This window comes from Glycine soja, chromosome 16, assembly GCF_004193775.1.
Source record: "Glycine soja cultivar W05 chromosome 16, ASM419377v2, whole genome shotgun sequence".
Classification (NCBI taxonomy): domain Eukaryota; kingdom Viridiplantae; phylum Streptophyta; class Magnoliopsida; order Fabales; family Fabaceae; genus Glycine; species Glycine soja.
This window is the reverse complement of record NC_041017.1, coordinates 6,227,771-6,299,859: the sequence shown is the minus strand read 5'-3', so window position 1 is coordinate 6,299,859 and position 72,089 is coordinate 6,227,771. Positions and strand designations below refer to the sequence as shown.

General features: G+C 30.9%; 3 protein-coding genes across 5 annotated transcripts; 2 read left to right on the top strand and 1 right to left on the bottom strand.

Moving 5' to 3' along the window:
- The first annotated feature begins 15,492 nt into the window (after positions 1–15,492).
- On the top strand, positions 15,493–19,041 carry LOC114391013 (MDIS1-interacting receptor like kinase 2-like). The gene is made up of 2 exons (XM_028351999.1): positions 15,493–18,498; positions 18,634–19,041. The coding sequence occupies exons 1-2, from the start codon at positions 15,540–15,542 to the stop codon at positions 18,966–18,968; spliced, it is 3,294 nt and encodes a 1,097-aa protein (XP_028207800.1). The 5' UTR covers positions 15,493–15,539; the 3' UTR covers positions 18,969–19,041.
- Positions 19,042–37,134: 18,093 nt separating this feature from the next.
- Positions 37,135–52,321, top strand: LOC114391015 (MDIS1-interacting receptor like kinase 2-like). Of its 3 annotated transcripts, XM_028352003.1 has the most exons (3): positions 37,138–39,079; positions 50,996–51,617; positions 51,784–52,321. In XM_028352003.1, the coding sequence occupies exons 1-3, from the start codon at positions 37,196–37,198 to the stop codon at positions 52,143–52,145; spliced, it is 2,868 nt and encodes a 955-aa protein (XP_028207804.1). In that variant the 5' UTR covers positions 37,138–37,195; the 3' UTR covers positions 52,146–52,321. The 3 variants fall into 3 exon arrangements, with proteins under 3 accessions (XP_028207805.1, XP_028207804.1, XP_028207803.1); XM_028352004.1 differs by lacking the exons at positions 50,996–51,617; positions 51,784–52,321 and adding an exon at positions 40,057–40,633 and having other exon boundaries at positions 37,135–39,689; XM_028352002.1 differs by lacking the exon at positions 37,138–39,079 and having other exon boundaries at positions 49,010–51,617.
- A 10,087-nt stretch (positions 52,322–62,408) lies between these two features.
- On the bottom strand, positions 62,409–66,918 carry LOC114390244 (protein WVD2-like 7). Its single transcript, XM_028350950.1, has 8 exons — positions 66,743–66,918; positions 65,520–66,029; positions 64,645–65,010; positions 64,506–64,564; positions 63,916–63,991; positions 63,750–63,812; positions 63,202–63,300; positions 62,409–62,817 (listed from the first exon to the last, which is right to left on the bottom strand). Exons 1-8 carry the CDS (start codon positions 66,842–66,844, stop codon positions 62,593–62,595), a joined length of 1,500 nt encoding a protein of 499 aa, XP_028206751.1. The 5' UTR covers positions 66,845–66,918; the 3' UTR covers positions 62,409–62,592.
- Between the last annotated feature and the right edge of the window lie 5,171 nt (positions 66,919–72,089).

The window sequence follows — 72,089 nt, the reverse complement described above, 5'->3', positions numbered from 1 at the left end:
CTGGAGGACTACGTGACCAGTGCCAACAACAAATGCTGAGCTGGTAGCCTCTCATTGGTCGAAGGAGATTTTGTTGCTGGCTAGGAATCATGCTTCACTACCATTCTGTTATTTTGCTTTTTGTGCACCTTAGGACTTGTAGAGGAAATGCAATAACAGAATTAGCATTTCAGTGCTTATAAATATGATAGTCATTGTAATGAAATGCAAGCAATAAAACAGAAATTTCCTCTCCTCTAATCCCTCTTCTGGAGTTCTTCCTAGTTCTCGAATACTAGGACATAACATTTTCAGGTTATTGCATGTTATTTTTCTTCCTTATCATGTGTAGGTGGTCATGAGCTTAGCAAAACTACTGGAAATATTGGTGGCAAAGTAGCAGGTGATAAGTATAGACTACAATTAACCTTTTAAGGTTGCCTCTTATATGGAAAAAAAAACAACGCATATGCGTATGAGAATGGGCCGAGTACTGTGATCGTGAACAAGCAAAGGAAGATCTAGAGACGGTTTTTTTTTTTTCTAATGATTATTTTCATAAATTTAAGTTACATGAATTTCAACTAACTAATATTTGCCAGAGCCAGTGCTTCGGTTAAGCATATCATGCACAAGAAAATTTTGTAGGGATTGCCACTAATCACAATGATTTTTCACTTTTGGTATATTTATGAATATTATGGCTAGGAAAATCAGTAGTTTTAGTCCAAAACAGATGTGGCTAGGAATAAAGATCTTGGAAATTACAAGATAAAGGGAGCTTTGACTTCTGGATTGCAAGTCGCACACAACTGAGAAATTCAAATTCTATTTTTAGGGCATTTTCTTGGATTGCTAGGTAATTTTAAGTTCAGATGGTGTTAGTAAAGTATCATACTCCTTTATATTAGATACCATTGGCTACTGGGTATTTTAAGCCAAAGTAAATTGGCATGTTATTTGAAATTACAGGATCTGGTCCCATTAGGCACATCATCAGGCTTACTTCCCTCAGGTTTTCTGAGGAAGTGTGTCTCTTTTCTGCCCTGCCTAGATGACCAAATGAACTATTTTTTACCACTGTTTTCATTAGTTCAAAGTTTAATGTTGTCTTTGGTCTATAGTAACAATGTGTTGAGTGATGACTATAACCATGCTAGTAAATATGTTATATATTTCTGCATTTAATCTTGACCAATTATTTTGCACCTTATATCATTTGTCTTGATGCAGTTATCTGAGGCTGCAAAATGTTCTATGTACTGTAGAAACTAGTGTAAGTTGTGTATTATCATTTATTGGCATCCAAGAAAGATGCTTGTACATTTATATTTTTGTGAAGTTCTATGTAATTATTGCCTTTAAATTATTCGTTGGACTCCTTGCTGTTAGAATGAGGAACTTTTCATATCATTCTAATGGTTTCTAGGACACCATTGTGACTTTCTTTCTTATAATTCATTTGTTTGTATGAGGTAAGATCTGGTGCTTCAATGCAAAGGATTATTTTATTTAATAGCATTAGATTAGACTTGGTGCTTCAAAACTTAGACATTGTTTAATAAAATAAAAAAGAAATTGCATTTCATGATTTAAATGTTCGTAAAACTGTTCAAGCATATTCCACTACATTCATTGCCTTAGGTCTTTGAGACTTATGATTTTGTTTCTTTCTATGTGTATGACCAATTAAAATTTGAGACAATAATATTCCCTATTACTGTAATATTGGAAAGTTTTTGTCTAGTAATCATGATATATATGTTATGTTTAATGATGTGTTTTTGTACTGTCATGCAGTAGGTGGAAGAGAAAGGATTAATTGCTGAGATTGCTGACAAAATTGAAACTTATATCAAAGAAAAAGGACCTCCTCTAGCATTGTTGTCTAAATTTAAAGAAGGCAGTGCTTTCTTAAAAGATGATGGATCCGTTGATGCATTGAATGACCTATAAATTTTATTTAAACTTATGGATAAATCAAAAACGCCTTGATAACGTGGTTTTTGACTTATGTCTGACCCGAGGTCTTGACTATTATACTGGAGTTATATTTGAAGCTGTCTCTAAAGGGATACTCATGAGGTAAGTCTCACAAGTCATCTTTTATCTTATCTCTATTCTGAGTTATATTTGGAGTTATATTTGTCTCTTTCATTACAGAGAAAAACACTATACCTGTTTGACAAGATTCATGAACGGAAAAACAAAAAAGAGAATGTAGTAAAAAAAAGAGAATAAAATATTTTATATTTGGAATTATATTCTGAGTTATATTTATCTTTTATTAACTTCGATGGTATGTTTTGAAGCATTTTTTAATGTAGTAAAAAAAAGAGGAAATTTTTTTAAATGTACTTTACTAGAGGTCCAAAAATCATTGTTTAACATAGCTTATGGAAGATATTTATGTATTGAGATCATTGTTTGATATCCTTTAAGTATTTCTTTATTTAATATATATATATATATATATATATATATTATGTTTAGATTGATTTTGTTTTTAATTTGCAGGTTTGATTTTATTTAACAAATAGATAAAATATATTTATTTTTTTGCAAAATCAACATCAATTATATCTAAAATGATATTGTACAATATCAATTTTAATCAAAATTAATGTGGTATAATAACAAAAACAACATCAATTTTATCAAAAATTAATGTTGTAAGTAGTATAAAACATTGGTTCTGTCAAAACTAATGATGTATGCATTATGCAACATCGGTTTTAACAAAATCAATATTTTATAGTACTTACAATATTAATTTTGATTAAAACTGATAATTTTTGCTACTATATCACATTAATTTTGGAAGTGATTTTGACCATCAATTTTATAATTAATGTAAAACATGACATACTTTTAACAATGATAATTCCAACATCGATTCAAAACCGATGTTGAATGTCTCTAGAATCAATGTTAATCATATATTTTCTAGTTTCTAGTGAGTACTGTTACATCTATTGTGAGTGATAATAACATGAATTTTTTTCTTGTTTAAAATATTGTTGTCTCATTAGATTTTTGTTATACGGTTTGATTGTGGTCAAACTGAAATTCATAAACCTTGAAATTGATTTTTTTTTCTTTAAATTATGTCAACTAAGTGAGAGCAACTAATCAACCTAACAGTGAAGCTTTCACAGGGATTTCAAAGCAATTATATATTACCGGTTCCTTTTAATCACATAGTCTATTTGTTTAAGCTTTGGCATATGTTAAGTTTTTTATGCCATTTTTTCTTTCTTGGCAAATTATATGACATGCATTTAAAAGAAATGAGCCTCTTGGAATATTAATTAAAAAGAGTTTTACACTCATAAGCTTTGAGGAGGCCAAATGCAATTTGTGTACGTAGATTTTTTCCCATTTTGTCTTTTGTCCCAGATTTTTACCACTGAAAAATGTAGGTACCAAATGATTTTGTCCCAGATTTTTATCCCTGATTTTGAAATTAATGTCATTTGTCAACTTTTTTTATCAATATGGGTGAAAAATAAAAGCTATTTACCTATATGAGTTGGTCAACAAATTATTTATCAAGATGAATATTCTTTTATCACGTTGATAATGAGAAGCATCAGTAAGCCTCCTCCTATAATGATGCCACCCTGATCTCTGTCATTTGTTTAGGTGGATGTCAGTACAAGAGGAGGTGTCATCCTGGTCTGCTTCACATAGGAGGTGCTACCCTGAAAACTTTCTTTTGTTTAAAGTGCTTTTTTGATTAAATTGACTTGGTGAAACTACCCTGATCTGCTTCACCTTGAAGATGTTGCCCTGAAAGGCTTCTCCTGTTTAAAGTGTTTTGTTTAATAAATTTTAGGTAGTGTTAGGATTTAGTGATTTTGTTTTACGCGGTAGGGTTTAAAATTTGTAATATAATATATTTAATTGTTTGTATCTGCGCATTAGGGTTATGGGGACAATGTAGGGTTTGTATCCGTGACTTCACCACTGTTGCCCTCACGAAGCTCTATTTCTTGACCCTCGCCATTATTGCCCTGCCTTTCATAAACCCTACCCATCACATTGCCATCGTTGGAGTCGTCTCTCTCGCTCTCGTAATTGTTTGTCTCTGCCTCGCTCTTTCTCCTTTTTGAGTTTTCCTCTTGCGGTCTGGTTGTGCCATTGTTGGTGAACCTTTCTCTCACTCCATTCTCTTTGTATGTAAAATCATTTTGACTTTATTACTTGATTTTAGATTTCTTGGTAATTTATTTAGCTTTTACTACTGTTAGGTTTTGTGTACCATCAAAAACTGTGTGCGGTTTTTCACTCAAGGTATGCGAATCAAAACCTGTGCTACACGGACCTACATATAAACCTTTGTCATTGTTATTGGTTTTTTTGTACTCTAATTTGCTGCTGCAATATATAAAGCAAAAGCATGTGATTCAGCACCGAAATTCTGAAACTTTAGCGTACGTTTTAAGTTTTTACTAGGATATTGTAGCATAATTAATAAGTAGGCTACCACACAATCCTAGAGTTGCATTTCAAATTTGGAAATATTGGAAAGTCTGGTTGGTTCTCTTTGATGTTGTATATTTAACTCATACTCATAAATCTTTGTACTTTGTATTCTACGTAAGTATGTAATAGAGTTTAGACTTGACAGATTTGCCCTGAGCATGGGTGTCTAGGAAATTGGGATTCGAGTTTTATGTGTGTTTAGGAATTAGCATTTTGATTGTTTCACCACTGACATATGATCCTTTGGGAATAGACTTAGCAATTTCTAACTGATTTCAACTAATAGTAAAGAGTGCATTTAAAAGAGTGGGTAGTGTGTTTACTAATGAATTTCACTTATGGCATAGTTTATTCTGTGCTGTAAAAATTTATCCTGTTACATTTGTGGGCTGAGAAATGTGTTAGCTTGTAGGTAACATACACGTACCATGGAAGAAGAGTGAGCAGCTGTTAGATTAAAAACCTTCATGCTTTATTATGGTTTAACTCTTAAAGATTCATCTTGTCATACATAATCGGTTATTTTGTCAACTTGTCATATTTAATATATAATTAGGGTGATTAATGCTAGAGAAACTAAGAGTACTATGCTGAAAATCATAAGATTTTCCCCTTGAGTTGGTATTATTTAATTTTCACTCATAATTAATGCCTATAATTACTTCAACAATTTTATTTAGCTGCTTTTCCAACGGTTCAATTTAAGAAGTGGCTACATTGCCATTGGATGCCAAGATTGAAATTGAGTGCATTGAAACTCTATAAGCACAGATTGTAACAGTATATCTGCTGCCACATTCTCAACTATAATGCTGCCTTTAAAGAAAGCTCAAGATTATTATTATTTTATTATTAGTTTCCCCGTTCTACTTTTAACTAAAAAACTTTTGGAATTTTATGTTGCAGGTAAAGATGTAGAAAGGCTTATAAAAGAGACCGAAGATGATATTTTGTAGCTAATTAAAATACATATTTTTTACCAACAATCCAGGAGAGTACGTAGATAGAAAAGGTAATGGCGCGGGTTACCTCAAAGTGTACATGCAACTCCAATTAAAAAAACTATTTTCACTTTCGAACACAGTCCTTATCATAGCACCCAATTGTAATGTTGTTATATTTTCATGTTGCTTATGCAGAACTCAGTCCAACAGACCCTAGAGTTCGACCTCAACTGTAAATACCAAGCCCGGACAGACCCTAGAACTGGTAAATGACCAAAACTAACAAGTAATTAACAAAGTTTACTTACCTCACAAAAGTTGGACAAAACCTAGCCCGAACAAGTTACCGGCACCGACGAAACGCAGAAGCACACGAGGGAGGGCACCACAGAGGTTTGCTACGAAGGAGGTTGCTAGCTAGGGCGTGCTCACGACAGATAGGAAGGGCAAAGAGTTAAAGGGTAATGACGCGGTTTCTAAAATTTTATTTTGCAAAACTGCAACAAGGACGGCGATTTCTTAGAAAACGTTGTTGTATGTGAAATACGAAGACGTTTTTCATTACTCAAACGTAGTCATTTGAACCGCTCAAATACGACATCGGGCAGCTCCAAAGACGTTGTCGTTAATGTCGGGGTATTTACAAAAATGTCACCGCTACAGATTCAACAACGTTCGCATAGCACCGATGTTATATTCGTGTCGTGGAAATGCTTTTTTATAGTAGTGAAGGACAGAAAAAATGTTATAGAACATTAGAATCCTTTTATAGTTAGCAAACTAAAAGTAGAATTCTATAATATTTGAATTGCATGCACTACCTTACAAGGAAAACTGATTTAAGTGTGGATTTAAAATGAATAATTCTTTGCATTACGGAACTTCAGTTTAAGTACCATTTTACTGATTAGTGAAAAATATTTAGATTGCTTTAATTTGCTCAATTCCATGTAATAATGTATACTTTTACATATTTATTTTCTTTAATCATCTTTAATATTATTCACGTTACATCTTATATTTAATATTTGTTTAGGATCGGATGTTATTTGCATTCATTTCAAGTGTAATGAAGAAAAATTAAATTATTTAAATATAAAAATTAACTTTCTATGAAGAATTATTTTTTTAAAAATTAATATAATATTTGAGGGTGAGCCCTGGTGCAGCGGTAAAGTTGTGTCTTGGTGACTTGTTGGTCATGGGTTCGAATCCGAAAACAGCATCTTTACATATGTAAGGGTAATATAATACTTTGTATGTTTTTCCTTATATATTTTGTGTTATTTATTCTTTATTATATTACAAGGTATGGATTCTTTTCACATTGTAAACTTTTGACCGTGCAAATTAAGGATGCATGGAGCTTGATCCAATATGTATATTGTTGTATACTATGTACTCCTATGAAACTTCTGATGTAATAATATGTATGCTTTTACATGTTTATGTATTTATTTATTTTATTCATCTTTAATATTATTTGCGTTACATATTCTAACATCATGTTAGATTAGGAAAAAAAATGTTAGGTTAGGAAAAAAAAAACGCAGAGAAGTGAGAATTTGCCTTAGTGGTCAAATTTTCAAGTGGATGATTGAATTTTGAGGCTATTCTAACACGATCAACTCGCGTTGATAATGATATGTTTGCAGGATTTCATTCACAAGAAATCTACCTAACCTTGGTATCGATTTAACTATTATACATATTCTTGAAGTCATACTACGGTATATATTTCACCTGTTTTTTTTTTTTTTTAAATACCCATCGAAAATAAAGTTTTTATAACTTAATTTGCAACTCAGGTTTGTGTCAGTATACTGGACATTTTCTCTTAAAAAGACAAAGTATCAAATTATTAAATTTCATTGAAATTGAGCTTAATTTCTTGAAATTAAAGTGCATAAGTAATTCACTTTAAGTTTAATTTAATGTTTGTCAAATTGAAAGATGTATATGCATTACTTATTTTTAGTAATTGTTTCTTCTTTTCAAATAAAAAATAACAACTTTAACCCAATAAGTAGTATGTTTGTTTTATGTTCTATAATTACTAAGCATACCCACCTTAAATAGAAGGGAAGAGAGAAAGGAACCATGATAAAAATCGCGGTTTTGATTTTGTCTTAATATTGCCGATAAAAAAAACTCACTTTAAATAGATAATTTTTTAGGTTACAAACATTAAATAGAGAGTGGTGTAGAACTAAAATCACGAAAATAAATAAGCTAATAAAGTGACTTAATTATGAAAACAATATTATGTTAATTTGGAAATGAAATGTTATGACTCAAATTTTGAATTGGAGTATTTTGAACTCATTTGTACCCGTACATTGTAATTAAGGGTGGAAATCTAGTACTTCAGCAATGGCTAAAAAATTTGTCGTGAAAAAATAATATATGATTAATTTTCATAATATCCTCTATTATTAAATCTAAATACTATATTTATTAATTTTGATAAATGTAACGCGCGCATAACTTTTCACATGAATATATATGTAAAAATCATTTATTAAATAAAAATTATAATAAAATTCACTACTAACAAACTAATAAAATGTGTGTGTATACAGACATTAAAATTTTATAATTGTTTAAAAAAATTAATTATCAAACATTTTAAAACGAAATATATATATATATATATATATATATATATATATATATATATATATATATATATATATATAAATACATATATCGCATGCGCACGCATTAGTTAAGAGATGAATATATATTTTAACACAAGAGGAGAGTGCAGTGAAATATTTGCACCTTTGAGGAGGTGGTAGTGTAAAGAATATTTTAATAATCTAGTTTATTTTAAAAGAAACAAACAGAATTTTAACACAAAACTAAAAAGAAATAAAGTGTAATGTATTCAAATTTGTTAGGTAAAGAGAGTAAAATTTTTAATATAAGAGGAGATGATAGTGTGATATTCGTATTTTTTAAGAGAGGGAAGTGTAATTTATTCCAGTAATATTGCTATTAATAAATATTTTAATACTTAATTAATAATGTTAACAAAAAAATTAAGAAGACTGAATTTGCTTTTAGTAAAATCTAATGCATGCAATGATAGAACATTAAAAAAATTTGTATGAGTCGTTTTAATAAATTAATTAAATTATATATTAATTTCAACCCTTGCCTTTTAGTACTTTAACTAAATAGGATGATAGAGCGTGAATGAAGTAAAAAAGGATATTTTACTCTAACGTGTTTGCTGTTTTACATTAATTTCTATAAAATTTAGGGTTTTAATGACGTTTTTTATTCTTTTATTGAATAATAAATACATGTTGGGATCCCTTCTTAATTGGAGAGGTTCTAAAAAATTTTAGAATTTTCTAGAAAAGTGTAGAATTTTCTAGAACGTCCTGAAGAATTCTAGAGTAGTATAGAACTTTCTAGAAGTTTGTGGAAGAATATGAAAACCTCTGAAATATTTTGGAGATGTGTGGAACCTTCTGGAATCTTATGGAAAAGTATGGAAGGATATGGAAGGGAGTAGAAGAGTGTAGAAACTCCTAGAATGTGTGGAGCATTCTAGAGAATTAATCTTCACCCTAGGATACAAGTAATCTCCACTATTCATTGTGGAGGTGGAGTAGTATAAATAAGGGTAGGAGCCTTCATTCCTAACGATCCAAGCATGAAAGCCTCTCTGAGAGAGAAGATAAATAGCTTGGGAAGTCTCTATCCTCAAGCTTGAGTGAGCCACCATAGAGTGAGTCAATTTTGTAAACACATCCTTGTAACCCTACTATCATTTTGTATAGTGGAAGAATCTCCATGTTGGAGAATTATAATTGTGTGCTCCCATTACTACCTTTAATTACTAAGTGCCTATCTTAACTTCACGAAGCGGGAAAGTCTGAGTTTTCCCAACAGTGATATCAGAGCCAGGTTGTTCAACTTGGTGACCAGCTCAGACGAGTAAGATGGTGGTGATGGATCTCAGCCTTGGGGATCCCTTGTATTGAAAGTCTTCCTGGCAGTGAGTCCAGGTAGCGTGTCCCGCAGATGGAGCAACGGTGCAAGTATCGCAGGTAGCTAGAGCATGTAGACTCTAATGGTTATACTCGTGGATGATGACTTTCTCTCGAGGGGGGAGGCTACCATGTGGAAGAGACTCACACTTGAGGGGGATATGTGTTGGAGTACAAGTGTGAGGTGAAGTCCCACATCAGGTAGAAGTGGAAAGGCTGAGCACCATATAAGTGAAGAGAAGACTCATAAACCTAAGCCTTAAGGTTTTGGGTTAGAGTGTGGTATTAGGTTTTCTTATGTGGTGACTCGTGGTCCACAGGAATCTCCCCGGTATTTCCTCCCATCGAGTTTTTCCCAACAATGGTATCAAAAGTCAGGTTCATCCAGAGCCGTCATTAGCTCGTGCAGTTCAAGATAGAGGATAACATCGCTCATGATGGAGACATGTTCAAGGATATATTTACAAAATTGAAGAGTGGAGAAGAGCCATGCAAGAAGAGATGCAATCCTTGCATGAGAATAACACCTATGAATTGGTGGAGTGGAGAATAGCCATGCAAGAAGAGATGAAATCCTTGCATGAGAATAACACCTATGAATTGGTGGAGTGGAGAAGAGTCATGCAAGAAGAGATGCAATCCTTGCATGAGAATAACACTTATGAATTGGTGGTGGAGAAGAGCCATGCAAGAAGAGAAGCAATCCTTGAATGATGACCAAAGCACATTGACATAAGGTATCATTGGATCTGAGATGTCCTCGAGGAAACGAAAGTACATCTTGACAAGGTTCACTTAGACGAGAACTGGTCAGACATGATGACCAAAGTACTACCAACAAAGAAGTTTCAAGATTATTGTCAAGGTGTCAGTTTGCTACTACCCCCAATTAAGTCGGGAGGGGGAGATTTGTTGGGATCCTTCCTTAATTGGAGAGGTTCTAGAAAATTTTAGAGCTTTCTAGAAAAGTGTAGAATTTTCTAGAACATCCTGGAGAACTCTAGAGTAGTGTAAAACTCTCTAGAAGCTTGTGAAATAATATGGAAACCTCTGGAATATTCTGGAGATGTGTGGAACCTTCTGGAATCTTATGGAAAAGTATGGAAGGATATGGAAGGGAGTAAAAGAGTGTAGAGACTCCTAGAATGTGTGGAGCATTCTAGAGAATTAATCTTCACCCTAGGATACAAGTAATCTCCATCATTCATTGTGGAGGTGGAGTAGTATAAATAAGGGTAGGAGCCTTCATTCCTAACGATCCAAGTAGAGAGCCTCTCTGAGAGAGAAGATAAATAGTTTGGAAAGTCTCTATCCTCAAGCTTGAGTAAGCCTCTCTGAGAGAGAAGATAAATAGCTTGGGAAGTCTCTATCCTCAAGCTTGAGTGAGCCACCATAGATTGAGTCAATTTTGTAAACACATCCTTGTAACCCTACTATCATTTTGTATAGTGGAAGAATCTCCATATTGGAGAATTATAATCGTGTGCTCCCATTACTACCTTTAATTACTAAGTGCCTATCTTAACTTCACGAAGCGGGAAATTCTGAGTTTTTCCAACAGTGGTATCAAAGCCAGGTTGTTCGACTTGGTGACCAGCTCAGACGAGTAAGATGGCGGTGATGGATCTCAGCCTTGGGGATCCCTTGTATCGAAAGTCTTCCTGGCGGTGAGTCTAGGCAGCGTGTCCCGTAGATAGAGCAACGGTGCAAGTATCGCAGGTAGCTAGAGCATGTAGGCTCTAATGGCTATACTCGTGGATGATGACTTTCTCTCGAGGGGGGAGGCTACCATGTGGAAGAGACTCACACTTGAGGGGGAGATGTGTTGGAGTACAAGTGTGAGGTGAAGTCCTACATCGGGTAGAAGTGGAAAGGCTGAGCACCATATAAGTGAAGAGAAGACTCATAAACCTAAGCCTTAAGGTTTTGGGTTAGAGTGTGGTACTAGGTTTTCTTATGTGGTGGCTCGTGGTCCATAGGAATCTCCCCAGTATTTCCTCCCATCGAGTTTTTCCCAACAGTGGTATTAAAAGTCAGGTTCATCCGGAGCCGTCACTAGCTCGTGCAGTTCAAGATAGAGGATAACATCGCTCATGATGAAGACATGTTCAAGGATGTGCACCTTGACGTAAGGTATCATTGGATCTGAGATGTTCTCGAGGAAAAGAAAGTAAATCTTGACAAGGTTTACTTAGACGAGAACTGGTCAGACATGATGACCAAAGTACTACCAACAAAGAAGTTTAAAGATTGCTGTCAAGGTGCCGGTTTGCTACTAGCCCCCAATTAAGTCGGGAGGGGGAGATTTGTTGGGATCCCTCCTTAATTGGAGAGGTTTTAGAAAATTCTAGAGCTTTCTAGAAAAGTGTAGAATTTTCTAAAACGTCCTGGAGAACTCTAGAGTAGTGTAGAACTCTCTAGAAGCTTGTGAAAGAATATGGAAACCTCTAAAATATTCTGGAGATGTGTGGAACCTTCTGGGATCTTATGGAAAAGTATGGAAGGATATGGAAGGGAGTAGAAGAGTGTAGAGACTCCTAGAATTTGTGGAACATTCTAGAGAATTAATCTTCACCCTAGGATACAAGTAATCTCCATCATTCATTGTGGAGGTGGAGTAGTATAAATAAGGATAGGAGCCTTCATTCCTAACGATCCAAGTAGAGAGCCTATCTGAGAGAGAAGATAAATAGTTTGGAAAGTCTCTATCCTCAAGCTTGAGTAAGCCTCTCTGAGAGAGAAGATAAATAGCTTGGGAAGTCTTTATCCTCAAGCTTGAGTGAGCCACCATAGAGTGAGTCAATTTTGTAAACACATCCTTGTAACCCTACTATCATTTTGTATAGTGGAAGAATTTTCATATTGAAGAATTATAATCGTGTGCTCCCATTATTACCTTTAATTACTAAGTGTTTATCTTAACTTCACGAAGCGGGAAAGTCTGAGTTTTCCCAACAATACATTTATATATATTTTAAAAAATAAGAAGGAAATTCAATATTTTTCATTTGAGTCGTTAGTCTAGAAGCATATCAAATCAAAATCATGTAACCCTCCCTAAGGGTTATTACTTATTAGGGCTGTTCCTGGATGGAGTGGACATGCTTGGGTTTTCTTATATGCGCGTCGTAGTCTTCCTTTGTTTGATCCTTTTTTTTGTATCTTTCCCTTCAAATGCCAAAAGAAGTTTGCAATTTACCAACGTATGCATTATGCAAGACAACCCGTCAAGACTTGCATTGACTTCATAAATGGTATCATCATATTCTTCCAGAGGAAATTACACTCTCTTTTCCCTAAACTAAAACCTTTAGTAAAATGTCACTACTGTCTTATTTTTTGTAAAAGCATCATATGTGACCAGTCATATTTTTTAAGAAAATTTATTAGTAAAATTAATAAATACTATCGTCAAGGCTTGAATTAATTGGCTTGGGTATAATCTTGTTTAACCAATAATAGTCTTGAACTCGAATTCTGAGTATACATTTATATTAAATTAATATTTGAAGAAAGAGTTTTATAATTCATGATAATTTTATTTGATTTAAACATAATTATTTTTTATAATAGATATAATTTAAATAAAATAATAATAAATATTTCATATTATGATGTTTATTCAAAAATTTTGGAACCAATATTTTAAAGTCCCTTGCACTTCTATATATATATATATATAAATATATATATATATATATATAATATATATATATATATATATATATATATATATATATATATATATATATATATATATATATATATACGCGCGCGCTTATTAGTTAAGGGATGAAGTATGTATTTTAACACAAGAAGGGAGTGCAGTGAAATATTTGCACCTTTGAGGAGGTGGTATTGTAAAGAATATTTTAATAATGTAGTTTATTTTAATGGAAACAAACAGAATTGTAACACAAAATTAAAAAGAAATAAAGTGTCATGTATTCAAATTTGTTAGGTAAAGAGAGTAAAATTTTTAATATAAGAGGAGATGATAGTGTGATATTCGTATTTTTTAAGAGAGGAAAGTGTAATTTATTCTAGTAATATTGCTATTAATAAATATTTTAATACTTAATTGATAATGATAACAAAAAAATTAAGAAGACTAAATTGGCTTTTAGTAAAATCTAATGCAATGATAGAACATCAAAATTTTTTGTATGAGTCGTTTTAATAAATTAATTAAATTATATATTAATTTCAACCCTTGCCTTTTAGTACCTTAACTAAATAGGATGATAGAGCGTGAATGAAGTAAAAAAGGATATTTTACTCTAACGTGTTTTCTATTTTACATTAATTTCTATAAAATTTAGGGGTTTAATGACGCTTTTCATTCTTTTATTGAATAATAAATTCATTCATATATATATATATATATATATATATATATATATATATATATATATTAAAAATAAGGAAGGAAATTTAATATTTTTCATTTGAGTCATTAATCTAGAAGCATGTCAAATCAAATCGTGATCATGTAACCCTCCCTAAGGGTTATTACTTATTAGGGCTGGTCCTGGATGCAGTGCACATGCTGGGGTTTTCTTATATCCGTGTTCGTAGTCTTCCTTTGTTTTGTCCTTTTTTTTTTATCTTTCCCTTTGTTCTGCCAAGACTTGCATTGACAGTTTTGTAGTTTTGTAAAGTAAACGCGTGCAAACATACCAAGCTAGACTTCTATTGACCCCACTGATCGGCTGTCTTGTTTGATATTTTCTTTCTCACTTTAATTACTTCCATATTATGAATTTATCGCTTCTCTTCAGTCTTCATCCTAATTAGTTTTCAATATTATAACATTTAAATGATTTAATATAATTAAAATGTGTAAGGGACTGCAACAAGTTAATATTTTTTTTTCAAAAGTTTCCTTTTAGTCTATCACATGGGTTAGACCAAATTTGTTTTTTACACTAACAATGTCAATTTTAGCCCATATGATATCTCTTACAATTTATTCATGTCACCAAACTTTTTTAACAAAGAGAAATTTTAATAGTCTAACTAAAGTAAAAAAAATTAAATTTAATGGACTAATTAAATTAAAACCTAAAATATAGATAATGGACAAAAATTCTAATTTACTCTTACAATTTGAATATAAGTCTAACTTAATCTTATAAAGCCAACTTATAAGATTATGATTATTTTTCAGTTATATATTATATTTTGATTATATTTTTAATTGATGTCAGATCTTCAACTTTTTAGTAAAAAAATTATCATGATAATTTAATGTTCCTAGTACCAAAAAAAAATAGTGAGTGAATATGTGAATCAATTAATGTGAGTTGTTCAAGCTTAAGTAGTAGTTTCAAGTTTGACTTCAGATTATTCATAATTATGGTATTAGAGTTGAACAACATAAATTTCATTAAAGAATATCTATAGTTAGACAAAAAAATCTATACCAAAAAACACGGGTTTATTTTTAACTCAAAATAAATGTTTTATAAAAAATTATAATTATTGAATTATGTTTTAAAAAACGTCAAAAGCTTAAAATAAAAAGGATAGCTTCGAAAGCACAGTTGCAAAAGGTTGGAGATTAAAGGTGTAAAACTTTTCTATCTTGAACCTTTTGAACCAAGCTGTAACATATATTTATGTAGATACAGTAAAATATCTCTAGACTTCAACGAAAGAAAAGTACAATATTTCTTGACTCTGGTTCGTGTTTCATGATGTTTTGCATATAAGTATGCATATCCCATGAATTGCTTGTAAGTACTTCTCTTGCATTTGATTGTATCAGACAATCTGTGATTGAATCCTTCCTCAAAATTTCCTCATGGTGTTCATATTTCCAACGCTTCTGTCCATGAAGCTCCAACCACTTTTGCTGCTTCTTGTGATGTACTTCTGTGCATTTGCTGCTTCTTCTGAGATTGCTTCAGAAGCAAATGCTTTGTTGAAGTGGAAATCCAGCCTTGACAACCAAAGTCATGCTTCTCTCTCTTCATGGAGTGGCAACAATCCTTGCATTTGGCTCGGAATTGCATGTGATGAGTTCAATTCTGTTTCCAACATCAATCTTACATATGTTGGATTAAGAGGTACGCTTCAAAGTCTCAACTTCTCATTACTTCCAAACATTCTCACTCTAAATATGAGTCACAACTCCTTGAATGGAACTATTCCTCCTCAAATTGGTTCCTTATCCAATCTCAACACTCTTGACTTGTCCACTAATAACCTCTTTGGTAGCATTCCCAATACCATTGGTAATCTCTCCAAACTCTTGTTTCTTAATCTTTCTGACAATGATCTCTCTGGTACTATTCCTTCTGAAATAGTACACTTGGTTGGTCTTCATACATTGCGCATAGGTGATAATAATTTCACTGGATCCCTTCCTCAAGAAATAGGTAGATTGATGAATCTGAGAATACTTGATATTCCTCGGTCCAATATCTCAGGGACTATCCCAATCTCAATAGAAAAGTTATGCAATTTGTCTCATCTAGATGTCGAAAGCAACGACCTTTCTGGCAACATTCCACTGAGAATTTGGCATATGAACCTAAAGCATTTGTCATTTGCTGATAATAACTTCAACGGTTCCATCCCCAAAGAAATTGCGAATTTGAGGAGCATCGAGACTCTCTGGCTTTGGAAAAGTGGGCTTTCTGGCTCCATTCCCAAAGAAATTTGGATGCTGAGGAATCTAACATGGCTTGACATGAGCCAATCCAGTTTCAGCGGGTCTATTCCTCGTGATATTGGGAAGTTAAGGAACCTAAAGATTCTTAATATGTCGAAAAGTGGCTTGTCTGGCTCCATGCCCGAAGAAATTTGGACGTTGCGTAATTTAGAACAACTTGACATAAGCATGTGTAATCTTATTGGGTCAATTCCTATTTCAATTGGAGCACTGGTCAATCTAACACTTCTAAGTTTACACGATAACCAACTTTTTGGTCACATTCCTCATGAAATTGGGAAGTTGGTTAACCTCCAGATTCTAGATCTCAGAAGTAATAATCTTTCTGGCTTCATTCCTCCTGAAATTGGTTTTTTGAAACAACTTGGTCAACTTGATTTGTCCATTAACTTTCTCTCTGGTGAAATCCCCTTTACAATTGGAAACTTGAGCAATTTATATGATCTTTACCTTGATTTAAACAGCCTCTCTGGAGCAATCCCAGCTTCCATAGGCAACTTGGTCAATTTGGACTCCATGATCCTTGCTGCAAATAAACTCTCTGGGTCCATTCCTTTCACCATTGGAAATTTGTCAAAGCTTAGTGTATTAACTATATCCTTTAATGAACTCACTGGATCAATTCCTTCCATTATTGGAAATTTATCAAATATCAGGGCATTAAGATTTATTGGAAATGAACTTGGTGGCAATATTCCAATAGAAATGAGCATGCTTACTGCTCTGGAAAGTTTGCAGCTAAGTCACAATAATTTTATAGGCCATTTACCTCAAAACATTTGCATTGGTGGAACGTTCAAAAAAATTTCTGCTGAAAATAACAACTTCATAGGCCCAATTCCAGTGAGTTTGAAGAATTGCTCCAGTCTTATAAGAGTCAGGCTTCAGCGAAACCAGCTAACTGGGGATATAACAGATGCTTTTGGTGTACTTCCAAATTTGGACTACATCGAATTGAGTGACAATAACTTTTATGGTCAACTATCACCTAACTGGGGAAAGTTTCGTAGCCTCACAAGCCTCATGATCTCCAACAATAATTTATCAGGTGTGATACCACCAGAACTAGCTGGGGCAACCAAATTACAACGACTTCACCTGTCCTCAAACCATCTTACAGGAAACATTCCACATGATTTATGTAACTTGCCCTTGTTTGATCTCTCACTCGACAACAATAATCTTACAGGAAATGTTCCCAAAGAAATAGCATCAATGCAGAAACTTCAAATTTTGAAGCTTGGATCAAATAAGTTGTCTGGCTTAATCCCAAAGCAACTAGGAAATTTGCTCAATTTATTGAACATGAGTCTGAGCCAAAATAATTTTCAGGGAAATATTCCTTCAGAGCTTGGCAAACTGAAATTTCTTACGAGTCTTGATCTTGGTGGAAATTCTTTGAGAGGAACAATACCTTCAATGTTTGGAGAATTAAAAGGCTTAGAAGTACTGAATGTCTCTCACAATAATCTTTCAGGTGATCTCTCTAGCTTCGATGATATGACGAGCTTGACATCTATTGATATATCATACAACCAGTTTGAGGGTCCACTTCCAAACATTCTATCCTTCCACAATGCTAAAATTGAAGCATTGAGAAATAATAAAGGCTTGTGTGGCAATGTCACTGGCTTGGAGCCTTGCTCAACATCAAGTGGGAAATCTCATAATCATATGAGGAAGAAAGTAATGATAGTAATTTTACCCCTTACTTTGGGCATTCTAATACTGGCATTATTTGCTTTCGGAGTCTCGTATCATTTATGCCAAACCTCAACGAACAAAGAAGACCAGGCTACAAGTATACAAACTCCTAACATATTTGCAATATGGAGTTTTGATGGCAAAATGGTATTCGAGAATATTATTGAAGCCACAGAAGATTTTGACGACAAACATCTCATTGGTGTTGGAGGGCAAGGATGTGTTTACAAAGCAGTGCTGCCTACAGGTCAAGTTGTTGCTGTGAAGAAACTCCATTCGGTTCCAAATGGAGAGATGCTCAATCTGAAAGCTTTCACATGTGAGATCCAAGCTTTGACAGAAATTCGACATCGTAACATTGTAAAGTTATATGGGTTTTGTTCACATTCACAATTCTCATTTTTGGTGTGTGAATTCCTGGAGAATGGCAGTGTTGAGAAGACTCTGAAGGATGATGGACAAGCAATGGCATTTGATTGGTATAAGAGGGTGAATGTTGTTAAAGATGTAGCAATTGCTTTGTGCTATATGCACCATGAATGCTCACCTCGAATTGTTCATCGTGATATATCAAGCAAGAATGTTCTTTTGGATTCCGAATATGTAGCTCATGTCTCAGACTTTGGAACAGCCAAGTTTCTTAATCCAGATTCATCCAATTGGACCTCATTCGTAGGAACCTTTGGATATGCTGCTCCAGGTTAATTACCTTTCTTTATACTAAATTGAGGATATCATATTTTTTAGTTTGCCTTTCTAAGTCACAATTGTCCACATTTTTCCTTTGTCACTAGAATCCTATTTTGCGTATGATAGCACTTTTATTATGTTACAGAACTTGCATACACAATGGAGGTGAATGAGAAATGTGACGTGTATAGTTTTGGGGTCCTAGCATGGGAAATACTTATTGGGAAGCACCCTGGTGATGTTATATCTTCTTTATTGGGATCATCTCCATCTACTCTTGTGGCCTCAACACTCGATCTCATGGCATTGATGGATAAGTTGGACCAACGTCTCCCTCATCCAACAAAGCCAATTGGTAAGGAAGTGGCATCAATTGCAAAGATAGCAATGGCCTGCTTGACTGAAAGTCCACGATCTCGCCCTACCATGGAGCAGGTTGCCAATGAGCTGGTAATGTCAAGCTCATCTTCAATGGATTAGCTCTACATTGTCACTTATATATAGCTGAAAGATTGAGCTTAATAAACATGCTTGAGTTTTAATTGTTCTTTTCTATTTTTGTATTGTATCTTTTTTTTTTTTATATTGTAGGTCATTTTATTTTAGTTTTTTGGGTTTCTGAACTTTGGATACCTTAACCAAATTAATGATAACATTTCTAAGCCTTACTTTTTTTCCTATCAAAATAAAGGAAACAAATTAAATATAGTGTTATTTTTTGTTTCAGAAAATATAATAATTCAAATCAATTGTTCCCTTTCCTTCAATTAATTAAAAATTAACGACAAGTCAGCAAAGAAAAGGAAAATGCATGAACTACTTAGAAGGAAGCTTGAACTGAAATTGTTTTAATTTTATCTTGAGTTTTTGATTGGCTGTACGTTTTACGTAAAGCATTATGCTCATGATAGAATTGCCTAGATATCACGTGTTCTAGAAGAAAAATGTGTTATGCTGACCAACACCCGCATGAGAAACATTTTGTGAGAATCACCTTTACATATGACGCCATAATATTGCATTTTTAGAACTACGATGTTTCGTTCTTATCTTCTAAAGTGGTCCAGTCTTAGATAACTGAATAGTATTTCACATTTAGACTGATAGACTTTGCTGCTAACTAGACTAAGAAAGATAAATTGCAAGGGGACGATAAAGGAAAGCTTAAAGATAAAATGTGTTATGCTGACCAACACCAGCATGAGAAACATTTTGTGAGAATCACCTTTACATATGACGCCATAATAATGCAATTTTAGAACTACGATGTTTCGTTCTTATCTTCTAAAGTGGTCCAGTCTAAGATAACTGAATAGCATTTCACATTTAGATTGATTGACTCTTCTGCTAACTAGACTAAGAAAGATAAATTGCAAGTGGACGATAAAGGAAAGTTTAAAGAAAACTGCTTCTACATTTAATTTCTGATAACCCTAGTTCATACGAAAGTGTGTTGATATACTAGGGCTATGGATTACAATTAAAAAACCCTAAATATAAGAAAGTCCATAAAAGTCCAACACAAAACATTATTGGTTTCAGATTTGCTACACGCACCATTTGTTTTTCTAGTACATCCATAATTGGTTTACGAATTCACAATTCATAAATCAATTACAAATCCGTAATTGGCTTATGGATTGTCCAATTCGTAAGTGGTTTATACAATTTTTTTTATTAATTTTTTAAAAGATATATTTTACGAATTAATTTAAAATTAATTGTCTAGGCAGAAATTGAACCTATGATTTTCACGTTATTAGCACGACACTCTAACCAACTGAGTTAATAAGTCAATTATGTTATAAATTAATTAGTATCGTTATATATAACACTAAAAATTTTAATATATATTTACTGCACATGTAAATTTACATAATAAATTTTATGATAATTAATTTTGATCTAATAATTAATTTATTTACATATATAAATTGTAAATAAAAACCGTAGGTTTAATAAAATTTTATATATGTAAAAAGTACATTATTAACATAAATATACTAATGTATTTATATATATATATATATATATTAAATAAAAATCATAGATTTTATTTACAATAATTCATATATGTAAAAAAATTAATTATTAGATCAAATTTAATTGTCACTAAATTTATTACTTAAATTTATATATGCATTAAATATACATTATAAATTTTAGTGTTATGTATAGCGACATTAATTATTTTATAACATAATTGGTCTATTAGCTTGTGAATAAGTGTGTGGTTTATACTTAATGTGATATTAGTTGTGTTTTGAGTTGTGAATTATACAATCACCTAATTGGTGTTTATCTTGAGAAAAATATTTATGCGCAAGGTTTTAAAAGGAAAGTGTAGGATTCCAAGTTAGGAACCTGATATGTTAAATTGTAGCGCAATGTGAAGGGTGTTAAAAGGGAAGTATAGGGATTTCAAGTTAGAAACTTGAGGTGTTAAATTGTAGTGCGATGCGTGAGGTGTTAAAGGAAGAGTGTACGGTTCCAAGTTAAGAACCTAAGGAGTTAAATTGTAATGCATTGTGTTAAATGTGTTTTGAAAATAAGTGTGAGACCGTGGGTATTGCATAATTCACGAGTAGTATTTGCATGCAAAACTTATTTTAGGGGTTGGACCTAAATCAGAAAGGTAAGAACCTAATGAATTCTTCGGAGTCTAAATCTTGAGGGTAAATACACTCAATTTGAATGCTTCTTTAAGCCTATATTAATCCCATATGATTAGAGCATTCTCGCAAAACAAAGGGACCTTGATTAGTCACCTTATGATTTCACTTAGTGAGAGTTACTTGACAAACTCATTGTGTGGTGTCTCTTGTTATGTACTTCTAGGCACCTTGCTGTTGTTTTTCACTGATATGGTACCACATTGCATATATGATTAAGTCTTAGCGTATCTGTTACATAACGCTTATGTAATGATCATTATAACTTGTTACGTAATGGTGGGTAATGAATTGTGTGAGTTTGAGATGTTGTGTTGTACTAGAGATGTGTCGTTCTAAATATGTGATTAATATGATAGTGTGGAATGTGATTTGTGATTAAATCCTTGGGGACAAGTGACATTATATAATGAGTGGTAAAATGATGCGAGTTGTGTTAAGTTGAGCTTCTTATACTTATATTATATGTATATATGTGTTATGTTTAAGAATGTGATAACTCACTTCCTATGTGTTGTTTGTATTTGTATCCTGTGATAATCTTGAACTTTGTGTTCGTGAGAGAAGATGACTAAGTGGATTGCCTTAAGAAATCTTGTGCAGGAGGACGTCAAGACACAATGCTCTAATAGGACGTGACATTGAGGACATGAGTTTTTATTTTAATTGCATGATGTTCTTAACATGTTATTTTACTTTATTTTATTCTACTGTTTAATTGCCTGGGATGAGTATGTCTCTCTTAATGTGTAAACACATGACTACTTAACTCCCGTCTTTTGTGTGTAGTCATGAATAAAATTTTTAAACCTTGTGATTCAGTAATACACCATTAATGACAGTTTGATTCTTATTTCGTTATATGCTTGTGGTAGGAACCTATAAGTTTGTTGATATATTACTCTTATACAAAACACTTTTTCTTTAACAATGGAAATATATTAGAGAGATTTTAATTAATTAAATTCTAAATTTAACATTCATGTATGTATATGTGTAACTATATCACTGAGTATAATTCAGTTGATTGAATATGTTGTATGAGTTATTATAAATTTTAAGTATTTGTTTTTTATTCTTATGGAATATATATATATATATAAAAGTATGTGTCATGTGAAAAGTGAAAGATTTTTTAATATAAAATAAAATATACATCGTATATATTTAGTAACGATATATTTTTACAATAAAAAATATTCATTATTTTATAATTTTAGATGGTAAGATAAAAAATATGCTTTTTTTCTAGAAGTATGAACATGATAAAAAAAATTGAAATGCAAATATTATTTTTGTTTTCTTGATTGATAACACATCTTTAGAAAAGAGAATCTCAGTCTCAACTATTGAGACAAAACCAAAAGTGACGAGGCTGCAAAACGACTACAGGATGAGATCCAGAGAATTAAATCTCATAAGGTGAAACGATCCTACTAATGGAACTTATAATACTCAGTTTAAAGCAGAAAGCTGTGTTTTGTTTTTCTTTCCCTTTAGAGTCATGAGGGACAATTTTTCTTCTTTAGATTCAATTATAACCTTGTATTTGGAAATCTATAATATCTTCTTGCCTAATTGATAATCTAGTGCTGACCTTGCATCAATGTCTTTGGGTGCAAGAAATTCAAGGATATTTGCCCTTGAAAAAATCATTGCTACTTCTTCTACAACATTGCTGTCAATGGCATCTCATTTACCAAAGGCAGAAGAGCCGGAACGGGTTTTCAGTGGCAAGGGACGTTGGAACCAAGTGCATTCCGTTCTTGAAGCCAAGAATTTGATGAATCATTTGTTCAATCTGGCATCTTCCTCCAGGTAGTAGCTTATCTCCAAACAAAATTTATGGTCCATGTTGTGATGATATGACTGAATCTTTGTCTGTGCCTTTCTATATTTCAGGTGTTTATTGCGAGATAAAGAACTTTTTATTGTTTTTATGTTATAAATCAACTCAGCACAGTGCAAACCAACACAGGGGAATTAGGATCAGACAAGGAGCAGACAAGAAACAAAAGGAGAATATGCAAGCCACACTACCTGGAGGACTACGTGACCAGTGCCAACAACAAACACTGAGCTGGCAGCCTCTCATTGGTCGAAGGAGATCCTGTTGCTGGCTAGGAATCATGCTTCACTACCATTCTGTTATTTAGCTTTTTGTGCACCTTAGGACCTGTAGAGGAAATGCAATAACAGAATTAGCATTTCAGTGCTTATAAATATGATAGTCATTGTAATGAAATGCAAGCAATAAAACAGAAATTTCCTCTCCTCTAATCCCTCTTCTGGAGTTCTTCCTAGTTCTCGAATACTAGGACATAACATTTTCAGGTTATTGCATGTTATTTTTCTTCCTTATCATGTGTAGGTGGTCATGAGCTTAGCAAAACTACTGGAAATGTTGGTGGCAAAGTAGCTAGTGATAAGTATAGACTACAATTAACCTTATAAGGTTGCCTCTTATATGGAAAAAAAGACAATCCATATGCGTATGAGAATGGGCCGAGTACTGTGATCGTGAACAAGCAAAGGCAGATCTAGAGACGGTTTTTTTTTCTATTCTTTTATTTTTTTTCTAATGATTATTTTCATAAATTTATGTTACATGAATTTCAACTAACTAATATTTGCCAGAGCCAGTGCTTCGGTTAAGCATATATCATGCACAAGAAAATGTTGTAGGGATTGCCACTAATCACAATGATTTTTGACTTTTGGTATATTTATGAATATTGTGGCTAGGAAAATCAGATGTGGCTAGGAATAAAGATCTTGGAAATTACAAGATAAAGGGAGCTTTGACTTCTGGATTGCAAGTCGCACACAACTGATAAATTCAAATTCTATTTTTAGGGCATTTTCTTGGATTGCTAGGTAATTTTAAGTTCAGATGGTGTTAGTAAAGTAGAATACTCCTTTATATTAGATACCATTGGCTACTGAGTATAATAAGCCAAAGTAAATTGGCATGTTATCTGAAATTACAGGATCTGGTCCCATTAGGCACATCATCAGGCTTACTTCCCTCAGGTTTTCTGAGGCAGTGTGTCTGTTTTCTGCCCTGCCTTTTTACCACTGTTTTCATTAGTTCAAAGTTTAATGTTGTCTTTGGTCTATAGTAACAATGTGTTGAGTGATGACTATAACCATGCTAGTAAATATGTTATATATTTCTGCATTTTATCTTGAACAATTATTCTGCACCTTATATCATTTGTCTTGATGCAGTTATCTGAGGCTGCAAAATGTTCTATGTACTGTAGAAACTAGTGTAAGTTGTGTTTTATCATTTATTGGCATCCAAGCAAGATGCTTGTACATTTATATTTTTGTGAAGTTCTCTGTAATTATTGCCTTTAAATTATTTGTTGGACTCTTGATGTTAGAATGAGGAACTCTTCATATCATTCTAATGGTTTCTAGGACACCATTGTGACTTTCTTTCTTATAATTCATTTGTTTGTATGAGGTAAGATCTGGTGCTTCAATGCAAAGGATTATTTTATTTAATAACATTAGATTAGACTTGGTGCTTCAAAACTTAGACATTGTTTAATAAAATAAAAAAGAAATTGCATTTCATGATTTAAATGTTCGTAAAACTGTTCAAGCATATTCCACTACATTCATTGCCTTAGGTCTTTGAGACTTATGATTTTGTTTCTTTCTATGTGTATGACCAATTAAAATTTGAGACAATAATATTCCCTATTACTGTAATATCGGAAAGTTGTTGTCTTGTAATCATGATATATATGTTATGTTTAATGATGTGTTTTTGTACTGTCATGCAGTAGGAGGAAGAGAAAGGATTAATTGCTGAGATTGCTGACAAAATTGAAACTTATATCAAAGAAAAAGGACCTCCTCTAGCATTGTTGTCTAAATTTAGAGAAGGCAGTGCTTTCTTAAAAGATGATGGATCCGTTGATGCATTGAATGACCTATAAATTTTATTTAAACTTATGGATAAATCAAAACGCCTTGATAACGTGGTTTTTGACTTATGTCTGACCCGAGGTCTTGACTATTATACTGGAGTTATATTTGAAGCTGTCTCTAAAGGGATACTCATGAGGTAAGTCTCGCAAGTCATCTTTTATCTTATCTCTATTCTGAGTTATATTTGGAGTTATATTTGTCTCTTTCATTACAGAGAGAAACACTATACATGTTTGACAAGATTAATGAACTAAAAAAAAAGAATGTAGTAAAAAAAAGAAAATAAAATGTTTTATATTTGGAATTATATTCTGAGTTATATTTATCTTTTATTAACTTTGATGGTATGTTTTGAAGCATTTTTTAATGTAGTAAAAAAAGAGGAATTTTTTTTAAGTGTACTTTACTAGAGGTCCAAAAATCATTATTTAACATAGCTTATTGAAGATATTTATGTATTGAGATCATTGTTTGATATTCTTTAAGTATTTCTTTATTTAATTTATTTAATATATATATATATATATATATATATATATAAAATATGTTTAGATTGGTTTTATTTTTAATCTGCAGGTTTGATTTTATTTAACAAATAGATAAAATATTTTTTTTTTGTAAAATAAACATCGGTTATATTAAAAATGATATTGTACAATATCAATTTTGATCAAAATTAATGTGGTATAATAGCAAAAATAACATTGATTTTATCAAAAATCAATGTTGTAGGTAGTATAAAATATTGGTTCCGTCAAAACTAATGATGTATGCATTATATAACATCGGTTTTAATAAAATCAATATTTTATAGTACTTACAACATTAGTTTTAATTAAAACTGATATTTTTTGCTATTATATCACATTAATTTTGGAAGTGGTTTTGAACATCAATTTTATAACCAATATAAAAAATGACATACTTTTAACAATTTGAATGTCTCTAGAATCAATGTTAATGATCTAGTTTCTAATAAGGATTGCTACATCCATTATGAGTGGTAATAACATGCATTTTTTCTTCTTTCAAATATTGTTGTCTCATTAGATTTTTGTTATACGGTTTGATTGTGGTCAAACTGAAATTCATAAACCTTGAAATTGATTTTGTTTTCTTTAAATTATGTCAACTAAGTAAGAGCAACTAATCAACCTAACAGTGAAGCTTTCACAGGGATTTCAAAGCAATTATATATCACCGGTTCCTTTTAATCACATAGTCTATTTGTTTAAGCTTTGGCATATGTTAAATTTTTTATGCCATTTTTTCTTTCTTGGCAAATTATATGACATGCATTTAAAAGAAATGAGCCTCTTGGAATATTAATTAAAAAAGAGTTTTACATAAGCTTAGAGGAGGCCATATGCAATTTGTGTACGTAGATTTTTTCCCATTTTGTCTTTTGTCCCAGATTTTTACCACTGAAAAATGTAGGTACCAAATGATTTTGTCACAGATTTTTGAAATTAATGTCATTTGTCAACTTTTTTTTATCAATATGGGTGAAAAAGAAAAGCTATTTACCTATATGAGTTGGTCAACAAATTGTTTATCAAGATGAATATTTTTTTATCACGTTGATAATGAGAAGCATCAGTAAGCCTCCTCCTATAATGATGCCACCCTGATCTCTGTCATTTGTTTAGGTGGATGTCAGTACAAGAGGAGGTGTCATCCTGGTCTGCTTCACATAGGAGGTGCTACCCTGAAAACTTTCTTTTGTTTAAAGTGTTTTTTTATTAAATTGACTTGGTGAAACTAACCTGATTTGCTTCACCTAGAAGATGTTACCTTGAAAGGCTTCTCCTGTTTAAAGTGTTTTTTTTAATAAATTTTAGTTAGTGTTAGGATTTAGTGATTTTGTTTTACGCGGTAGGGTTTAAAAATTATAATATAATATTTAATTGTTTGTATCTGTGCATTAGGGTTATGGGGAACAATGTAGGGTTTGTATCCGTGCCTTCACCACTGTTGCCCTCACGAAGCTCTATTCCTTGACCCTCGCCATTATTGCCCTCCCTTTCATAAACCCTACCTATCACATTGCCATCGTTGGAGTCGCCTCTCTCGCTCTCGTAATTGTTTGTCTCTGCCTGGCTCTTTCTCCTTTTTGAGTTTTCCTCTTGCGGTCTAGTTCTATCATTGTTGGTGAACCTTTCTCTCACGCCATTCTCTTTGTATGTAAAATGATTTTGAATTTATTACTTGCTTTTAGATTTCTTGGTAATTTATTTAGCTTTTACTACTGTTAGGTTTCATGGTTGTTAAACTCGCGATTCTACGTAGAATCATGGAGGTTCCGTAAACTCGACTCGTAGAATCGAATCGTAAACTCGTAAGAGTTTACTCAAAAGACAACAACAAAACTCACTACCCAAAAGGCAGCAACAAAACCCACTACCCACCCTTGATGAAGCCAAAATTTCAATTAACAGATAATTTGTCCATGTTCGGGGGACCACTTTAGCGTTGCCAGAATTCAACACTAAGCATCGTTTCAAACTTTTAATTAACAGAGATTTCAATTAACAGATGCTCCCTTAATTTAGCAACAGAACCCAAAACTCAACACTATAATGAAGCTAACAATAGCCTTACCAGAATTTCAATTAACAGATGTTCCCTTAATAAGCATTGTTTCAAACTTTCAATTAACAGAGATGAATTAACAAATAAGCTTTGAGAAAGAAAACACCTTAGCGTCATGGAGCAAAGCTTAGAGCTAGGTCAGGAAATGAGGGCTTTCGACGAGTGAGGGCTTTCAAGTTTCAAACAATGACGAGGACCACCACGATGCGATTAGCTCAGCAGTCCAGCACAACAACGATGACGACAACCACCACCACGCGAGTAGTTCAGCGAGAGTCATTTTGGGGGGTTAGTAGCTTAAACAGGGTAGAGTGAGTGAGTAGAGAGAGTCGCGAGAGTTATTTTCAGGGGTTGTTGTACGACGCTGTTTCGGGTTTTCATGAACTCGTGGACTCGGAGCGGACTCGTGAGTCTACTCAAACTCGTTCGATCTACGCAAAATCGAACAAGTCTATTCCGATTTCGATTCTACTTCCGATTTAACTCGCTAACCCTCAGTAGAAATTGTAAAATGATTTTACGATTTAAATCGAGAGTTTAACAACCATGTTAGGTTTTGTGTGCCATAAAAAACTGTGTGCAGTTTTTCACTCAAGGTATGCGAACCAAAACCTGTGCTACACTGACCTACATATAAACCTTTGTCATTGTCATTGGTTTTTTGGTACTCTAATTTGCTGCTGCATATAAAGCAAAAGCATGTGATTCAACACCGAAATTCTGAAACTTCAGCGTTTTAAGTTTTTACTAGGATATTGCTGCATAATTAACAAGTAGGCTACCACACAATCCTAGAGTTGCATTTCATAAATCTTTGTACTTTGTATTCTACGTAAGTATGTAATAGAGTTTAGACTTGACAGATTTGCCCTTAGCATGGGTCTCTAGGAAATTGGGATCCGAGTTTTATGTGTGTTTAGGAATTAGCATTTTGATTGTTTCACCACTGACATATGATCCTCTGGGAATAGACTTAGCAATTTCTAACTGATTTCAACTAATAGTAAAGAGTGCATTTAAAAGAGTGGGTAGTGTGTTTACTAATAATTTTCACTTATGGCATAGTTTATTCTGTGCTGTCAAAATTTATCCTGTGGGCTGAGAAATGTATTAGCTTGTAGGTAACATACACGTATCATGGAAGAAGAGTGAGCAGCTGTTGGATTTAAAACCTTCATGCTTTATTATGGTTCAACTCTTAAAGATTCATCTTGTCATACATAATCGGTTATTTTGTCAACTTGTCATATTTAATATATAATTAGGGTGATTAATGCTAGAGAAACTACGAGTACTATGCTGAAAATCATAAGATTTTCCCCTTGAGTTGCTATTATTTAATTTTCACTCATAATTAATGCCTATACTTACTTCAACAATTTTATTTAGCTGCTTTTCCAACGGTTCAATTTAAGAAGTGGCTACGTTGCCATTGGATGCTAAGATTGAAATTGAGTGCATTGAAACTCTATAAGCACAGATTGTAACAGTATATCTGCTGCCACATTCTCAACTATAATGCTGCCTTTAAAAAAAGCTCAAGATTATTATTATGTTATTAATAGTTTCCCCGTTCTACTTTTAACTACAAAACTTTTGGAATTTTATGTTGCAGGTAAAGATGTAGAAAGGCTTGTAAAAGAGACCGAAGATGATATTTTGTAGCTAATTAAAATACATATTTTTTACCAACTATCCAGGAGAGTACGTAGATAGAAAAGGACAGAAAAAATGTTATAGAACATTAAAATCCTTTTATAGTTAGCAAACTAAAAGTAGAATTCTATAATATTTGAATTGCATGCACTACCTTACAAGGAAAACTGATTTAAGAGTGGATTTAAAATGAATAATTCTTTGCATTACGGAACTTCAGTTTAAGTACCATTTTACTGATTAGTGAAAAATATTTGGATTGCTTTGCTCAATTCCATGTAATAATGTATACTTTTACATATTTATTTTCTTTAATCATCTTTAATATTATTCACGTTACATCTTATATTTAATATTTGTTTAGGATCGGAAGTTATTTGCATTTATTTCAAGTGTAATGAAGAAAAATTAAATTATTTAAATAGAAAAATTAACTTTCTATGAAGAATTATTTTAAAAAATATATAATATTTGTTAATTTGTATACTTTGTATGTTTTTCCTTATATATTTTGTGTTATTTATTCTTTATTATATTACAAGGTATGGATTCTTTTCACATTGTAAACTTTTAACCGTGCAAATTAAGGACGCATGGAGCTTGATCCAATATGTATATTGTTGTTTACTATGTACTCCTATAAAACTTCTGATGTAATAATGTATGCTTTTACATATTTATGTATTTATTTATTTTATTCATCTTTAATATTATTCGCGTTATATATTCTAACATCATGTTAGATTAGGAAAAAAAATGTTAGGTTGAGAAGTGAGAATTTGCCTTAGTGGTCAAATTTTCAAGTGGATGATTGAATTTTGAGCCTATTCTAACACGACTCGCGATGATAATGATATGTTTGCAGGATTTCATTCACAAGAAATCTACCTAACCTTGGTATCGATTTAACTATTATACATATTCTTGAAGTCATACTACGGTATATATTTCACCTGTTTTTTTTTTTTTTAAAAGTACCCAACGAAAATAAAGTTTTTATAACTCAATTTGCAACTCAGGTTTGTGTCAGTATACTGGACATTTTCTCTTAAAAAGACAAAGTATCAAATTATTAAATTTCATTGAAATTGAGCTTAATTTCTTGAAATTAAAGTGCAAAAGTAATTTACTTTTAAGTTTAATTTAATGTTTGTCAAATTGAAAGATGTATATACATTACTTATTATTAGTAATTGTTTTTTTTCTTTTCAAATAAAAAATAACAACTTTAACCCACTAAATAGTATATGTTTGTTTTATGTTCTATAAATACTAAGCATTACCCACCTTAAATAGATGGGAAGAGAGAAAGGAACCATGGTAAAAATCGCGGTTTTGATTTTGTCTTAATATTGCCGATTAAAAAAACTCACTTTAAATAGACAATTTTTTAGGTTACAAACATTAAATAGAGAGTGGTGTAGAACTATAAACACGAAAATAAATAAGCTAATAAAGTGACTTAATTATGCAAACAATATTATGTTAATTTGGAAATGAAATGTTATGACTGAAATTTTGAATTGTAGTATTTTGAACTCATTTATACCCGTACATTGTAATTAAGGGTGAAAATCTAGTACTTCAGCAATGGGTAAAAATTTGTCATAAAAAATAATATATGATTAATTTTCATAATATCCTCTATTATTAAATATAAATACTATATTTATTAATTTTGATAAATGTAACGCGCGCATAACTTTTCACATGAATATATTCATATAAAAATCTATTATTAAATAAAATTTAATTATAAAAGAATTCACTACTGACAAACAAATAAAATGTGTATAAGTGTGTGTATACAGACATTAAAATTTTATAACTGTTTAAAAAAATTAATTATCAAACATTTAAAATGAAATATTCAAAATAATATATATATATATATATATATATATATATATATATATATATCACGCGCGCACGCATTAGTTAAGAGATGAAGTATGTATTTTAACACAAGAGGGGAGTGCAGTGAAATATTTGCACCTTTAAGGAGGTGGTAGTGTAAAGAATATTTTAATAATGTAGTTTATTTTAATGGAAACAAACAGAATTTTAACGCAAAATTAAAAAGAAATAAAGTGTCATGTATTCAAATTTGTTAGGTAAAGAGAGTAAAATTTTTAATATAAGAGGAGATGATAGTGTGATATTCGTATTTTTTAAAGAGAGGAAAGTGTAATTTATTCTACTAATATTGCTATTAATAAATATTTTAATACTTAATTAATTATGATAACAAAAAAATTAAGAAGACTAAACTGGCTTTTAGTAAAATCTAATGCAATGATAGAACATTAAAATTTTTTGTATGAGTCGTTTTAATAAATTAATTAAATTATATATTAATTCCAACCCTTGCCTTTTAGTACCTTAACTAAATAGGATGATAGAGCGTGAACGAAGTAAAAAAGGATATTTTACTCTAACGTGTTTGCTGTTTTACATTAATTTCTATAAAATTTAGGGTTTTGATGACTTTTTTAATTCTTTTATTGAATAATAAATACATTTATATATATTTTAAAAAATAGGAAGGAAATTCAATATTTTTCATTTGAGTCGTTAATCTAGAAGCATATCAAATCAAATCGTGATCATGCAACCCTCACTAAGGGTTATTACTTATTAGGGCTGGTCCTGGATGCAGTGCACATGCTTGGCTTTTCTTGTATCCGCGTGGTAGTCTTCCTTTGTTTGGTCCTTTTTTTTTGTATGTTTCCCTTCAAATACCAAAAGAAGTTTGAAATTTACCAACGTATGCATTATGCAAGACAACCAGTCAAGACTTGCATTGACTTTATAAATGGTATCATATTCTTCCAGAGGAAATTACACTCTCTTTTCCCTTACAGGTGTTATACTTCATTCTTTCTACTTATATTGTTTAAGTACAGTTGCTTGGAAAATGGTCTAATGGATAATAACGAAACATAATTATACGTGGTGGACTTGCAAGACGTTACATTCATACTGCCCCTTTCATGTTGAAATTAAAAGTGTCACTACACAAGCAAGACTAAGTCGATGATGATGATTCAGGATTTACAAAAATAAATATTTAACAAAATAATGATTTACTCCTCACACACTTTCTATTTTCAAAAGGAACTGTCTTCTTATTTAATATATTTTCTAGAGTAATTAATATATTATGCCACAAAAGTATGATATAGGTTGTAAGACTTGCTAGTCTGTGTCTTTGATTGTTCATCACGCAAGATGATGGATGCAAGTTAGATCAAAGCTTTTACGTAATTTGAATAGATTGGAGGCAGAAATTAATAATACGTGCTTCGAAGGGCATCCTGACGCAATAATTCTCTCATCAAATGCCAACATCATTTTCCCCCGTTCCAAACGCTCAAGGCTAAAACCAAATAATACAGCGTTAGCGTTATAGTAGGGAATAATTTTTTCTGTTTAGAATTCTAGGTTGTGTTTGATACACACCAAAATACACCAAAAGAATAATAATAATATAGAATAAAGACACAAATCACACGATAATTTTTTAATATTATATATCGTTTAATGAATAGTACATAACATAAGTAAAATAATATAAAATTTACTAAAAATACTTAACATTAATTGTCTTAATATAATTTATAAAATTTAATGTACTTATAATGTATTTCCTTTTTAAAATAATTACCTCAGCTAATTACTATTTTTATTATTAAAGAGACAGAAATAAAAATACATGTATTTTTTTAATATTTTAGACTTTGAAAAAAAAAAGTTATCCTATCAATTTATTTCTAGAAGGTAAATAAAATAGTACACTAATTTTGAGACACGCAACAAAACTCAACTGGCAATGCAAAATTCAACGTCAAGACGTCAAGGTTATTGGCTTATTGCTGGAAAATGACAGTGCAGTAGTTGTCATCTTCAGTGATTGGACACAACACACATCAGCAGCAGCCGCACGGTACTTTCAAAGCGTACAATTTGAAGCAAAACGTCAAAAATAGCTAGGGCACAATTTCTATCAAGTGGACCCATGCAGTTGATTTTCAGGTAATATGAAACGAATTGCTATTAATTGGTCTAGTAGTGGTTTGGTGGAGATCCAAAAAAACAAATGATAAGGAATATTGAACAGTTCTTTCTTGACAGAAGAGGTTCGTCATCAGGTGCACCAAACAGTGACCCATGCAGCTAATTTTATGGCTCTCATAATTTAGAAACAATTTTTTTTATCTTTTTATGTTTTAATAAATTTTAATCAATTAAAAAAATATCATCTTTGTATATAAATCAAAATAATTATCTTGCAACAGAGTATTTGTAGGAGTTATTGATCAACTAGATTATATATATATATATATATAAAGAGAGAATGCTTAAGAATTCTTATTAATGTCTTATTTTTTTCAATTTATCATTTTCATCTTTTTCAAACTTAAATTTTTAATATTTTTAAAATATTAATGGTTAAAAATAAGGTTGCATTATCATATAAATTATTTATCATAAATTGAAAATATAATTTAAATATTAAAAGTATTTATTTATCAAAAATTTTAATTATAATAAAAATTATCTATTTCAATTTTTATTTATTATAAATTTTAGTATATAAAATAAACATTTATCATGTATATTTGCACAAATTAAAATACTAATTAGGTAATGGGTTGCTAGCATTCCTCTATTTATCAAACTTTCTATCCTAAAAGAAAATCGAAGGTGATATATGAGTAAAGCTAAGAATTAAAAATTAAGGAATATTTAAAAAAAAAGTTAAAAAATTTCAAAATCATCAATAAAAAAATGAGAAAAAGATGTTATGTAATAATAGTCTAAGATAACTTACACTCTTGTCCAACAACAAATTATTATGTATGTTAAATTTATAATTTTTTTAATAATTACTTTAAAATTATAAAATCATATGAATGATGAGGAAAATAACAATAATGAGGATTGAATTGTGTTTTTATAAATTTAAAACTTTTTTAAAGACTAAAAATATGTTTTATCGTCTGATGAAAATAAACTTAAAATCACTTAAAAAGATTTTTTATTTAGATTTTATCAAAAAATAAGGAAAATAATTTTTTGTGAAAAACAAAAAGAGATATAAGATTTAAAAAATAATTCAAATCCTTTTGTCAATTCAAGCAACAATTACACAAAGAATTTGTGTTGGTTCGTCTCAAACCTAAAACTAGGTCTAATTCTTGGGAACACCAAATTTCCAATAATTTATCAAAGTTAAAAGTATTATTCACTATTGTTTTTTGTTGTTACACTTACAACCTCTATCTCAAACTTGACTTAAATCCAATATTTTTTGTCTTACCAAATCAACACGATTTGTTGGAAGATTGCACATTAACTAAATATATGTTCATCTTATAGACGAATATAACACTCAAAAATTTTTAGACTTTTCTCTCAAGGTATACAAAGTGTTAAAATTTAGTATCTTCACAAGAATTTAAAAAAAAAACTTTATAAAAAAGAATGAAAGAATGATTCACATAGATAATTCGTGTATTTTATTCATCATTTACATAGTAGAATCATCATGTATATTTTGTTTGATCGAATCTTCATTGATTATGTGAGAAGATTAATTCTAAAATAAAATAAAAATTCTCAACCTCTTGGTAGCTAGGGACCAATAACAATTTACATGGGCTCTATAGTAACTCTCCTCCCCTTATCAAAAGAGCAACTCTTAATTACACTCAACTACAAAAGAAACAACTAAGCTCATCTAAAACACATAATTAAACTTATTATATTTTTAAAACTCAATGATTTATAGCATAAATTAAATTAAATTTCTTATATATTCTAATTAAAACAGTAGTTAAAAAAATACAGTGTTACAGAAATGGTTATGAGGAAGTTTGAAATTTACCCATGCATTATTACACTATGGAAATTTCTGCTTGCTAACAGTAACAGTGTGTTGTGAAGTAAACGCGTGCAAGATACCAAGCTAGACTTATATTGACCCCACTGATCGGCTGTCTTGTTTGATATTTTCTTTCTCACTTTAATTACTTCCTTATTATGAATTTATCGCTTCTCTTCAGTCTTCATCCTAATTAGTTTTTAATATTATAACATTTAAATGATTTAATATAATTAAAATGTATAAGGGACTGCAACAAATTAACATTTTTTCTTCTAAATTATACATTTAATAATACATAACTTTATTACAACAATTTTTTATAAAACTTATATATATTTTTAGCAGCAATTTTTTAATACTTATATAATATATAAAGCTTATTATTAAGATCCCATAATCACAATACCAGAAAATAATAATTATATTTAATTTTAAGTTCTATTAGGTTGCCCTAAAAAAGGTTCTATTATGTTCATTAGAAATAAAAATTAGTTATAAATATTTTATTTAAAGTTTCTCAAGGATAATTTGACATTAAATTATTTTAAATCAGAAAAAACCATTTGGAATGTAAATATTATTGATTAATGTTTCCTAAGATTTATTTCCTAAATTAATTGACAAAAATTAAAAGATAATAATTTTAAAGTAAATTTTAATTTTGATTTTGTGAAGTACGATAATCATATAAGATGATTTTTAAAAAGAATATCATATCTTATTTGACAATTGAAATCAAATTGTAACTAATCTGAAATATAAATAGATAATATAAAAAAGTAACTGAAAAAATGTTTCACTTACGAATAAGTTATTGATTTAAGTGGTATTAAATTATTCTTTTTATTGTCTTAAATAATGTCTCACATTTGAGTCTTATGGATACAAAATATAATTAGGACAACAAACACCACAAAAAATAACCAACCAAAATAATTCTCAACGAAGATAAAGAAGAAAAAAAAAGTTTTTTAAAAAGTTGGATTCTTATCTAAGTTTTAGTTTGGGATTTTGTATTTAAAAGATTTCATTTTAATTAGTTTGTTACATATATCTGTTTAGACCAAATTTGTTCTTTTGTTAGTTTTTGACACTAATAATATCAATTTTAACCGGTATGATATTTTTTATAATTTGTCACATGTTATCAAATTGTTTAACCTAAAAATTCTAATGGTCTAAACTACTCTAAAGTGAAAATTTTTAAATTTAATGAACTAATTAAATTAAAACCTAAAATGTTGATAAAGGATAAAAAGTCGAATTTATTCTTACAATTTGGATATAAGTCTAACTTAATCATATAATATTTTGATAATATTTTTAGTTGACGTGAGATCTTCAACTTTTAGTAAAAAAAATTAATCATAATGATTTAATGTGTGAAATACCAAAAATGATCAATTAACGTGAATTGTTTCAGCTAAAGTAGTGATATAAAATTTGAGTTTTGATTATACAATTATCTTAATTAAATACTTAAAGAGTTAATTTATCATTTATAATTATCGTACCTGACTTGAACAAGACAACCTCCTTTAAAAAATATCTATGGTTTAGACAATTTTTCTTATACCAAAAAACACGTGCTTCTTTTTAACTTAAAATAAATAAGTTTGTTAGTAAAAATTATAATTATATTGAATTATGTTTTAAAAAAACATCAAAGCTTATAGTAAAAAGGGTAACTACGAAAGCACAATTGAGAATATAGGTGTAAAACTTTTCTACTTTAAACATTTTCAACCCCGCTGTAACATATCTGTATATACAATACAATATCTCTTGACTTCTTCAACGAAAGAAAAAGTACAATATTTCTTGACTTTGGTTATTGTTTCACTGATGGTTTGCATATAAGTATGCATATCCCATGAATTGCTTGCAAGTACTTCTCCTGCATTTGATTGTATCAGACAAACTGTGATTGAATCTTTCCTCAAAATTTCCTCATGGTGTTCACATTTCCAACTCTTCTGTCCATGAAGCTCCAACCACTTTCGCTGCTTCTTGTGATGTACTTCTGTGCATTTGCTACTTCTTCTGAGATTGCTTCAGAAGCAAATGCTTTGTTGAAATGGAAAGCCAGCCTTGACAACCACAGTCAAGCTTCTCTCTCTTCATGGATTGGCAATAATCCTTGCAATTGGCTTGGAATTGCATGCGATGTGTCCAGTTCTGTTTCCAACATAAATCTCACACGTGTTGGATTAAGAGGTACGCTTCAAAGTCTTAACTTCTCATTACTTCCAAACATCCTCATTCTGAATATGAGTTACAACTCCCTGTCTGGAAATATTCCTCCTCAAATTGATGCCTTGTCCAATCTCAACACTCTCGATTTGTCCACTAATAAACTCTTTGGTAGCATTCCCAATACCATTGGTAATTTGTCCAAACTACAATATCTTAATCTTAGTGCCAATGGTCTCTCTGGTCCTATTCCTAATGAAGTGGGAAATCTCAAGTCTCTTCTCACATTCGATATATTTACCAACAACCTCTCTGGACCAATTCCACCTTCCTTGGGTAACTTACCTCATTTGCAATCCATTCACATTTTTGAAAATCAACTCTCTGGATCCATTCCTTCCACTCTAGGAAATTTGTCCAAGCTCACTATGTTATCTTTATCATCAAATAAACTCACCGGGACCATTCCTCCCTCTATTGGGAATTTAACAAATGCCAAAGTGATATGTTTTATTGGAAATGATCTTAGTGGTGAGATTCCAATAGAATTGGAGAAGCTTACTGGCTTGGAATGTTTGCAGCTAGCTGATAACAATTTTATAGGCCAAATACCTCAGAATGTTTGTCTTGGTGGAAACTTGAAATTCTTCACTGCTGGTAATAACAATTTCACTGGCCAAATTCCAGAGAGTTTGAGGAAGTGCTACAGCCTTAAAAGACTCAGGCTTCAGCAAAATCTTCTATCTGGGGATATAACAGATTTTTTTGATGTACTTCCAAACTTGAACTACATCGATTTGAGTGATAATAGTTTTCATGGTCAAGTTTCACCTAAGTGGGGAAAGTTCCATAGCCTCACAAGCCTCATGATCTCCAACAATAATTTGTCAGGTGTTATCCCACCAGAACTAGGTGGAGCGTTCAACTTACGCGTACTTCACCTATCCTCAAACCATCTTACAGGAACCATTCCTCTCGAATTATGTAACTTGACCTACTTGTTTGATCTCTTAATCAGCAACAACAGTCTTTCAGGAAATATTCCCATCAAAATATCTTCCCTGCAGGAACTTAAATACTTGGAGCTTGGGTCGAATGATTTCACTGGCTTAATCCCAGGACAACTTGGAGATTTGCTCAATTTATTGTCCATGGATCTGAGCCAGAATAGATTAGAGGGAAATATTCCTTTAGAGATTGGCAGTTTGGATTATCTTACAAGTCTTGATCTGAGTGGAAATTTGTTGAGTGGAACAATACCACCAACGCTTGGAGGAATACAACACTTAGAAAGATTGAATCTCTCACACAATAGTCTTTCAGGTGGTCTCTCTAGCTTGGAAGGTATGATAAGTTTGACATCTTTTGATGTATCATACAACCAGTTTGAGGGTCCACTTCCTAACATTCTAGCCTTCCAAAATACTACAATTGATACATTGAGAAATAATAAAGGCTTGTGTGGCAATGTCAGTGGCTTGACGCCTTGCACATTATTAAGTGGGAAGAAATCTCACAATCATATGACTAAGAAAGTCTTGATATCAGTTTTACCCCTTAGTTTGGCCATTCTGATGCTTGCATTATTTGTTTTCGGAGTCTGGTATCATTTACGCCAAAATTCAAAGAAAAAACAAGACCAGGCTACAGTTTTACAATCTCCAAGCTTATTACCAATGTGGAATTTTGGTGGCAAAATGATGTTTGAGAATATTATTGAAGCCACAGAATATTTTGACGACAAATATCTCATTGGGGTTGGAGGGCAAGGACGTGTTTACAAAGCCTTATTGCCTACTGGTGAAGTCGTTGCTGTGAAGAAACTCCACTCAGTTCCAAATGGAGAAATGCTCAATCAGAAAGCTTTCACGAGTGAGATCCAAGCTTTGACAGAAATCCGACACCGTAACATTGTAAAGTTACATGGGTTTTGTTCACATTCACAATACTCATTTTTGGTGTGTGAATTCCTGGAGAAGGGCGATGTCAAGAAGATTTTGAAAGATGATGAACAAGCAATTGCGTTTGATTGGAATAAAAGGGTGGATGTTGTTGAAGGTGTAGCAAATGCTTTATGCTATATGCACCATGATTGCTCACCTCCGATCATTCATCGCGATATATCAAGCAAGAATATTCTTTTGGATTCCGATTATGTAGCTCATGTGTCGGACTTTGGAACAGCTAAGTTTCTTAATCCAAATTCATCCAATTGGACCTCATTTGCTGGAACCTTTGGTTACGCTGCACCAGGTAATTAGTTTCCTTTCTTCAATACTAATTATCATAAATTTAAATATATTTAAGATCTTTAATAAATAAACGGTCTAATTTTATTTCAAGTTTTTGATAACTTTTTTTTGTTTTATTTTTTTAATATATTAAAATTTTTGTTATCGAGGGTCTCTTATAAATTAATTTATTTTAATATTATTAACTATTACGATGATATAACATCATCAGCTGACTGACTATGATTATGAAAACTCAAATAAAAATTTTCATATATCAAAGATTTAAAATAATTATTTTGTATTAGATATTTATAATTTAATAGTGAAATTATAATGATGTCCTTTCTTCAATACTATATAATAGCTCTTTTAAAAATTTGTTGTAGAACTTGCATACACAATGGAAGCAAACGAGAAATGTGATGTGTATAGTTTTGGGATCTTGGCACTGGAAATATTGTTTGGAGAGCACCCTGGTGGTGATGTTACATCTTCTTGTGCTGCGACCTCAACACTTGATCATATGGCATTGATGGATAGGTTGGACCAACGTCTTCCTCATCCAACAAGCCCTACTGTTGTTGAGCTGATATCAATTGTGAAGATAGCAGTTTCCTGTTTGACCGAAAGTCCACGATTTCGCCCTACCATGGAGCATGTTGCCAAGGAGCTTGCTATGTCGTCCAGGTTGTCTTCAATGCCCCAAACACACGCACTTATGAAAGACTGAACATACTAAACATGATCCAGTTCTACCTGTTGTTTTTTTTTTTTTTTGGTATTGTATCTTATCACCTTCTTAAATTGTCGCCCTCATTGTATAATAATGTTTTGTAAGTTTCAAAAGATAAAACTTGTAATGGGTGAAGTTAGTAAATGACTTCTACCTATACTATACTAAAAAATAAAATAAAGAGTCTAACTCAATCCATTGAGTAGAATCTATAAATATTGTAAATTTCATAATGTGTTCAATTCCTACACGTCAAAAAAAATAATATAATAGAAAAAGTGAAGTATAAAACTTGTAAGCTTTATTACTTTCTCGTTTGATATATTTTTTTTTCTAAAAAAACAATTTTTTTATTCATAGGCATATGGGTGTCACCTGATAACATAGGAAATTGATCCAATGAATTTAAGTAAGGAAAGTTACGTGACTTAATTTTCCTAATTTTTCTATTAAATTGCTAGTGACTTGTTCAAGGTGTTGTCCACTAATAATAAAAATATGGAAAAGTCACAAAATGACGTTTCTTCTTTAAAGCCATACCTGTTAATATACATTCTGTTAACGGGATTTGATAGCACTTTCCCCTTACAACATGCAGAGATATAATCTGTTCTTGACTTCGGAGTTCAGTTTGAGGATTTGGTGTCTTGTGTATGTAAGCATAAGGGTAACAACGTGGGTCAAAGAGAAGGGAATTGGAAGCGTTTAAGTTATGGGACCTGGGTAAATTAAATGAAAGGTATAGACATAATTATAGGAATGATAGGCTCACTAAAGAGGGGATGGAGGTTGAAGCCTTTGTTTCAAAAGAATATTTCATCTGTTAAGTATTAGTAAAATTAAAAGTATATTAAAGATATATATTATAATTATTATTACTATCCAGGATTGAAGAACTTCAAAAATACGTGTTATACCTACATTTAATCACTGAAAATTTATTTTCATATTTTTAAAAGTAAATATTTAATGTAAGATTATCTATATGACTTGCACCAAAAAACATTATCTAATGTGACTTTACTGGAACAAAATATTGATTTTTAGTCGTTACATGTTTTCCACTTCCGATCCTTAAGAACTAGTTTATATTTTCTAGAGTAATTAAATATCATGTCACAATTCCATCCACGTTGCAAGACTAGCCAGCTAGGCTGAATCATATAATTGGTAATTCAACAAATAATTCTCTCAAATGACAATATTATTGTTTTTTTTTTCTTTCCCAAGCAATCAAAGGAAAAGAAAACAAAAAAAAAAAGACAGCATTATAATAAAAAAAATTCAAAAAAATTAATTGAATTTCTTTTTCTCATAAGGTAAATAAAATACAAAGTTTCTGGACACGCTACAAACCCGCTGGACCCCCTACACATGAAAAGATCAAAGTCATTATAGATGCCTGGGTCATATTGTGATGAAGTAATTAATTTATTATAAGGTTAAAGTTAAATAATTTAGATATTATTTGAGTTTAATTCTTGATAGAAATAATTTTTTATCAAATATCATTTATCTTTCGATCAAAATTCTAATTAATCAGTTTCTTCTAATCAATCGGATTGTTAAGAAGAAAAAAATAATTGGAGTAGTTCCAGGTCTTTCGTGATTATGCTGATACTGGGGGAAGCAGTAGATATAGATGCTGCACCTGACGTTATTATCACTCCGCATATGAGCGGAAAAGGTCAAAAACAGCGGTGGCAAATTGCTCTCGGGTGGGCCATGATCAAAGGACTTGTTTTTCTTTGAAGGTAAATATGAAACGGATTTCTAATTTTCTATCATCAATCGGTTCAGTGGAGGACTGGAGGTAAACAAAGTAATAATAACAAATTGTAGAGGCCATCTTCAAGGAATATTGGTAGTGGAAGACCGGAGATTAAAGAAGAAAAAAATGGTAGAGACTATTAATGCCAAGGAATGCTGGAAGATTCCAAGCAACTTGGCCCTATATTTCAAGCATAAACTCTTAGTTTTATTAAGAGTATTGGCAATAATGTAGCACGCTTTGTATGAGAAGAACTTTTGGTTGAGCCTTGCCCATGAGTTGTGTTGTTGTAAATTTTTGGTTAAAATACACATTTTAATCTTTTATGTTTTTGTTTTTTCTTCGATCTGATCTTTATGTTTTAAAAAAATTATTTTAGTCCCACATGTTTACAAACGGCATCAACTTACCGTCAAAGTCCATAACATGACATAATGGAAAGGTAGGCTGCATGTGACATGCAACAACCATTATGAAGCCTTTACGTGGCAACGTACTCAAAACGTAGGTTATTTTTGTTGTCAGAATAGTCCTTCATGTTTTTTTTTTTAAAAAAAAAAGTTCAATTTGATCATTTTTGTTAATAAAAAGATTTAAAATGATGTTTTAGGTTTTTAAAAAGATTAAATTTAGTCATTTTTATTATTTAAAATATTTATAAGTGGTCCATCATATTTTTTAAAATATTCATTTAGTCCTTCATATATTAGCATTAACCCAATGTCTAATTTGTTATCCATTTTGTACATTCCAATAGATAGGTTCCAAAATCAGATCCCATCTTCACATTGACTAAATTTTCATCCTCATCACCGCCATACTCGTGAAGATGGGATTCCGAGTTGTTTTCTGATTGTGACATAGTGAAAAGGTGAAAGGTAAAAAGGATCAAGGTGTCAAGAAGTGGAGATGCTTTGGGTGCATGACAAACCTATGGATGTTAACTAATTGGATATAAATCATTTGTGTAAGTTAGTTATGTCTTTTTGGACTCATAAGAGCATATGATACATTGGTACTGATTTTCGTAATATCGTTGGATGCTTATTTAATAGGCAGTGCGTTGGTCGCTAAATAAGTTATTAATAAAAATAAGTTCCATTTAGTATTGGACGATAACCACTAAAAGTATAAGGATAGGAAATTTTACCATTTGAGCCGATACCTAATATTCCTTGTTTCACTTCAAATAAATCATTAGTCTATTAATAATGTATATCTTTGTTGTTATCAAAATCATGGGTATCTATGATTGTCTAGATATGTTATATTGGATCGTCTAGACTAACACATGCCTAATGTTTTAATTCATATAGCTTATTATATTTATTATATTATTGTTTTAAGTCATATCAGTCTAAGTTTAGTTCATATAATTTGTTACACCAATTATATTATTGTGTTAAGTTATATTAGTCATTCATATAACTTGTTACACCAACTATATTATTATGTTAAGTCATATTAGATCAGGTATAATTTATATAATTTACTGTATCAAGTGTGACGCATTACATCTCATATGAACCCATGAATTCTTTTATTATGCTCTTAAAATATTTTCTCAAAATGCTTTCTTTTACCTTTTGTAGTAAGTGGGAGATTGTGTTTTGAGTTTTGAAAAGACATTTCAAAAGGTAAAGTTTCACTTTATCTAAAATAGATTTGGCTTAAGAATTTATATATCATCTTGTGATATAAACGTTCAAAGTAACTTGAGCGTGTGAGGCTGATAAACTTGAGTCTTATCATGTCCCCTCTTGTCCTACAAATTCGTGTCTCTCACATCGAGTTTTATCTTTCGCGATCATGCTTGACACACGTTATTATCTATTTGTCTATATTTGAGTTTAAATGGTCAAAAACAGCGGAGGGAATAATTGCACTCAGGTGGACCATCCAGACTTGTGTGTATTTGATCAACCAATCAATTGCTCCAGCTGTGGAAGTAGAAAAAAAGGTAGAGGCTATTTTCAACGAATTGAGATTCCTAATAACTTGTTACGACGAGTGGCACTAAACTATAACATCTTTTTAGCTTCTTTAGCTTTCGATGTTCATATTGTATAGAAGTTTCCCGTCAGGTGAACTAAAAGTGACTAATAAAGCATTTGGTACGTTTTAAGATTGGTATAAATTATACAATTTTCTGTCCTAAAAAAGTAATAATTTTTAGAGGTGATATAAGCAAAAAGATAAGAATTAAAAACTAACCAAGGAGTGTTTTTAATTTTTTTTGGAGGTGTTTAGAAAATTTGATAATCATCAATGAAAAAAATACAAATATCTTCCAGAGGATCTATATATCTTTTAAAATATCTTCATGGGGAGTGATTGTTTTTCAGCGTGTCTTTGTTCAAAGATTTTCGCATATCTTGTGAATGAGCAATGTCGGCAATACTGTTAATACACTATCTCACACGCTCATAATTTGTAATCATATTATTTATTATTGGTTAAAATTTATCAAAAATTATAAAATTATGTGTTTAATTCATTCTTTATTCAATAAATCTCATGATGTGTAATTTTTAATTTTTAAATTTTAATTATACGTGCTTAATTTATATTTTGTGTTTAATTCAAAGATTTACATGATTCTATAATTTTTAATAAATTAAAATAATCATGATGTGTGTTAATAAGTAACACTCTTCTTCCATGTTATTTTTGGATAAAGTAATTGAAACCTTTAGGAAATTTTGAAGTTTTAGAAAATTTAATAGGATCAAATAATTTTTCTTCATTCTTAAACTCTTCATTTTTATAGGGTAACTAAATTTCCTTTATTTTTATTTTTTATAGGATAATTAAATTCATTTTACTTTAATATCTTCTGTTTAGGATAACTTCTAATAAATTCAAATATAACAAACTTCAACTGTATAAGTATAAACAGGAATTTAGACATATAATAAGTATGTGTTCAAAATGATTTTTAAAATAAAATGTAAGAATATAATTAGTGAAGTTACATGGGCATAATTAATAAACAAACCAGAATTGATCAGGAGTTAGTTTCTTATAAGGTGATAGTAAAATTACAGTTTAAATATATCTCCAGTTTCATTATCTCTTATAAATAATAAAAAAAATGTGTGATATTATTTATTTTCGAAAAAGAATGCTGCCTTAAAAGATTTATATTAGATATATTAAAATTATGTAAATCTCATAAATAATTTCGATCTTGTTTCATATTTAAAGAATCTCTGGAATTCCACTCTATAATAAAGAGAGTATTAAAGATATGTACCAGTAATATTGATGGTTTTTATCCTGCAATTATCTTTTTGAATTAAATAGCCTCAACTCATCAACACTGTTTAAATGAGAATTTATGTTGTAAAAGTTTTTTTTTTTTTTTTTGAAGCCGTATCTTGGACGGACAATCAATGACTAATCTTAAGGAAGACAAGATTATTTATTAATCATGATAAATATAAGGGTAACAATTTATTAATTATGACACACATGATACACAGTAAACCAATAAAATTATTAAAAAAAAAAAGCATTGCGACCTTAATAAAAGCTACTAGTCTATAGGAAATCAATCCCGCGCAATATACAACATTAAAACATATTCATATTTCTTTTTATATATAATCAATGGTTAACTAAGTTTTTAATTTTTAAATTTTTATAAATTTTAGCTTTTATTTTCTAAACAAAATTTTGACCGGTTAAAGTCTCTAACATTCATTTTTGTTAATGTTAGGTGTCGTTAAAAGATGAAGATGACGTACGGGATAGCTCATGAGATAGTCAGGTGTTATTTTTATCAATAATTTAATGAAACTCATTTTCAAAAGGTTAAAAACCATAAGAAAATGCTTGGCAAAGATATCCAACAATTTATGGCGGCTAAAACCACGAGAAATTGTCATCCTTTTTTCTAGATTTTCCCTTCCTTCTTCCCTCTTCTTTCGCTTCCCTCTAACAGGAATCATTAAAAAAAATTTAGATTCATGCCCTAATCAAGCTGGACAACAATATACAGTCCAACATTTTAGATCTGTGGTGGGTTTCGTGGAAATCTGAAACGTCACCCTTGTCCAACCTCACACCGAAGTTACTTCTTCTGCCATCTTTGTAGAAAATGCTCTCAAGAGTCTCCATAGAAAATGCTTAATTTTGTGAGGAACTCCAAGTTTTGAAATAATCATTCAATCCCCAACAGCCTTCAAGTAGTCATTGTTCACTATATTTTCCATAATATTATGGTAAGAGCTACGTACCGTGTATTTTCAACTGTGGGAAAATTTTCAGATTAATTTGTCATTGGAGGTTGTGTGCAAGAGTCGAAGAGTCTTGATTCTTTGGGCATCATGCTGATTGAAGTTGGTATCCAAGAGACTATTCTTCCAGGCACACATTTTGTGATCAATGAAGTCAACTACTTTGAGATGAAAGTTGTCATATTAGGGGTTTGTCGAGACATAAGAGCTACCATTTTTGAGCCAAGGTTGAGACCAGGCATAAATTGAGTTACCATTACCTGTCTTCCATCGCAATTAAACCTTCTTTTACAGCTACCCATGAAGTGTGAATACTACCCTATATATCACTTGGACTGTGTCCCAATTGTGCTTCTAAGAAATCCACTGATGAAAAGTATTTGGCTTTGAGAACTTCAAAAATTGTAGTATCTTAGTTGGTTGTCGATCTCCAATAATTTATTTTCCTAACATGATAAGATTAAAAGCATGTAATTGTCTTAAACCTAAATTTAAGCATAACTAAAATACACTATATAGGAGAAGCATGACACGAAAAGATGATAACATTTTTTTTATACCATGTCCACAATGTTGTCTGATAACTTATGTATCATTCCTACAAGTATAACAAATTTTCTAATACCATGTCCGCAACACTCCATTTAGTAATTTTTCTTATCATTGTTGGATGCACTAAAAAGCGATGTCCAATACACGTAATGGTAATAGCTCCTTGTAAATGCAAATATATATATATATATATATATAAACACATTAATATGTTATTGTCCAAAATTGTTTGGAAAAACATGTGATGGATCAACACATCAATATCTGAAAACTAGAAATTGTCCTACTTAAATTAATTTATTATCAACAATAATTGGACATTAGGTAAGATGAACAGATAAATATTTAAAAATAGGAAGTTTTCCTATTAAAAACAGCTAATATGTAAAAGATAATATAAAAAAAATTAGCCAATTAAATCCTATGGTTTAAAATCTTTTATATTAATTTTAAATTAAATGTGTACATTATATTTAAAACATAGGCTGTGTTTCAGGTAATTTTCAGTTTTGAGTTTTGAAAATTTAAAAACAACAATGAATTTTTATTTTTTATTTTTTAAAATTTAGTTATAGTTTTATTCCAATATTTAGTTTCAAAATAAATTCATTTTAAAAGTTTCTTATCCTATCAAGTTAACTTAAAAATATTTTTGTGTGGTGATAACGATGATAATGACATTAACCACAATGGTGGTGGTGGTGGTAGTGGTACTGGCAGTGATGGATTCAAGATCCTAAGTCAGTGAGGACAAATTATAAAAAATAAAATCAGTAGGTTCAATTATATAAATATAGATAAAATAAAATATAAAAATATAAAATTTTATTTACAAATTTAGTGAATTTTAAAAAATGAGGGGGTGCAAGTGCACCCCCGAAGCCAACGTAGGTCCACCACTGGGTACTGAAGTTAGCAACAACAATAACAATATTGATGATGGAGGTGATGATGATAATGATTGCAATGATAATTGTAATAGTGTCGACGATGATAATAATGGTAGTGGATGCAATGATAGTAGATGTGTTGGTGACAAAAAGAATCATTGTCACTTCACAAACTTTTTTTATTTTAAAAATAAATATAAAATTGTTTTAAAAATGAGTTAAAAACCATTTGAGCTATATTTTTGTTAAATATGTTTTTTTTAATATTGTATCTCAAAATCAAAAATCAAAACTCACCACCTTCCCTAATCCCTAAACAGGAAGAATGTTTGGGAAGAATTTTTTCCCAATATTTCAGCTGTTTTTATTGTAAAAAAGCTGTAAGTTTGGAACAATAATTTAATTTGTAAAATATTTTTTTTCTGAAAAAAGAAGTTGTATGATTGTGTGTAGGGTGCTCATGATTTGATTATTTAAATAACGTTAACCATAATTAATAAATTACTAGATTATAAGTGATTATAATAACTATAACTAATTTTGTATAACTAGTTATAATTTGGTATAACTAGTTATTATTTTTAAAAACGGTTATATAATCATTTATGAATATAACTAGTTATATAATTTTTTATTATAAATAACTGGTTATATAATATTATGGAAAAAATAAAAATAATTTATTTAAAAAAATTATTTCTATAAAATTAGTTATAGTTTTATATCTATAACTATTTTATAAACAAGAATAAGTTATTTGAAATAATTATTTTATTAAATTGATTATAGTTTTATAATTATTTTTATATTACTGATTATTATATAACTAGTTATTATTATTATTATTATTATTATTATTATTATTATTTAAAAAAAAAATTATTGAGCAGCCCTAACTGTGTGTATGTGTGAAAAAGCTAATAGTTCAAAAAATTATTTGTCGTCTATCAAAAGTCCAAAGTCAAATGACAGTGACATGAGTGGCCTAAATTATTTTTGAAACACTTCGTCCCATAACAGTAGATACAATATAATATAGTTTTCTTGACTTGTTCAACAAAAGAAAATCCCAATATTTCTTGACTGGTGTTTTTTATTTGTTACTATAACTTTGGTGGTTGTATTACTGACGTTTTGCATATAAGTATTTGCAACAACCCATTTAATTGCATGCAAGTACTTCTCCTATTCATTTGATTGTATCAGACAATCGGTGATCCAAACTTTCCTAAAAAATTCCTCATGGTGTTCACATTTCCAACTCCTCTGTCCATGAAGCTCCAACCACTTTTGCTGCTTCTTGTTATGTACTTTTATTCATTTGCAATGGCTACTTCTCCTTCTTCTGAGATCGCTTTAGAAGCAAATGCTTTGTTGAAGTGGAGAGCCAGCCTTGACAACCACAGTCAAGCTTCTCTCTCTTCATGGATTGGCAATAATCCTTGCAATTGGCTTGGAATTGCATGCGATGTGTCCAGTTCTGTTTCCAACATAAATCTCACACGTGTTGGATTAAGAGGTACGCTTCAAAGTCTTAACTTCTCATTACTTCCAAACATCCTCATTCTGAATATGAGTTACAACTCCCTGTCTGGAAGTATTCCTCCTCAAATTGATGCCTTGTCCAATCTCAACACTCTTGATTTGTCCACTAATAAACTCTTTGGTAGCATTCCCAATACCATTGGTAATTTGTCCAAACTACAATATCTTAATCTTAGTGCCAATGGTCTCTCTGGTCCTATTCCTAATGAAGTGGGAAATCTCAAGTCTCTTCTCACATTCGATATATTTACCAACAACCTATCTGGACCAATTCCACCTTCCTTGGGTAACTTACCCCATTTGCAATCCATTCACATTTTTGAAAATCAACTCTCTGGATCCATTCCTTCCACTCTAGGAAATTTGTCCAAGCTCACTATGTTATCATTATCATCAAATAAACTCACCGGGACCATTCCTCCCTCTATTGGGAATTTAACAAATGCCAAAGTGATATGTTTTATTGGAAATGATCTTAGTGGTGAGATTCCAATAGAATTGGAGAAGCTTACTGGCTTGGAATGTTTGCAGCTAGCTGATAACAATTTTATAGGCCAAATACCTCAGAATGTTTGTCTTGGTGGAAACTTGAAATTCTTCACTGCTGGTAATAACAATTTCACTGGCCAAATTCCAGAGAGTTTGAGGAAGTGCTACAGCCTTAAAAGACTCAGGCTTCAGCAAAATCTTCTATCTGGGGATATAACAGATTTTTTTGATGTACTTCCAAACTTGAACTACATCGATTTGAGTGATAATAGTTTTCATGGTCAAGTTTCACCTAAGTGGGGAAAGTTCCATAGCCTCACAAGCCTCATGATCTCCAACAATAATTTGTCAGGTGTTATCCCACCAGAACTAGGTGGAGCGTTCAACTTACGCGTACTTCACCTATCCTCAAACCATCTTACAGGAACCATTCCTCTCGAATTATGTAACTTGACCTACTTGTTTGATCTCTTAATCAGCAACAACAGTCTTTCAGGAAATATTCCCATCAAAATATCTTCCCTGCAGGAACTTAAATACTTGGAGCTTGGGTCGAATGATTTCACTGGCTTAATCCCAGGACAACTTGGAGATTTGCTCAATTTATTGTCCATGGATCTGAGCCAGAATAGATTAGAGGGAAATATTCCTTTAGAGATTGGCAGTTTGGATTATCTTACAAGTCTTGATCTGAGTGGAAATTTGTTGAGTGGAACAATACCACCAACGCTTGGAGGAATACAACACTTAGAAAGATTGAATCTCTCACACAATAGTCTTTCAGGTGGTCTCTCTAGCTTGGAAGGTATGATAAGTTTGACATCTTTTGATGTATCATACAACCAGTTTGAGGGTCCACTTCCTAACATTCTAGCCTTCCAAAATACTACAATTGATACATTGAGAAATAATAAAGGCTTGTGTGGCAATGTCAGTGGCTTGACGCCTTGCACATTATTAAGTGGGAAGAAATCTCACAATCATATGACTAAGAAAGTCTTGATATCAGTTTTACCCCTTAGTTTGGCCATTCTGATGCTTGCATTATTTGTTTTCGGAGTCTGGTATCATTTACGCCAAAATTCAAAGAAAAAACAAGACCAGGCTACAGATTTACTATCTCCCAGGAGTCCAAGCTTATTGTTGCCAATGTGGAGTTTTGGTGGTAAAATGATGTTTGAGAATATTATTGAAGCCACAGAATATTTTGACGACAAATATCTCATTGGGGTTGGAGGGCAAGGACGTGTTTACAAAGCCTTGTTGCCTACTGGTGAACTCGTTGCTGTGAAGAAACTCCACTCAGTTCCAGATGGAGAAATGCTCAATCAGAAAGCTTTCACAAGTGAGATCCAAGCTTTGACAGAAATCCGACATCGTAACATTGTAAAGTTACATGGGTTTTGTTCACATTCACAATACTCATTTTTGGTGTGTGAATTCCTGGAGAAGGGCGATGTCAAGAAGATTTTAAAGGATGATGAACAAGCAATTGCATTAGATTGGAATAAAAGGGTGGATATTGTTAAAGGTGTAGCAAATGCTTTATGCTATATGCACCATGATTGCTCACCTCCAATCGTTCATCGTGATATTTCAAGCAAGAACGTTCTTTTGGATTCCGATGATGTAGCTCATGTCGCAGACTTCGGAACAGCTAAGTTTCTTAATCCAGATTCATCCAATTGGACCTCATTTGCAGGAACCTATGGATACGCTGCTCCTGGTAATTAATTTCCTTTCTCTATACTGATTGTGTATATCATGATATTTTAGTTTGTCTTTGTTAACCGTTTACAATACATATGTATATATATAGATAGATACTTCATTTTGTCCTTGTCACTAGTCATATTTTTGCTTAAAATAGCTCTTTCAAAAATTTGTTGCAGAACTTGCATACACAATGGAAGCAAATGAGAAATGTGATGTGTATAGTTTTGGGGTCTTTGCGTTGGAAATATTGTTTGGAGAGCACCCTGGTGATGTTACCTCTTCTCTATTGCTATCATCTTCGTCCACAATGACCTCAACACTTGATCATATGTCATTGATGGTTAAATTGGACGAACGTCTTCCACATCCAACAAGCCCTATTGATAAGGAGGTGATATCAATTGTGAAGATAGCAATTGCTTGCTTGACTGAAAGCCCACGATCTCGCCCTACCATGGAACAGGTTGCCAAGGAGCTTGCAATGTCATCGAGGTCATCTTCAATGTCACCACAGACACACACAGAGATGAAAGACTGAACATACTAAACCATAAACATGCTCCAGTTCTACTTAGTTCTTTTTTATGTTTTCTTGTATTGTCACACACTTTTCTTATACTAATGTTTTTCATGTATTTCAAAAATAAAAACCTGTAAGCTTTACTTTCTATCCTCTGCTATTAAAAGGAAGGAAACAGGGTTAGCGTTTGCAAAGTCTTGTTTTTGCTCTAGAAAATATAGCTTAGATTTCTCATATCCCCTCTCGAAAAAAGAATACTATTAACAATAATTTATTAACATCGTACTTTTAGAGAAATTTCTTAATATTTGTTTCGGTATAATCTTAATTATAATTTTGATAAAACAATATACTTTCAAATAAAAAAGTACTTATTGGAGAAGTTTTATTTAATGAATGATAAGGACGAAACAATGGAGATGGGTTCATTGACGAGGATAAGAATCCTCTTGAGAGTATCACAAAGCCACGAAGTAGAGGCATGTGAGTTCAGACCAATGTCGTGGACCACTATGCAATTATGGTCTCTAACCGATATTTATGTGACATATTTAAGTGGTTTAATTTACGAAAAAAAATTAATAATATTTGATTTCATACTGTGTAAAGATTAATCCGATCCATAAACCTGATTCATATGAATACTTAATAATTTCTCGTGACAAGAAAACAATAGAAGTCTTAAAAAAATATGGAAGACTATCTCTTAACTTGTGATTCTTGGGATGAGACTATCTCTTAGTTTCTGAAAATATATTGTGGAATTTGTGGTATCGTCCGATCTGAAAAAAAGAAGTCTCCTTTGGCAGTATAAGGTTGACTACACATATAACCAGCCAACAACTGCAGAACAATTAACTAATAATTTAAGTTATTCAAGCATATGGCAGAAATTTAAATCTTTGTTATGCGATTAAAGTAATATGGCAGAAATAGTTTTTATAACAGGGGAAGTAATCCTCCTTCTTTTACCGGGTCGATTTATTTTTTTAGATAAAATGGCATTTTCCATTGTCACTTCATGTTACTCAAATTGAAGATCGACTCTCAAACTTAAATTAAAAAATTTAAGTGTTGATAATAACTCTTTGGTTGACAGAAATTTAATTCGTAGTTATGCGATTAAAGTAATACTTATAAGCACACAAGTTATCCATTAATTAATATTTTATTTCTTGAGAAGATTGGTTCCACTTCCATCGCTTTCGCATATATTAGAAAACCCTACCTATGGAAGATGTGTCAACGCCCCTCATCAATTGGCAGCTGTAAAATTAGGCTACCTTCCTAGAAAGATCCATATCGTAGAGAATGGTTTGCATCAAAGAAATTGAAGAGTGTCGGTAGTTAGCGTACGGGGACACGAGAAGCTTAGTGTATCCTATTTACTGCTGAATGCTTTTAGTAAGAAAGAGATCTACTGAAGAGTGAAATGTGTTAAATTTTTATTTAATTATTCATTTAATTTTTATTCTTCTAAAAACTTTTTTTCTATAATTGAAAATAATATATTTTTGTCTCCATACATACTTTTTATGATAGTTGTAAAAAAAATCTATACTTAAAATAATATATTTTTGTCTCCGTACATATTTTTTATGTCAGAAATGTCCGAGAGAGGATAGAGTACTCCAAACTGGGCATACTTGTTCACCAAAAGTTCAACAGCTCTCTTTGATTCCTCCTAAGCTCCTAAACCCTAATCATGAACTTGATCTGAGGCATGAAACTTACTTCTATTTATACAAGATGTCCCGTGACAACTCTTGACATGTGTCTTCTTGCCATTGGCTCTCAAGGGTTATGCTTCTATATGTGTATGTATGATTATGGTTATGTTAAAAAAAATTAGCTGAAAAAATTAGTTAAAAGTTGAAAAATGAGTTGATAGTTAAAAGTTAAAAGTTGAAAAAGTAATTTATTAAATTAGAAGTATTTGATAAAATTAGCTACTGAAGTAGATTGAAAATGTAAAATAATAAAATCATAATTTATTTTTTTAAAAAAAGATAATCAAGAAAATGAATAAATATATAAAGGATAAAAGTAAAAGAAAATATAAAAAACTAGAAGCTAATGGTTTAAAAAATATTACTTCAAACAACATTTCAAAAAACACTAAAAGTTATTAAAATATCACTAAAAAATTTGTTTACCAAACAAACAAATGAGCTTTTCAACTAGTACAAAAAAATTAAAAGCTAACTGAAATGTCTGACTGAACATAGTCCATGTCTATTTCGTACCTGCATGTATGAATGTGTTGTTATGTGTCTTTGACATGTTCTAATGATCTCAAGTGTCGTGCTAGTTAACGTACAACTCAATAAATACTAAATCTATAAGGCATAAATACTTAAGTGTACTAACTACAATTGTCCTTTCATAACCTATCTAGATCAAATAGTCTACATCCCCACAAGTACTAAGCCTGTCACGTGCAAATGCTTAAGCATATTGCCATAATCAAATTCTCGAGGACCAGTCTCAGTCGAACGATCCACAACCTCAAAGGCACACTAAGCTTGTAAGGCACAAGTACTTAAGTGTATTTTATCATCAAGTTCCTAGGGATTGGTCTCATCCATATAGACCATAACCCTACAAGCTAGCACTAAGCCTATAAGGTGTAAGTGCTTAAGTGTCCTCATTACAACGGTCCTTCTTAGGACTTGTCTCTGTGGGCCGAGCCATAACCTATAAGCATTGAGTCTATAAGGCATAAGTGCTTAAGTGTATTGATAGAGTTAGACCCTACGAATTTATTTTGGTCATGCGATAAACATCCTACTAAGTACTTGGATATCTATATGTCATGTTGATGAATCATTTTAATATGGTTAGACTCTGCATATGTCTATCATAGATTTTTAATTTGATCTTGTTGAAGAAACAAATCACTTTATGCACAATGAGGATAAAAGATATGATCAAATGCATATGTACAAAACCACACAATAAAAATAGTGAAAGACACAATTTAAAGTGATCTAACACTCTTATATTCATGGAACATCTCAATATTAAATCATTATCAAATTAGATTTACCAAAGTATCTTTTAGACAAACTTAAAAAAAAAAACTCATATTACAAGCTTTTTGAACAAACTTGAAAAATCTCTCACTACAAGTTTTTTTTAGCAAAACTCGTCTCTTCACATGACTCACTTTTCATGATTCTTCTCATCTTAAAAAGTTTTGTTTATAGACCTTGTATCCCGTTTTTAAATAAGAAATAAATTCTTGAAATAAAGATAATAACTTTAATTTAATAAGATTTTGACATGGTCCCCACCTTAATTATAATATTTTTTATAATATAATTATAGTGGTAAACATTTATATATTATAACAAAATCATTCACGTTTTTTAATCCATGCAGATTGAAAATAGTATAAAAATGATTATTATATTTACATTTCTTGTGCAAACTAATTGTGATTTAAAAATATCAAAGTGTTTGGTTTCATATTAGAAATAAGGACAGGTGAGTTTAGTAGTGTTGCTCAATGGTCATTGGTCACACTTGATTTTATCTTTGAACTTTGAACATATATTGTGTTTGGTACTTCTCCTCAAACATGGATCAAATGGATAAACTGAGTCACCTTTGAAGCTACTTTTAGGGGCTTATTGATCCATAAAAACGCAAGTCTATTAGCTAACATTTTCTTCTTCCATATATCATAATCTCCACTACGCATCTTTCTGGTTCTATATTTCTTCCAAGAACCATCAATGTATAAGGGTGTTTTTAGGTTTCAGAGAAACCTGCAAGTCACCATATATAACAGATCTAAAGTTGCCCCCAAAGTCTTCATAGACAGAGCGTCATTATTGACTGGATAATTGTTTTCTTACGGGTTTTAAAATCAATCTCACTATTCTACATTTCAATTAGAGGTTTATTTATTAAAGTCAAAAGCAGCTTAGATTCAGCCTGTCAAAGTTATCTGCGGTATTTAGATGAGCCAAATGTCCAAGGGAAAGGAAAACTTGTGACTTAGTATTTTGTCAAAGAAAAAATTGTCACATGGTTGAGCCAAATGCAATATTCAATTTATACATTTTGCTGGATCTGTTATTTCATAACTATGATTAGAAATTATTATAATAATATATATGGTTTGTTCTTTTAATTTGGTTTAATTTTTCTTGTTTATATGTTTGTCTACAGTGTGACAGTGTGTAGTTTTCAACATGTATATATGTAGTTTAACTTTCCAATTGTTTAATTTGCAGTCTTTGCGGGGTAATTTTTTTATGAAAGAGTCTTTTAAGGGGATAATTATAGGAGCTTACTTAGTGACACTATCATCAATGTATAATTAGTCGTTCATACTTAATTTCACTTTTAAATAATTATTATAAAAAAATAATATGATACATGTTAATTTATGATTAAATGTGACTATAAAATTATTAATACATAATTTTTTTTCTCTATATTTATGCAAATATTTTAATTACTAAATTTATTGTAAAAATTTGATGCAAACCTAGTTATTTATTTTTAAATCATCATTGTATATATCGATATCAATATGATGAAATATGATTAAAAAAATGTCTAAAAAAAATATATAGGGATGGAAATCCCATTTTGGAAATTGCATACCTAAATCAATTCCGATAAAAAAGTTTTTAAACAATATTTTGTGTGATAACTAATTTTCCATTATCTATTGTGCAAACAAATTAACATCATGTTAATTTAAATTTTTATTAATAAAACCAATTTTCGAAATTGTACTAATTCAAAATGAAATCTATTTATTAGGGCATATCTATAAAAACGCATGACATTGATGGTTAGAATTCGTGTGGATACCACGATGCCCCTACGTAGAGGGAAGACAAGCACAGATTCTGCGATGATTGTGGGGCAATGGATCATGCTCTCAGTCTCCGAACTTGTGATTCTAGAGATATGAGACCATCTCTGAGGCTAATGTCGAAAGCCTCCCATTTGGACCGTGGCTGAAGTCTCCTAATTTGTCAGTATAAGGCGAAAGTTGAACCTGTTATACCTTATCTTTTTGGGTGACCACCCTAGACAAAGTCTTTGATTTTCCCGTGAGATGTAAGTATTTTCATAGTTTCCATCTTTTGATGGGTTATCAGATTAATTCTAAATCCGGGATTAATCACTTAAAATTCTTTTATGATAATCGAATCTAGCTTCAAATCTTCCTTTTGTTGATCTAACCAAAGGTATCTAAAGTTTTTTATTTAACACCCAAATAATCATATATCACTGGATCAATCTATTTCTTGCGACTTCTAGAACTTTAAATTAACTTTAATTAAAAAGACTCAAATGTTAGAACCAATTTCTCTCCTTTAAAGTTTAAATGTAACCCACAAGTACAGAACAAGTAACTAGTAGTTTATACGAATGAAGCAATATCTTTGAATAAAGAAGTCATCGTTTCTTCCACACAAAATAAAGAAGTTATTGCTTAATTGATATTCTATTTCGTCGAAAATTAGTTCCATCTCGGTATGTGAAAACAACCCTATGTCCAATGCAGGACTAAAAAAGGAAACTACACCTTTAACCATCATGCACGCACCTATTGAGGATATTTTAACGTCCACATCTATTGCCATCTGTCAAATTCGGTTTCATTGCTAGAAGAAGCAGAACATCTTCAGACCAGAGGGACCCACATGGTTTTCATGAAAGAAATAGTGTGTGCAGTAAGAGTGTCTTCTTTATGCGGAAAGATAATAGAAATGGAGAAAAAGGAACAACAAAATGACAGTAAGATTCACATTTTTATATTTTAATTCAAAAATTTTATCTTTATTTTTTTTATAGCTATCGAATGGGGAGGGGAAACAAATGGGGCGAATGAAATAAAGGCAGTAGATGGTGAAAATAAGAACCAAAAAAAGAAAATTTGATGTATGTGGAACGGTTTTTCCCGAAGTCAAAAAATGGAAACGACAAGTCAGAGAGGGTGGGACGAATAGATTACCTGTATGTGGTGAGTGGAAATGGGAAAAGCAAGAGGTAGATGAGGGTACGGAAGAGTCTAAAAGATACATGACTTTTTCCCTGTATTTAAAATCAATGAATATGACATCTAGCTACTAGGATACATCTTTTAGTCTTTGTAGTGTTGTTGATCGGTTGCAAATTTTCAATTTGTTCTTATTTGAAGAAACAAATCACTTCGCGTATAGTAAGGATAAAAACTACTATAAGACACAGTATAGACCACAAAAATAAAAATAAGAGAAGATGTAGTTTAACTGTTGCCTTTATGTACAGAAACATCTCAATATTTATTCATTATCAAAACATATTACAAGTTGTTCGGATAAAGTTGATAAAGCTCTCATTATAAGGTTTATGGACAAATCTAAGAAACTCTCTTCATATGACCCTCCTCTCACATATATAGGATAGTAACCACCTCTTCTGTCTAACTTGAGATAGTAATGACATATTAGATTCAATTCTTATAATTCATCAATTACTAATTCGGTGATCTGTGTAGAAAAAAATGAAAGGGAAGTGAGGAGGGTGAGGGGAAGTAGAGCTGTAATAAGGAGAAAGAAAGAGAAAGTAAAAAAACCTTTTGGTAGGGACAAGTGGCATTATTAGCATAAGCACTTAAACAATTCTCAGCAGAGTAATCAAATTTTCATCAAACTAGTTGTGTTTTTCTTTTACATTAAATTAGTTGTGTTTATCCCAATGTATCAAGCCTATTATTAATATATGATAAATATTTAAATTAATATCCTTTAATTGAAAAGATTTGTACATCTATTTAAGGTCTAGTTGTATTTATATGTATGAGAATGATCTATTTAATTGAAGATCATCCATATTCAATTTTTACTGTGCGTAAAATTTTCTTAAATATAATAATACCCTACGAACAATATTAATCTTTGATCCGGTGTCCATGGTGAACTTAGGACTAAAAACAAATATCCTCTCCTATAGTGGCCATGGCTTTATAGAAGAAAAAAGGGGGGAAATTACAAACTTTGTCACTCATTGCATGTGCTTAATTGCACCAATATATTATAAACTTAATTTAAGTAGCACTTTCAAAGTTTATTGTTTTATGATTTTTCATTTTTGTTTAATAACAATGAAAATATAGCTGCATGAAATTTCTTACCATATTTTGGGTTCATTTAGTATTCCTGATTGAGCTCTGTAAATTTACCCATAAACTCATAAGTAAATTTTTAGATAAATCCAAAAATTTCCAGAAAATTTTTAAAATTATAAATAATACTCTAAACATATTTTCATGATAAATATTATTTTATAAATTCTTTAAATTATTCACAAACTGTTTCATAATTATATATTCTTAAATTGATTTATTAAATCTATTATTAGTTAAATTTTCAACAGAAATTATTTTCACACTTTAGATACCTTTAAATAATATTTTGAGCTTTAGTTACATTCTTCTTGAGTTTCAAAACCTTCTTTACTATTTATTCTACCCTTCCCAACGACAACAACTATTATTATATTTTCCATGATGTTAATCGTTACTTTGAGTTAACTAAGTTCATCAAAGGTTCCATTTCATTATTCCGGTTCCTCTATTACTCTTTCTTAAGAGTAATTTATCAAACAACCCCGAAATAACAATATTATTGTTGGTCTAAATGGAGAAGCAATGTAAATTGATATCACAAAGACTTTTTCTAATTAGAGAATTAATGTAATTAATAGAATCATGTAATCAATTAACTTGTTATTGTCGTCTAAATATAAAAGTAAGCCTCTTGAATTAATTTTTCCTTGAGTAATTGGATACCTTCATGTTGCAATTGATTACTAAGTGCTTAATGTTCAATGAACTTCTAAGATTTCAAAAACAACCAATCAAACCACAACAAGTGATAAAACTAGGCAAGAACTAAACTAATATCTAGTTCTAATCACAAATGCCTAACTCTAAACAAACAATAGAATATCACACCCATAAAACATGTTTTGGCATGCAAAATGATAAAAAAATCAAAACCTAAGCTATGAGGATGATCCTTCAATCAAGCCTTCAATCAATAATTACCACATACTCAAAGAGAAGGCACTATAGTGGCAGCTTTTTCGGATCTAGTTAACTTAAACCCTAAGTTTGATATGTCTTAACAAGTTTACACCTCATGACATCATGGGATACTAACTAATGGGGATACTATTTTGGACATAGCCCAACCAAGGCCCAATGAAATCTAAACCTCATTCTCCAACTCCAAATGCATATAAAGCTCAAAATGACTCTCAACAACAACGACGGCATCATAATGAGTTCAACCACAACCCTTACTATCCCATTGAAAAGATAAAGACCTTTTTCATAAAAATGACATTATATCAACCTACTTTATAAAAAAAGGACGATAAAAATCAATGGAGTTCCACACCCCATAAATGTCTAATGTCTAATAATCTTTTCTTAGACTTATATAGACTTAGACTATATTTGATAACGTATTTTAATTAGATTCAATTTTTTTTATTTGTTAAATTTTTTTTTTAATTATTTGGTAAATAATTTTTTTAATCAATTTAGTAATTTCTAATGTTTTTTCAAATGTTACTTCAAGTAATATTTTTTAAAACACCAGTTTCTAACTTCTATTTTTTTATATATTTTTCTCCTTTTTATCCTTAATATAATTATCAAATTTTTTTATTATCCTTTTTAAATAAAACATAATTTTATTATTTTTCTCATTTTATAATTTTTAGTTACTTCTATAATTGATTTTACTGAATATTTATAATTTAATAAATTAGATTTTTAACTTCCAGCTAATAACTTCTAACTTTCAACTAACTTTTTATTTCCTACTATCTTTTTAATTAATTTATCAAAAAGATAACCTTAATTTAGGATACATTCTACTACAAGTAAATATTAAAAAAAAAAAAAGCAAGTTCTTGGGGGCTGCACTTGCTGCAGGCTAAATGGATAATGGCTAGCTTCGTCCCTACTTGTGAGAGACCCATAGAGGTTCCGAACAGGGACAGACCAACATTATGCAGGCTAAATATTAAGTAATTATTTTTTTAGGGATTTAATTATGTAAATAGTTTTATTTAAGTTCAACATAAAAAAAATGTAAGTGTTATTTATTTATTTTATATTTTTTAACAAAATATTATATTCTTTTGTAGTATTCCTTGTAGAAATAATTGTATCTTTTTTCTAGATAAAATATTTGAATATCATATATATTTCTTGGTCAATGAGTCAAACAATTACAATATGATATTGATAAGTTAAACTTTGAAATACACCAACAAATATGTTATCTTTCAATTATTATTTTTTCTATATGCTCTTTGCTTCTTTTTTTTATTGTTTTATCTTATTTTTGTTCTTCTTGCTATTGTTTGTGAGATTTTATTGTACTTTTGGGGTCTTGGGTGAATGAGTCTAATATGTGTTATATAATTTTTATTATTCATAAGAATTCAACACAATATTAAAAAATTTATAATACTTATATACATTATTCAATTAACTGAATTAGACTCTTTAATGTGTAATGTGTAAACCTTAAGAAATTATATTATATATCAAGCTGCATCAAAGGTTTGTCATAGTTTATTTCTAAAATTGTAATCTTTATCATGAGACATAATTTTTCTTCTTCTATTTTCCAATTATTTGAAAGCAAATTATTTTTCAATATTGTTGGTTACTATTGTCATACAAGATAATTTAATGAGTATCATAATTTATTCTAATTTAGTAATCTTTATGAACATGATAAGATTTTTTGTAAAAAAAAATGTTTAACATAAATACCAAATTTTATTATAAATTTATTAGGATTCTCAGTGGCATGTAAAATTGGTGATTGTCATATGTAATTTTGGATATTTTAAAAAAATTGTTTAATTTAACTTCTACGTAAATATATTCTCTATTATATAATATTAGATTATTTTGAAAAATATATAATTATAAATTCTTTGTATAAATTTTTATGTTAGTATATTTATTGTATTGATTTTAATTTTTAAACCTGGTTCCCCCAGTCAATAGATCCTGGGTCCGCCCCTGGTTCAGAACTTTCATTTGTTTCCATAACAGTATTGATTTTTTTAAGGAACATGTGGATATGAAAAAGTTTAAAATAAAAATTAATTTGTCGGATTAGTTAAATGAATTATAATTTGAGGAGAAAAATAGAAGTAATTTTACTTGGATGAATAATATTTGTATGAAAATATTTAATATAGATATAGATCAACAATGGACAAAAACACATAGTGAAGGAGAAAAAAAAAATACGAGAAAAAAGAAATAGTAATAAGTCATGCCATAGGGTCATACCATACAGCCATATACCCAAAACACGCACACCAGAAGCCTCATTTTCATGAAGCTATATTTACATATTAACTATGATCTTTGGCTACAAAAGTAGAAGTGCATTACACATTAATAGTGTACTCCCTAAAATTGTTTGTAATTTCTATCATTTGGATTTCTATGCTGAATATTTGGAGATGTATTTTCATGAGTAGTAATCATAGAGGAATTTGAAGTGCGAGGCAGAGTCATGGTGCCACAATTCTTTCCCTGGAAAGGTCTATTACGAGGTAAAGAACTTTTACTCTCTACGACACTTAAAGTGGGTTTTCTTCCCTCTTTGGGTGACTCAGGAGGTGTTAATCGATCCTGCAAGAAATCAGCAATTAAACAAATTTATGTTAACTTTTCAATTCTTGGGAGAATAAGTAGCAAATTCGACATGATACAATACATAAATATGACATTTTTGTTAAATTATGATAAGAAATCTTTCCATATGATAATTTCTCATGTATAACCTAGATATTTTAACATCCTATGTACAATATTTCTTTGAATTGAGTTTAGGACTACCATGTGTAGATTGATGAAAAATTGAAAACCATATGTATGTGCCAGTCTCCAATCTTACAACAATTTCTCTTGATATGTAATCACGCATTAGTATCCTATACGGTTGCAATTCGGATACGTCATGAATTTTGAAGCATCCATGCATATTATTATTTGTAAACAAATGGGAAAATATACCTTTTGTGATGCTTCTCTATCCTGGTAAAAATCAGGTGATGACCCTGCTTTGAAACAAATTCTCTGACTTAGTTTTCTAATCTTTGTCTCTGCTTTCTCCTGCGTGTCAGAGGATTCAATGTTACTGATTAAGATGAAGAAACCATGTAATATATATAAGGCTTAAATAATTTTTAGGTCATGATATATATTTTATTTTTGTTTGACTTTTTGGTAAATTATTTTATGGTTTTAAGTTTCTGATATATTAAAAGTTTTGTTTCAAGTCTCTGTCATCGGTTAAATGATGATATAATACTATCCTAATGACTGACATATATTGAAAGAAACGTAGAAATAGTGTCATGTCATTATTTAACTGACGATAGGGACTTGAAATAAAAAATTTAATATATGAGAAACTTAAAACAACAAAAAAAATTATAAGGGACTCGAAACAAAAATCGAATATATATTAGATATTTTAAACATATTTAAGTCTATATATAACGATTAGAATGACAATTTATACTAGGTGTTAAATCTGTTGGTTTTACATGTCAACCCACCTTGAATTTTGTATGTGGCTGCACTTTCTGTGATTCACTAGCATTGCACACTTTCTCAAGTTTCTGAAATCATGAAGATCAGCAGGCAAAGAAAGATAAGAAATTAAATAAATGTATCAAGGCATAATCAGTGAATTATAAGAGAAAAGTAAAGAATGAGTTTTACCTTCTTTCTAATTGAAGCTCTTTCTTCGGTGCTCAACCTAAATGGGGAGGATATAATGGGGGTTTTCCTTTTACTTCTGCATCCATTTAAAGCATTGGATAACTTAGTCTAGAAATAATAACCACAATTAAGAATCCTCTTCGGGGTGTAGCTGTAATTGCTGTTGAAGGTACTTGCCAAAATCAACAAATCATCCACTTATTCACTAGTACTAGTTTCCCAAGGATGAGAAATGTTTTTGTAGTTAACACATAACAACTCATATATACACAAAAATGATATATAATCATTCATTCTCTTCATAAATTAAAGCCTAGCAGCAAACATGTTTCAATTCATTGCCATGGTCAAAAAATGAATGCCGCAAGACAGATTGCTTAGTTATTCTTGACTTTAATACTTGTTAAACAAGAGATTAAACTTACTCTAAATAGAGCAAGTGCCATTTGGGGTCATATGATGAAAAAATAGGTGTTTTGGACCTATGATTCTACAATATTTACATGGATGATGGCAGGATTTGATCCATTAGAAAAATAAATGTAATAAAAAAATATGTCACGTGACTAACTATTTTTCAAAATCGTTACCTTTGCGCTTCTGTTAACGGAGTAAATGAAGAATGCTTTTGAGACTCATTCTTAGAAGCCTGCAAATGGAAGATCATAACAAAATTAAAGGTTTCGTAAGAGGGTGTATAATGAAATAAGCATTGAGGCAGGACCATACCTTAGTTGTGGTCTTTATAAGAGTCGAGCTATCCTTTGAAGCCTTGGAAGAACTAGCTCCAACTCCAGTACTTCCAAATTTCCTCACCAATGATACGGTCAATTTATTGATTTCTCTAACTAGTGTGAAATTAAGTGACATGTGAGGTAACTTAGAAGTTGATCCTTCTTTTTTAGAAGAGGTTAGTGCAGGATTATTGCTCATTGGGGTAGCAATACCATCTTTACTAGAATGACTAGGAGTTTTTGATTTCACTGGTGTAGAGTTGAACTTGGGGGTACCAATAACTTTTAACAACTTGAATGAAGAAACAGCTTGTTTCTTCTTGCCCGTTGATTGCAAAATATTCTGATCAAAGTTTGTACCCTGCCGCAATTACAACTTTTGTTCAATTACTATGTAGTCATTAGTATCAAAAAAGGGAAAAATAATTCCTGGAAATAAATCAATGGAAACGACCTCAAGTTTCAGTTTCTAATGGGAGAAATTATTATATAATCCTTGGACTATGTGGTCCTTACTTTGTCACAATCTCTATATGACACGTTATTAACTCTTTTCTATAAATTAAATAATATAATGTCACGTAGAGATTGATCGATCACATGATGTCACAAATTATACAATAATTTCTTGTCTTTTGTAAGTGTTTCACTAACCGAAAATAAATAAATCTCAAATTTTAATGTTTATTGGGAGAATTTATTATATAGTCCAGAAATCATGTGGTCCTCACTTCCTATCCATCTCCATGTGACACATCAACTCTTTTTGTAAATTAAACAATATAATTTTGTGTCACATAGAGATCGGACACAACCACATGGTCCCAAACTATATAATAATGTCTTCTCCTTTGATAGTGTTCCACTAACCTCTTCACTTGGCTCCTTGTAGTTATCAACTTTTCCAAGCTGATTTTGCAACTTAACCACAAAAGCTTGGTGATCTATCAGTGGTTGAGCTCCTCCTAACATGTCACTTTGAGGTAAAGCAGCATCTGTATTTGAATTTGAATTATAGGTAGTGGCATCTGGCTCAGAGTTAAAAACCTGTGCATTTTCTTCAAGGAGAACTAGCTTAGATTTTGGACTAGTCATGTTCAAATTATGCGTGTTATCAACTATGGCCTCTTCTTGTTCTTGCTGTGTCTGTGAGGCACTGTTTGCTTGTTCAAGCAAAGCAGCTGCCTTTTGAGCAGCAAGTTTCATGTAGTGAGCTTCAAAGAAAGCTTTCTTCTGTGCAACCGAACCGGGCCGTGTAAACCTCTCTGCCTCTTCAACATAGCGGTTGTGAGAGAAAGTAGACCATTTCTCCCATGCCAGGGACTCTGGCATGAACCTCCCAAATGAGACTGATTGTCCAAGTGCATTATTTGGGTTGCTCTGAAATGCACAAGTTTAACAGGCTTTTCAAGGTGAACCTCAATGGTATCATAGAATATTAGAAAAGATTTGGAGATATAAGATTCACTTGGTTATAAAAATAAGAGAGAGGGAGGAATTGATGGTGGGTTCAAGTCTCCCCTTGACAAAAATTAACATATTAACAACTAACATTTCCGGTTAAACAAAAAAATAAGAAAAAACAAGGTTTTAAAAAATGGTGTGCATCAGGGATTTTGGCTGCAATGGCAAGGATTTTGGAATTTCTAGGACTGTATCACAACTATAATTGTTGCTAAATCAGCTGTATTTCACTGTAATTTCACGCAAGATAAAAGATAGCAAAAAAACCGTGATCAGATTTTAAAACCTTATTAAAAAGTCTAATTACTACTAATTGCATCCTCTAGAAGGTACTGTGATATGGTTTATCGAAACCCAATTCATTAAAATGATTAATAAGCAATAATAAGTGAATTTCTAAACTCATTTGTATATATTATGAGAAAAGCTAAGGTAACCATTAGGACAAAAATTGGGCAAAATTGAACGACTGAAATTTCTATTTATGTGCTTTTGTTCCCATTTTCCAAAAACTAAAGGAAAAGATGAACGAAAACAAAGGAAATATCTGATGGCAGTTCACAGAATTCAAGAATCCAAGAACAGTACAAAATCTTGGGTACAGAAGCGACTGTTAAATGATCACTGACCTTGTTGGCTTCTTTGGGAAAGCCAGAGGCATAACAGAATGGTTGTTGTTGCATGAGACAAGCTGATGAGTCTCCCTTGTTTAATTTCTCTGCTACATACATTCAAACCTAAAAAATCCAAATTTTGCTATAATTGTATTATAATGTAATGTGATGTTATCCTCCTTGGTAGCATCGTTGGATTTAATTTTATGTGGCCGTTTTGCAATCATTTGAACCCGGTTCAAATTTGAATTTTCAAATAAAAAGCTGAGCAAGTCCATGTGATGCGCAAAAGTCTTCAACTGATTCAAAAGGAGTATCAATATATCATAGTGCAATCTATTTTAGTTCCAAAAAAGTGGGGTCTGCCAATCATGTTGGGAGGAGGGTCCTCAAATCTTTTTCATCTTGGTGTGGCCCACATTGTGAAAAGACCAACTATATCCATTTCTGTTGTTGGTTAGTTTGAATTTGAAGAATCTTTATTTACGTTAAGCTCAATCAAGGAAGCTTGTTCTTCTGCATGATTGAAGCTAATAAAGACGATCCTAGGAACAAGAATGTAAACAGCAATGGCAGATTTACATTGTGTCAGACATTTTATAAGAATTCCAATCGTTATTTATTTGAATACTTTCATATCAAATTAAATGAGAATATTATTTTCTTTATGATCTCTATATACAATTATTTACGTTCACTTTTAAAATATTGATTTTTTCCCTCTCTATTTAGGATTAATATTTTACGTTAAATTCGCACATAATGTTATATATATATATATATATATATATATATATATATATATATATATATATATATATATATATATATATATATATATATATATATGACACATAATAACCTCATTCATTTTAAAAAAAATTATTCATAGAAAATGATAGAAATATATTATCAATATTTATTCTAATTAAATATGTTTTTAAAATCGAATTGTCATATCATTCTTATTGTGATAAATTAAAATATCAATCGAGAAATATAATTATCAAATTTTTTTGAAAATATATTTGATCATTTAATTAAAAATATTATGAAAATTAAATATATAATAAATTGTTTCATATTTAATTAAAAATAATGTGCTAAATTAGGAATGATAAAGAAATTTATACCCACATAAGATCAAATTTGCAATAGATACTAAAAATAATGCACTAGGATCTCAATCGCCTCTACATCATGCTTGGTGTTGTTAAGCTTGTGCCTTCCTCGATTTTGATTATCTCCGACAATGGAATCAATCAAATCAAACCCCTTTGCATCCAAATAGAAAAGGGACAAAATCAATGATGTTCCATTGCTATTAAATCTCAATTTGATCTTTGGAAGAGGTCAATTAAGATTCATTCACTCATTCTTTGCATTCTTTTTTTATATGAATTGAATAATGATGCCAAATTTAATTTCAACTAAAAATTCCATTTCTCTTTATTCAATTTGTATGATGTTCTTCTTGTGACTTGAATTTATGTTGATTAAGTAACTTTCACAATTATTTTTAAATTTTTTATTTTTTTTGTTTAATGACAATTTGATTTCATCAACTCAATTAGTTTTCTTCTAGCTTCATCGATTGCTCATAAATTTTTTGATTAAATGTTAAATTTAAGTAATTTTTTAGTTCATCCCCTTACGTGTTCATTATTGTTGTAGCTAAAGTCTCCAATTAAGTTGTTATATATGTGTTCTTCATTAAAATTATGTGTTCCTTAACATGCATTACTTATTTGATAATTTGTAATAGAACAATATATTAATTAAATTTTAATCTTTGTCCCTAAAATTTGAGAAGCTATTATGCACTTACCTAACCTTTTGTGATGGATCTATTATAGCATCTTAATGTGCTCAAGCCCATACCAAATCAAATTAAGCTAAGCCAACATACAAAGCCTATTGATATTTCAATTGGATTTCTCCCATGCTTTATTGGAGACATACATTTGAGAATTTTTTATTTTGTTGTTTAAATTGTTATGGAATAAAAAGATGTTTTTTTTATATGGGAAACAAGTGCTTTGGGGGGAAATTTGGGTTATTTCTATGGTAATGACTTTAAAATCTCCAAAAGAAGTACATAATTTATTTAGAGAGTTGAAATTCGAATGAGTAGGAATGAATTACAACTGAATCTTTAGGTTCCTTATTTTTATTGAGTTACATTTCAAAAACCATTAGCTTATAACTTTATTTGGTTATAAGTACACTAAATCTTACAAGCTTTTGTGACTTGGTAACCAATTCAAATGATTGGGTTAACCTATTCAAACATTTTTTGGAATGTATAATTGTTGACATGAAATTATATGTGGGTTAACCAACTTTGGTTTTCTTTCCTAATCAGACAAAAAATATTTTTTTGTTCTCCTTTTTTTCTTTTCCTTTGTTGTTTACTGAAAAAAAGTAATTCACTAGTCATCCCATGTGTTGCATTTCTACAAACAAATAACAACTCTCTAAACAAATTGTTTACTTCTTTTGGAGATTTCAAAGCTATTACCATAGAAAGAAAGAAAACCAATTTTTTCCTGAAAAGCACTTGTTTGCCATACTAAACAAAGGAAAAAGAATTACCAATACTTGTCTCCAGGAAAGCAAGTGAAAAATCAAATTAAAATACAAATAGGCTTTGTATGTTGGCTTAGCTTAAGTTGATTTGGCATGGGCATGCACACATTAAGATGCTATAATAGATCCATAACAAAAGGATTAGTTAGGAAAGTGCATAACAACTTCTCATACTTTTGGGACAAAGATTAAAGTTGAATCAACAAATTGTTCTATTACTAAATATCAAAAACATAATTGTAGAGTGACTTACACGTTAATGGGCCCATAATTCTAATGAAGAATATCAATTTCAACTTAACTAGAGACTTGCAAAGAAATGATAATGAACACGACAAGGGGATGAACTCAAATGAAACTAAGATGCTTAAATTTGACAACTAATTATAAAATTTATGAGCAATCAAATATGTTTGAAGAAAGCTAATTGAACTAAAGAAATTAAAAAAACAAATAAAAAATTAAAGAACAACTTGGAAGGTTAACCAATCAACATTATATCATGTCACTATAAGAATAAAATGCAATTTGTTATGCAACCGAGGAGGGTAAACTGGAAAGATTTATACCAATGAGTTATGAGTAATCACATAAGTAAACTTAACACCACACTTTAACTCAAAACCTTAAAGTCCAGGTTTATGAATCTTACTTTTACTTATGTGGTGTTCAACTTTTTCAATCTTATGCAATGCGAGATTTTAACTCATACTTGTGTTCCAGCAAAAATTTTAGTTGAAATTAAATTTGACAATGTTATTCAATTCACATGAAAAAGGAAATGTTCAGAATGAGTAAGTTGTAAAACCAAAGGCATAGATGATGTCTAACCCTCAAAATCTCATAATATTGATAATAACAGAGATATTAATGTTTGATGGACTAATGAGATTTATGGATTATTAAAAGATTACATGCATCCAAATCAGTTGATGCTATTATATTTCTTATCCTATGCAAAATGATTTTAATTAAACATGCACCCAATGTGACAAAATTGGATTTGATCCAATGGTTTCTAAAACAAATACAACACCTAACACACTAGTATATATATGTAATGCTTCCAAAAGCTTTAATTTATGCAAACTAGCATCCAAAGTGTTGTGTTGCTTTTCATCCATGGTGATAAATGAAACTTTAAATTCCATTTATACTTAGACCAAGTTTTATTATGTCCAATGTAAAAGTTGTATACATGTGCTTTGGGCAAGAATGATTCTATTGGAAAGTTTGTATTTAATCACTAGTCATATACTTTTGATCTCTTCCATATATTCCAACCATGCATATCTCAAGAGATATTCAGTGATAGCAGCTAAGATTCAACGCCTCTTAGCAACAGGCTCTTTCTAAGAGTTGAAGTAGACAGTGGTCACTGGGAGGCCCAAGTCCAATCTCTGGCAAAATAATAAGTGTTGAAGCTTGCACAAGTTGGTGGCTGTTCCACAAGACCTAAGGGTACTTTCTATTTAAACATCACAAAGATGTAGCAGTGTATTCCAACGGGTGGTCTTGGTCCCACGTATGTAACAATCTCTTTACCTACAAGCAAGGCAATTTACTTGATTAATTATTAGATTCCTTTGTTTTGCATGGACCAAATTATAATTCTTTACAAGAGATAAATCTTAACTTTTGTCTTGTGTTCTGTCGCCTTATTAAAAATATCTTATCATTTAAATTTTAAGTGTATGTTTGTAAGGCAGGACAAAGCACAATTAACATATTATCTACACAAATCATTTTTGTACATGTATTAGAGACAATGTGAGCACTACTTAGAAGAAAGGACAATACTTTTTGTCTTTCTCTCTCCACCACATGCTAACACGTAGACTGAAAGGCCTTTGTGTCTAAATGGAAAAATTAGAAGGCTCTCCTCCCAACAATGATCATATCTATGGAAGCTTATAAATACAAGATTGAAGCTTTGAAGAATAAGAGATTTTAGTTGTGAAATTTCACTTGTAAGATTCAATATGCTTATAGTCAAACAAATTTATTAGCTAAACAAATTGTCTACTTCATATGTAGATTTCAAAACCTATAACATATAAAATAAGCAAAAGAAAATTCTCAAAGAACTTGCCCCTCCATAATAAACAAAACAACATCTTTTTCCCCCCCCCCCCCCCCCCATAATAAACAAAACACAATCAATGTATTATATGCACAAATCATTTTCGTACAAGTATTAGAGACAAGGTGAGAAATGCTCAAAAGAAAGGATAATACATTTTATTATCCATAGAAGTTTATAAATACAAGATTGAAGCTTTGAAGAAAAAGAGATTCTACATATGAAATTTCACTTGTAAGATCCAGTATGCTTATAGTCAAACAAATATATTAGCTAATGATTCTTGAAATATAACTCAGTGAAAATAGGGTACCAAAAGTGTCAATTGTGATGCATTTTTAGTGTTGGGAACAATGACTTTCTAAACAATTTGTCTACCTCTTTTGGGATTTCAAAGCCATTAGCATAGAAAATAAGCAAAAGAAAAATCCTCAAAGCACTTGTACCCCCATAATAAACCAAACATTTTTTTATTCCTAACTATTTAAACTATGGAAAGAAAATTCACAAATACTTATATCAAGAAAAGCAAGAGAGAAATCAAATTAAAATATCAATAGACTTTGAATGTTGGCTTAAATTTGATTTGGCATGGGCATGCACACATTAAGATACTATAATAGATCCATAATAAAAGGATTAGCTAGGCAAATGCATAACAACTTCTCAGGCTTTAGGGACAAAGATTAA

Excerpts from the sequence above, each read along its gene's own strand:
- LOC114391013 (XM_028351999.1), top strand. The coding sequence starts at position 15,540 with ATGAGTCACAACTCCTTGAATGGAACTATTCCTCCTCAAATTGGTTCC. Across the intron at positions 18,499-18,633 it reads CTTTGGATATGCTGCTCCAG|AACTTGCATACACAATGGAG; the intron begins GTTAATTACCTT and ends ATTATGTTACAG.
- LOC114391015 (XM_028352002.1), top strand. The coding sequence starts at position 49,100 with ATGGTGTTCACATTTCCAACTCCTCTGTCCATGAAGCTCCAACCACTT. Across the intron at positions 51,618-51,783 it reads CTATGGATACGCTGCTCCTG|AACTTGCATACACAATGGAA; the intron begins GTAATTAATTTC and ends AATTTGTTGCAG.
- LOC114390244 (XM_028350950.1), bottom strand. The coding sequence starts at position 66,844 with ATGTATGTAGCAGAGAAATTAAACAAGGGAGACTCATCAGCTTGTCTC. Across the intron at positions 65,011-65,519 it reads ACAAGGAGCCAAGTGAAGAG|GGTACAAACTTTGATCAGAA; the intron begins GTTAGTGGAACA and ends TAATTGCGGCAG. Across the intron at positions 63,301-63,749 it reads AGCCACATACAAAATTCAAG|GAGAAAGCAGAGACAAAGAT; the intron begins GTGGGTTGACAT and ends TCTGACACGCAG.